Here is a 72,089-nt window from a genome sequence, read left to right on the forward strand (position 1 = left end):
TATTAGGGCAAGCCAGCTATTTTATGGTTGCCCGAGACGTGTTCCACCTTTTAAACCCCCTAGCTAGCTTTCAAAACCCCTAATTTTTTAATATCGAATATTGAATATCTGTCCAACTTCACACGCGTTTGAATATCGAACCTGAATATCCAACCAACTTCACAGTTTGAATATCGAATATCGAATATCCAACCAACTTCACGCCGGTCATCGTAGATTAGACATCATGGGGCCCGTTTCTCAACACCGTTATAAGTCTAACTTCTTGACTGAATCGGAGATAGTGAGCTACTTGTCCGCTGTTTCACGAAGTCCTCTTTACCAAGTTCAGGCCCAACAAACGTAATCAACCATAGAGGTTGAAATTAAATCCCAAAACAAGTGGGATAATGTAATACAAAATACCGGTAACGATGAAAACCATAGCACATGCTCGATCGCACTCGTCGCATGCATGCATCATACACGTGCGTGGTGGTAGTACGCCCTCTATTGCCCTCTCATTTCCAGTATGTTTGACGTGCTGTACTTTTATTTCTCAGCTCTACAGAATTTCTGTGCTCTCCAGAATTTCTGCAGTCTCTATTTTCGACGAGGTAGCGCTATTTGCGATGGACTATAATTCAGTCGTTTTGTTTAATTTTGCGGTTGTCTGTATTTCTGAGGTTGCCTCTATTTCTGTTGTTATGTTTCTGAAGTTTTTGTGTTCTGAGGTTGTCTATATTTCTGTTGTTTATGTTTCTGAAGTTTTCTTAAATTCTGAGATTGTCTATATTTATTAGGTTGTCTACAATTCTCTGGCTGTCTATATTTTTGAAAATGTCTTTATTTCTGTGGTCTCTATTATTCCTGTAGTTCTCTTCAATTCTGCGGTTGTCTATATTTCTGAAGTTGTATTTAATTCTATGAATGTCTTTACATTTCTCAGTCTTTCTCTATTCCTGCATGAACCTATATTTCTGTGATTGTGTTCAATTATATGGTTCTACGTATTTTTTTATCATTTATTATTCTTTGCGATTGTCTTGTTTTTGTGTTTGTCCTTATTTCTGCACTAATGTTTGATTCTGTGAATTTCTATTTTTTTGTTATCTTAATTATTTTAAAAATTTCTTTATTTTTAGATATATTTCTGCATTTTAGTTTATTTTCAACGGTACATATATATTTCTCAAATCGGTAATTTTGGCACTTATGGCCGCCCATAGGATATAACCCCGGGATGCGCGGATATAACTTTCGCGCGTAACGTGACTGTCAGTGGTGGCGGGAACTATCTCACTGGGAAACTCTGAGGGAATATGCTTTCGTGCAGGCTTCTGTACATTAATATTGTGATATATATCATGGCGACGAATTGTCCACCAGTAGCATGAATGACCAGCAGAACACGTGGATGTTTGTGAGTATACCTTTTCCCTATAAATTGTATTCGTCCCGAAGGAAAAGTAAATTTTAATATTATAACCACATACAATATATATGTGTTTTCTCGAAACATACGTCAACATAATAATGTAATTTTCACATGATTGGCGTCTCATAAATTAAAGCAGCTCGTTTATTAGGCCTGTTGCCTAATAAATCCTGTAAATTGCCATTGTAAATAAGAGTAAATACAATTGAATGAATGAATGAATGAATATGCGCGAGCAGTATGATATCAGGAGGATTCATCATTTTGATGTTTTTGAGCGTTGGTCCCTTTTCCATGGAGGGGGGGGGGGGGGGGGGGGGGGGGGGAGTCAACATAAACTTTATTCAACTCAGTGGCGTGCATATGGAGAACTTGGCCTTGGGGCGCTTGCTCCTGACTAAAAAAATCACGACCAAGAAAAAAAAGAAATTGAAAAGAGAGAAAGGTGAAATACATTTTCTGAATATGTCAAAATTTATCATAATACTTATGTCAGAATTTTTGCTTGCACGCTGAAAACTTTTCATAAATGTTGTCTAATAAGCCATGATCCTTTTCACTTTTTATTTTTTACCCCTCATATGATTCCAATTAGTGTATATACATGTTTTTATATATTTATATTTATGTTGTCTCAATGCAATCTGTAGTTTTATCCTGAATTCCTTTCAATATTTTTACACTCTTAGTCTTATATTGTTTGTCCTCTTAAAATTGTATGCGTGCAACAGAATTGTGTGTTATGATGACAGTTTCCAATAATTACATATTCATTTTGAATCATTGTACCTATTTTATTATTCCTTGCTCCTTGTAAAAGCCTTTTCAATAACGTGGTATCAGCCTAATTCATTCAATTTTATAAAATATTTAGTGTAAATTCTTGCCAAACTATTTAATTTTATGATCTTTTCTTATAACAACATATATCATGTCACTTTTGTTATTCTGTTTGATTTACCGTATATGTTCCATATGTGTTTACTTTTTTCTTTGTATATATGGACCCATGAAAGAACAGTATAGTCATGTAGACTAAACTGAAAATGGGCTATCCATCCGTTTTGCATTTTTTTAATATACGGAAAATAAATACTTTACTATAGTATAATATCCAGCCCTTACAAAAAATGGCTCATTATGCCACTTATTCAATTCAATTAAAGGGGTACTCCAGCCGGGCTGAAAATAATATAATTTAAAGAGATAAATAAAAATCAGGCAAACAATACATTGGATTCGAATGGGATAAGGAATAGTTTCGGCATTTTAAAGATTTGAATTATTTTGGTGAAACAGTTCTAGGCATGTCTTTATGAATATTCAGTGAGCAAGGTGAAGTCATATCTCCACTTGTTCTTTTGTATTCAATTATATGAAATTAGCTTTATACATTCTTTTTCAAGCAAGAACTGAAAAAAAATGCATTGACAACATATTAAGTGCATCAGATATTCATTGCTTCAACTGATTTCATTAAAAGGGAAACACATCATTTACACGTATTGATTTAATGTAATAACATTTAAAAAAAGACAATGGGGATGTGACATCATCAGCCCACCTAATGAATATTAAACGTGCAGATAACTATTTTCACAAAATATTGATAAAACTTGAAATTCAATCACTTCGTTATTCCTAATCCGATTTTGATTAAATTTTCAGCATTTTGCTCTGTGAATTATACTCTATTCATTTAGATGTAAATATTGTTCAGATTGGAGTACCCATTGAAAAATGAATTGAGAATTAAAAATGATTTATATTCACAATAGTAAATGATAAAGAAGAGAGATAAAATGTGTGCAATTAAAAATATAGATAAAAAATGAATAAAAACGAATATGTTTGCTTAATACTATAAACGAGGAGAAGGCATAGAATACAGAGAAGCCTTATTGGTGCTGCCACCAAAAGAACAAAATAATGAATCTATATCAAATGTATTGGCATGAGGCTATGCTCAATGTGGAGAAAAGCTTACTTGTCAATTTTCTTGTTCAAAGTTTATCTAAACATAAAATTTCATATTTTATTCATTTTTGCATATTTTTTTTTCGAAATCGTGTAAATGAGCAATGGAAATAGATTAGCCATCTGTACTTCACCTAGTCCAATGACCTTCTATTTGGACCAGATTTCAGTCGCACTTGTTTGTCCAGACCAGTCGGGAGGGAATGTCAGTTAAACAAAACAAAAACAATGGCGTTGGTGTTATATTTATTACACTTTGCTTCATTTAATTGCCAATTTAAAAACTGCATATTTAATTTCAGAATAGTTATTGCTGGTCAAATTGGTTGTTGTCATTATCTAGGATGCCTTATGAAATAATTATAATCCACCACAGGCCACAACAGGCTTATATAAATACGTGGAAATAGCAGGATGATTAAAATAAAAATAAAAATTTATAGGACAGATTTTAAACTTATATTAAAAAATGATGCAGTCACCATATATATTGGATACTTTGCAAAGATAATTATATGGGAAATATTGTCCAAACGTAATGTGTCATTAACGGGTTGATTTGATCAATGTAATCTCATCATACACTCTTGATTGCCTTGCAGTATGGGATAGGACTTTTTTTGTAAAAAATATCATCCGCCTCCACAAAGATGACAGGGTATGACACCACCGCTTACATTCACGCCAGTGTGTCTATACTTTGATTGTTTGTCTATCTGTTTATATTGGACAAAACGAAGTGTTTAGATCTACACTAGAATAAACAGAAGTTTAATGACTTTCTCTATCAACTATTACCATAGAGCTATTAACAGATATTACCACACTCGGGACCACACTCCAAGCTCCAAGAGTTGGAGCACGAACTTACAATGAAATGCCAACATATGGATTGAATCAATCACGCATCTCTCCCTTTCTCTATCCTCTTTCACATACATGCGTGTATTCTCAACGGATGTGGCGAAACCAAGGATATACAATAACTCAAAATTTCGCCCGTATAGTGTAACTGCCATAAGTGGTGGCGGGAGTTACCCAATGAAAAAATAAACTGAGGAATTTCAATATGCTTTTGCGCCAGCGTCTGTACATGACTCTCATGGCGATGACAATTTAATGTATACCAACACTGTTAGAAAAAATAAAAGAAGTTCCTGCAGCAGAGTTTCGAGAACACCTGTAATCTTACCGAATTGCGTAATAATCATTCTGTAAATTCATAAAACATGTATTTTTCTGCAATTTAACAGAACAGGTCTGTTTAAAAAGGGGAAAAGGGTGTTTTATTCAAGGAAATTTGTAAGATTCCATACATCAAATACCAATTTCCTGTAAGATTACGCAATTCGGTAAGATTACAGGTGTTCTCGAGACTCTGCTGCAGGAACTTCTTCTATTTTTTCTAACAGTGAATTCTAGACCTGTACAAATATAGAATGCATGACCAGCGGAGCGCATTGATGCTTGAGAATATATACCTATATATATATATTATATATATCCTATAGACCTAATATTGTATTAATTTAAGGGAAATCCTTCCTGAAAGAAATATATTTGCATACTATAAAAGCATACGAATAGAGGTTCTCTAAACAAACGTCAAGAAATAAATGTAATTTTCACATGACTGCGTCTCTGCATTTAATCAAAACAGCTCTTCCGTTAGGCCTGTCCTGAACATTTTCATTGTACATGAAAATAGATAAATGATTGAATAAATAAGTAAATCAATTATTTAATGATTTAAAAATCATTTTTATTATTTTTTTTTTCTTGAAAACAAAGCTTGCGTAATATTTTCAATGAATACGGATGCAGTACCATGATCATTATAATAGGTGGAATCGTGTTTATGGTATTTTAGAGCCTTATGCAGTTGGGCCCCTTTTCCTCGAAGTTTGGTGGGGGAGCTCAACTTAAAGCTTTATCATTTCAGTGGCGCACAGATGCCCCCCCCCCCTACTTGGCCGCTTTACCCCCCACCCCAAAAGAAATTAAAATCACGATTAAGAATGAAAAAATAGAGAAGTGTCAAATTTATTATTTGAGTATTATGTCAACATTTATCACAATATCGTAAATTTGTTTTGAAATGTTGAAATCTTTTTCATAAATATACCCGAAAAGCTATACAGCTCCCTCATTTATTATTATTATTATTTTTTTTTTTTGGGGGGGGGTCATTACGCCACTGATTTAATTCAATTCAGGCGAGGTTTATTGAAAAAAAAAACCCTGCTACAACCACCATAGTGCCAGAATTATTTAGATGTTGGCGGAAATTGCTTTAAAAGTTTTAGTTGGTAAGCTTAATATTTCTTCATGCGAGAGATACACAAGAAATCGAAATGATTTGTGAAATGAGGAGACAGCTCAGAAGGCAGCAGAAATAGCCTTATTATGGGGCTGCCACCAAAAGAACAAAATAATAAACCGATACCAAAAGTCTTGACATGAGGCTATGTTCCCATGTGCAGAAAGTCGACTTCTCGTGCATCAATTTCCTTCTTTTAAAGTTTGTTTTAACATGAAATTTCATACTCTATTCATTTTTTTACATGTTTAGTCGATATCATGTAAATGAGATAGGGAAATAATCATGATTAGCTAATTTCTATACTTCACCCAGACCAGTGACCTTCTATTTATATCGGGGCCAGACTTCATAGTCTACGTACAGTTGTTTGTCCAGACCAAATTGGTGGGAATGTCAGATAAAAAAACAATAAACAATGGTGTTGGTGGAAAAATGAATTAAAGTATATGATACATTGATTCATTCATTGTTAATTCATTAACTGTATTACTTGCAGAATAGAAAATGCTGGCCATGTTGGTCGATGCCATTATCATATCCAATCCAATGTATTAATATACAGACTATTTGATGACCTATCTGGGGGTGAGCGCCCTTCGGGCCGCTCGTAAAAAGGGACATTAAATCGAGACGGTTTCTAGTGATTCAGCAATGGTTTACGACCCGTTGTCAAAATTTGAGAGGAATTGAAGTTCTCTGACCTTCGCCATTGGCTCAACGATGTATGAAAAATCTCAAATATATCCTTTTCCAACTTTTTTACAACTACCCCCTTTCACCTGACGAGATAAAAACGAGTGATTTTGGCCAAGTAGAAAATTAGTCGAATTGGAGGCCATTCGTGACATTGATGAGTTAATAACGAGAGAGTATGGAGAGATTTTGGCCGGGGATCTCATAGTGCATGTAACTGTCCGTACTGACCTACCTCATCTATGAAACGCGAGCGTGGTCATCTAGCATAGTTGCATTCAACATTCGCAGAACCAAGCAAGTGAAATCAAGGATTAGGATTCAAGGACCTAAGTAATGCTCCAGACTAAAGACCCAAATGCACCTTCTACACATTGGTCAACTTGGACAGACTAGAATTACTTATCACATGCAAATCAACATCTATAAAATCATATAAAGGAGACTGAGTCATTTCAATCCCCATATGTTTTGCAAGGATGAACGGAGTAGGCCTGATCCCTCTTCTATGCAGGCATATACCCCATCATGTTGTATCCATCCCCGTTCCTAAATAACTAATTGTCCCATTTTCATCCATTAAAATTACACTTCATATGAATTCGAAATTGAGTAATCATATAAGCTGAATTTGAAACAAATTCAAACAATTTTTATTGTCATGATTACTATGTAATACAGTTTTATACAACAGCATTTTTCTCTCATTATTACTGGATCCTGGATTGTTTGATCCTAGACTGTTCGACGACCCTTTCCAGAAATAATTGATGTCATTTCATTTTTTCATGCGTAATTACTTGAATTTTATGTTTCCCTAAAAGAATAGGCCTACAATTTCCCTTTTACAATTTGACTAGACTTTTTGGGCATATCCCTGAATAGCCATAATAGGTTTTGTGACTGGTAATTGAAAACAACCTCTATTGATATGATTATAGACACTTTAGCTAGTCAATATAACTGCATTTATTCATTTTTTACTGGATTCTAGATTGTTTGAAACCCTTTCCAATAATTAATGTCATTTCATTTTACAAATAATGGGTAATTTCATGTCTTTAATGAATACATTATTGTATTTCCCCTTTATATTTAGATAAGACTTTGTGCTTTAATAGTCCAAAAATACATAGTAGTTATGTAAACTGGTACTTTACAGTAACATGATGTTATATTGGCTATTTCATGTATGTTCCTCTGGCATGTCATGCATGCTTCCTTTATTTCTTTTATTTTTTTCACCATATCATCCAAATGGTAATGTTATTTAATGGTACAGCAATGTTATTTATCATTACAATGCGTGACTTTTTTGTTTAAATCCTTATTTTTTCTACAACATCCCTTTTTCAACCATTATTTTCAATGCTAAACATATCCTGGTGGCATCACAAATTATTGAAGCGAATCGAAGTTAACGAAATGAAGCGATCGAAGCAAAATGAAATATGATTATTTTATGTTTTCTTCATCCAAATAAGAGAAAATTTTGCTATCACTATCCAGCCAATCTCGGATGCGATTTTGATTTGATACCCAATTTGACACAGTTTTACGATGGACCTATTCTAATAATGAAATTAAACTTGTCCCATTTTTTATCTATTTAAATGAGTATTATGACCCCTTCATTATGAATTGAAAGTTGAGTGATCATGTAGTCGAAATTGAAACAAATTCAAACAATTTATATTGTCATGTTTACTATACATGTTTACCTGAATAAAGTCAATACAACTGCATTTTTTCTCACTATTACTGGATCCTATCATGTTTGACCCTTCCAGTAATAATTGATGTCAATTTCATTTTTTCATGAATAAATTATTGGAAGTTTATGTTTCCTGAAATGAATACATTATTTCCCTTTACAATTTGACTAGACTTATTGGGCACGGCTCTGAAAGCTATAGCAGGGGCGTTTCATCAATATTTTCGTCCGAACAAGTTGTCAGATCTGACAACTTTCCTGGATCCTGATTGGTTGAGAAGCACTGTTACTATAGTAACTGTCGATAAAATAGGACTTGTCGGAAAAAATGTCCGACAAGTCCTTTCAGAAAACGCCCCCCGGTTCCCCTGGTTATTGGACTGGTAAATGAAAACCTCTACTGCTATGATTACAGTGCATGTTTCACTAGTCTATACAACTGCACTTCTTATTCTTACTGGATTCTAGAATGTTTGATATGAAGTAGTTCACACCATGCCCACACCTTTTATTATTTCAGTATTTAGCATCCTATTATTGAACATTAAAATATCATTGCCTCAAACGGATAAAAAGACAATAGTGTGCTAAATTATGTACACCTTCATGCATGCATTATTCCTCTATCTGTTATATCTAGTGATCTACTCTAGTTATTTACATACGTTCCTCTCTGTGTGGCCGAAACCTAGCCTGGTATCATTGCATTTATTTTACCTTCTCTTCACACTAAGTTGAATATTTTATTCTATCATGCATGCCCTTTTAGTTTTATTGAAATGACTGTTTTGTTTCGTTTCTTTTTTTTCACCTTCGTTTGCAACACCAATTTTACCCAATTACAAAATTTAGTTTAAGTCCTGTGTTCAATAGCTCTTGGTCATGCCATGCATGCTTGCATCATTATTCAGCATTCTTTGTTCGCCCATCAGAGAACGAGTAAATATCTGTGTATTGTGAGCAGTGGCCATGCTTGCCAAACATGCTCGCATTACTATTTATTGTTTGTTCTACTATAGATCTCAAGTTGAATTAATCGACATTTTGTTTAAAAAAGAAATTGCTTTCTACAGTATGTCTATCCTTTTGTGATAATAGCTGGTGATGACTGGTTTTTACCAAAAGGATTTCTTTTATTCTATTATCGATTGGTGTTTGAACATGTTGGACATGACCCCTTCATTCAATTCATTAAGTCCTAACTTTTGTTAGCTCTTGCCACATCCATGAAATAATTACTGAGAATTGGTGATTGGTATTCCTGGTGTCAGAATACAAAAAGGATTTAAATAATTATGTTCACTTATCATGCCATGCATGCCATATCCCTCACAAGTTTTTAGTATCTTGCAATATCTTTAAAGAGCGCCAAAGATATTCAAACCATAAAGGTATTGTTTAATTTTGTGAGCAGCCGATTTAAAAAATCTCAAATCAAGATGAAACACGTGTACAAGTCATGTATTAGAACTAATGACCCTGAAAACAACCATTATTGAGAATGAAAAGCTAAAACTACAAGTCAAACCCCGATTTTTGTTATATACAGGTAGGTGTCCCTTATAGACCCTAAATAGTACACATCACTTTAATATCAAATTCTTCAGTTTCGTTTAATGCCATGCTTTTTCTTCTGTATTCTTTGTAACATTAACATCACCCAATTGTATGAGTAAAGATCTGTGCCATTAGCTCTTGATCATGCCAAGCATGCTTGCCTCATATTCAACATTCGTCAATTTACTATTAATTTCCAGTTGACTAATCAACTCTTTGTTAAAAAAAATGCTGATCATGGTTATGTCTGCCCTTTGTGATAACTTTCCAATGGCTTGCTTCACCAAATGCAATTCTTTTATATTATATCCATTGGTGTTTGAACATACTGGGCATGAACCTCTCCTTCAATTCGTTAACTCCATGGTCCCATCCACGGGGGGGGGGGGATTATTCTGTTGTTGCTGGGGGTGCTTAGCATTGTCATCATAGCGCCCCCAGTAGTAATGGATGATCCTGCTTTATTGTTCTTTTAACTCCTACTTTTTTGTTCACTCTTGCCACACTCCTTTAAAATAATTTACTGTGAATTTGTTGATTTGGTATTCCTGATTGTTCTCTAGAAAACATAAAGGAACTGTGCTTAATTACGTTAATTTTTAAGCCATGCATGCCATATCCCCTCACATGTATTCAGTATCTTGCAAGATCATAAAAGAGTGCCAAAGATATGCAAATTATTTCACTACAAATGTCTTCATTTTCAATTAATGCCATGCTTGACTCTCCTATATTCTTGTAACATTAACATTACCCAATTGTATAAAAAATATCTGTTTACTTGCTCTTAATCATGCCAAGCATGCTTGCATCACTTTTTATTGTCAATTTTACTAAATACTAGTATGAATAAGCGACATTTTGTTTACACAATTTACTTGAAAATGCAATTCTGTCTTTGTGTTTATAATTACTTTTATTGGCTTTTCACCAAAATGGCAATCTTCCTTTTCTATTATTCATTTGATACTTCAACATATTGGGCATGGCCCTTCTTTCACTTCGTTGACTTTATTTTTGTTCTCTTTTGCCACACCTATAAAATAATTTTCGAGTGTTTGGTATTCTGGATCGATTTTTAGAATACGAATAGGACTTGTGCTCAATTATGTTCAATTATCATGCCACGTATGTCGTATTCCTTTATTCTCGCTATACGTATATGAAATTATATCTTGATATTTGAATGTATTATTTAGGTGTATCTCACTACATATTAGTTTATTTGGAGCTTCTCACTTTATGTCCTCCGCCAATGTCTGTTTCGATTATATTCGTTCCGTTCTCTCTGACTTCGCATCGTTCACATACTTAGAGTCTTTGCCCTACGTTCTCGGTTTTTGTAAGAATCCTTTGTGTTGCGCCTCCTCGTCCTTCTTCATGTCTTTATGTTTTTATGTTTCTCTTCGCCTTCTCCCCTAGCCCTCGTTCTGTTACTTTGCTTGACTGCCGTTTATATGACCTTGACCGACACTTACTGGACATAATACAACACTTTCGGATATGTACTGAATAGCATAGACAATATCCCTAGTTTCCATTTCATCTGATTAAATGATGACCTCTTTAGCGAATTGAGACCTCAGATACTGTACTTAGCAACCCAATGAATCCCTCATCTTATGATAATTTTGTTACTAATAATAAATTTAGCCTCGGAAGAATTAGATCTCGATTTTGAACAGGATCATAATATCTTGCAAAACCCTTTTGATTATATTGCATGATTTTGCAACATCAGGTAAATAATCTTACAAAAATTTTTAATGACGATAAATTCTGCATAATGCATGCCAATAAAGAATTTTAAATAACCATTTTGATGAACTTCAGTTACTTTTGAATAACACTTCGAATTCTAAAAAATGCCCCCTTTCTTTAATTGGCCTCACTGAGACATGGATATCGTGTGATTCTAGCCATCCATTTTCACTTAACGGATATGATTTCGTAATGAATAACAGAGAAGACAGACCTGGGGTGGGTAGCGTTCTATATTTCACATGACTATGAGTATACGGTTTGTGACTATCTCACTCCCATGAACCCCACTGTAGAATCTTATTTATTGAAATTGATATTCCTGGTAGCAAAAATATGATTCTTGGTGCAGTTTATAGACCCCCAAACTCAAATACGAATGACTTTCTTAACTTACCTTTCCGAAACAACAAATACTCCAGGGCCCTGTTGCATAAAAGTTTATGTATTGATTTATGTCATGATTTATGTCACGATTTACGTCATGTAGCATAAATCATGACATAAACACAAATAATGACATAAAAACCGTTGCATAAAGCTTTATGTCTGAAATTGCACATAAAATCATGACATAAATCCATTTGAATGACATAAATTTATGTCGTGATTGAAATCAAGACATAAACGGCGGCTTTCTGCAATAAGTGACTTAAGTGTAATTTTACGATCATTTTCTATAATTATGCCCTCTGTAATTTGATGATATTTTGAGTTTTACTTGGACTTTCGAAATAATTTTTTGTGTCATTGGATAGCATATGATGTTCTTTCAATATTTAAAAACGAACAATCATAAATCTTTCCCTATTTTTATAAGCAAAACTAGGCCTAAGCATAATAGTTAATGTGTTTACTTCGTTGAGGATAGGACATTTTCCTTAAAGATGACATAATTTATATATCAACGCCACATATTTTTCAAGCACCACCCTACCTCCCAAAATGATGTAATAACTCTGACTTTCAGTCGAAAATCGCCCCTTTTGTGCTTAATTCAAATGTGATTAAAAAAGAAATTTGGTACATGTACATACATGTACATTGGGTATTTCAATCCAGTGTTGGCGTTGTATTGGAATTTGAAATGATTCCCGTAGTTTTAAATCTAATTTGTGTGTCAGAAATCATGTTGCCATGGTAACGGCATATTATATGACATAAAATTGGTAAAAAAATTCAGATTTAATTACTAGATCAATTTTCAACCAATTCTCATGAAATTTGGTTTACATATTGATTTTAAGGTGAAGATGTGAGAGACACATATTTTGGTGTGTGTCGGAAATCATGTTGCCATGGTTACCACATACTATTTTTCCTAAATTAGGTAAAAATATATTGTTTCCTGCTTCTTGGTTAGTTTGAACCATTCTCATGAAATTTGGCTCACACATTGGTCTCGAGGTAAAAATGTGCAGGACATATTTTTAATGGTCGGAATCGTGTTGCCATGGTAACAATATATGTTCCAAAATTAGGCAAAATCTTGAGGTTCAAACTACTTCATCATTATGCTCATGTCTTGCTCGTGGGAGTCTTGGGTAAAGATGGGCAAGACAATATTTTTTTCATAGTTTGAAACTGTGCCATTGTAAGTTTGTAACGGCTAAGGGCAAGGGTATTTATCACCTTCATTGATAGTTTTAGTTTAATTTTCCTTCCCCGCAACAAAGTGCATATAGGACGTGCCTCGTTCATTTCATAACTTTTCATCATCCTTTTTAAATCGCCTTTTCTTTGTTAATTTTCTTTATTCAGGTTCATAGTCTAAAATGGTAGGCCTAGAGGAAATACGAATTGTAATTTAAAAGAGGAAAGAAAAAGGAAATATGAAAGGTCATCAAAATTGATAATTTATAGGTCATCCAATTCTTTTCGAAAATCTCAGATGCAGCTTCCCGCTTGCATTATTAGGCTTAGTTAATAGTCTCGTTGGAGAAAGAAAGGTAGCATTATCATGAAAAATTTGGTCTGACAAAAGAAAGGAAAGAAAAAAAAATTAAATACGATATGCTATTTCATATCATATCAACATCTGTCACAAAGTTAGATTTTGTATTACAAAGTTAAAATGTTTGCTCGCTCGCAGTTTTTATAAATTTCGTCCTTTATGCAATGTCTGCCCCATAACAATTTAGATTTCCAAAGCCCCTAATTGAAAGAAAACTTCTTCACAGAGAACAATATTTGTGTCAGTCATCCCCAAACCATGAACACCGATTGACAACCATGCATATATCCCTGTAATCGATGATTATTATTTTTTTCTTTATAATTTCAATTTTGTATTATATAAGCATGTCATGGAACAGTGCAGTTGCGGCGAGGGTTACAAACGTGAATGCACAATGGGGGAATTTCTTCAAGAAAATATTTGACATGAAAAAATAAAAAAGCCTAAATAAAAAAGAAGAGACGGGGTTTAATCCGTGCCAAAAACTGGCCATTAGAGATGGGGCGATGGGGGGGGTCCACTTTAGATATGCTCACTATTGCATTAGCCCAAATTCCAAGAGGAGTGCACATGAGGGGCCACTACTCATCACGGCTTTTGTGCCTTAATTGGGACACGTTCATACCACCTGTATCCCTTAATCCATACCTCAGTCACCAATCATTTATATTCATTCATCTTTGAGCACCTGGCCATTTTCTTTCTATCTCTCTCTCATCAAATGTAACCCCCCCCCAAAAAAAAATATTTTATCCTTTTATCGCTTTCATTATCTCCCTCCGAGATTAGGCCACTATCATTCACGAAATTTATCTAACCAATTCTCAATACATCTCTCTATCTCTGTTAATGACTCCTCTTTAACTATTTAAACTTTTCATTTCCCTTCTCCCATTCTAATTCACCCGCCCCCGCTTTCTCACTATTACTTATACAGTGTAATCTTTGCATCTCTACATAGATCTATCTCATTTTCATTTCTCGCCCTCAATCAATTACTTTCCAAATTTGACAATTCATGGGACAATATTTAGAGTTTATAAAAATAATCCTACAATTTTCTACAAATATTAATTACTATTTTTAGTAGGGAAACAAGTGTGTTCTGAGGGGCAAATCATATTTTGACCACACCACCCCCCCCCCCCCCGATTCATAAAAGCAACAAAGAGATGAAGCAAAAGAATGACATTTTTATGTAAATTTATTACTTTTAAAAATAAATACACACTAGAAATTTGTGAAACAATTTAATCTGTCACCTGTCCTATGACTTTATAAACATGATTAAAAGTGGAACTTGGATTTAAATAAAATGTATTTTTCATATCATTACATATATATTATTCGTAGAATATTTCCACTTAAAAGAGAATGAAGATTTCTGTAATATCATGAAGAGGAACTCACAGTGTTGTAATTATTCTTCTCCTTTTCTCCTCTTCCCCTCCCTCTTCTTTTCTTCTTCTTCCTCCCCTCTTCTTTTTCTTCTTCTCTTCCTCCTTGGTTGTCTTCTTTTCTACCTATTGTTCATTTGTATTATTATGACCTATCATCATTAACATTATAATAATTTTATGATAATCATAAAATATATCCACAATGTCAATATAATGATTATTATCTTTGAAAAAATGAAAATTAGTACTTTTGTTAATGTTCAAATTTTTAAACCGTTTTTAGGATACTTGAGGGTGAACAGTAATATAATTTAGTTCCCTTGCCAGGTGCTACCAGGTCCATGACGTCACCTCTTCAACAGTCTTGACTCTTGAACAATCTGAAATAAGAAGAATCAGTGAAAACAACTTTAGCAACTCAACTTGATAACAGTAAAGTGTTCACATACATTTACATGTATGATGTACATGTATCTCTAAAAGATTATGAAAGAGCCTATTGAGATTGCAATTACAGACATAATTAAAAAAATATAGAATGTTAAATAAAACTTGGGTAAATAGCTTTCGAATATCATTTTTTATATACTTATAATTAAGTCAGAATATATTCAATTTCAATCAAGTCATATGTGAAAATTTTCATATGTGGTGTTACTTGAAAATGAAAATATACCCTTCTACTACTACTATTTATTCTTAAATGCACTTAAATTGCGTTTATTCTTGTAAGCTCTTATTGTTAGCCTCTTTGTTGAGATTCTAATAAAAAATATAAATCAACTGAATCTGAATCTCTTGCAAAAGTTAAGTGGAAAATAATTGTTACAATAGTATGGATCCAATAGCCTTCCTAGATTTTGTTTTCACATTTGACGAGTTGCATGTTGTTGCTCTTACATATTTTTGTGAATGCAAATCCATAATAATATCATTAATTGAAATTTAAGAGGCTCAGTTGCCAATTGAAACTTATATTTCTATAAAAATTCACGAGATTCATATTATCCATTTTTGTGAGTAAAATTAAGATGTATTTACTACAAGATGTGTATGAATTTTAAGAGATTCATATTTGAAAATTACTAGAACAGGACATCACATTTGCAACTGCTCTTAAGAATATTAAATTAGACAAGAATAAATATTACCGTACAGTAGTATACTTGTATTTACAAGTAGAATATTCAATAAACACAACTTTATATAAAGACTCACCTTCATACTAGAAGCTTGACCCCCTGATCCAAAGAGAAATTTTTTATTCAAATCGCAAACAGTGGTAGAGTGTCTGGACCCTCCCTCTCCTTCCAGTTGCCGTGCCCCTTTCTCTCTTTACCTCTTCTCACCGTTTGTGTGGGTCACCTGTTAAAAGGGAATACCAAATTTTTTCATATAGTAAACAATGAGAATAATTCATATTTACATTTTTGTATAAACAACAACTGAAGTCCCTTCTTTAAAAAATATTTTATATCATTACAGATTTTGTAAAATATATTTGACAGGGTGTTGGTACAGTTATACAGAATATTTTATTTTAAGGCAAATGAGGTCTAGTCTTTCAACCTTGAAATGGTTTGATGAACATACTAAGAATCGGGATTCAAATTGAACCTTAGGTTGGTACAATAAGGGGTGCTAATGAGAGCAATTATACCCATTGGGCACCTTTATGGGTGTAGCATAAGTTATATTAATCATCATATAGGGCGCAGATTTGAACCATATAATTGAGGTTAAAAATTTGAACATCTTTAATCTTTAAGTATTATGTACCTTAAAAGGTTGAATGTTGCCCCCTTTTATTGGGCAAACGGACTTTATGGGTGCAAACAATAACAAGGCCACTTTTTTGCACCTTTATCACTTACTAAGGAAAGTACAAGTGATTCATTTAGGCTTCATTTTTTTATGTTAGAAAAATGATTTACACACTCAATGTATGAATACTTCTAGTGAAGATAGGTTTTGATAAGTAATTGTAGGCCCTATAATTCTATTATTCATACAATTAGGGATTTTCTTTACTTCAAATTGCCAGTTTTTTTTTCTAAAAAAGCACCCTCTAGTAACTGATCTAAAAGAAATCCTCTTTACAGTAAATAGGTAAAAGGAATAGAATATACTATGAGGAGTTCTTAAAAACAGTCATCAAGAGAATTTTATTTGTCATGGTTATTTTTATTCACAGATCAGAAACCTAATCCTGTAGTAACCAGTAATTGAAATGCCTTTTCTCCAAGCATATTTGTGCACTGATTTGAAAATTAATAGAAATTAATCCATCATAGATGTACATTAATATCTTTATTAGATATTAACATACAACATAGTCATCAGTTTTTCGTGAAGTTACAAGTCTTTTCAGTTCAGTGTTTAACTTAATTAGTTCAGTGTGTAATTCTTCCCCCCCCCCCTTCTTTACCTTCATTTTCAGTAGTCTCCATTCTTCATTAACACAGAGGGTCACCCAGGATTTTCTAAATTATTTTATCACCTTTATTACACACCAATCACTTTGTTGTTTTTTTCTGAACGAAGAGGGAACCCCCCCCCCCTCGCTGCTAGGGTCTTATACTCTACACATGTTATTGAAGTGCACATCTACCAACTAATAAATCATCTAGGCCTCTACTCCTGGCACTAGAAACTAATAATCATATTAGAGCTAGACACACCAATTCCATAGCTCTATCATAAACCCAGGGGCTCCATCACCGTAGCGTCGGCAACAGAGGACTTGTCTCCCAAAGGTCTAAGTTATAACCTACACATATACTAGATTGTATTTGAATTTTGATATCAGAGTTAAAAGGTCAGGCTAAAGATTAGACATAGAATAGATCTCAAGTAACTTTTGTAGTTCTAGTAGATCTATAATGTTACTTGTTTCATATAAATGATATATAGGCCCCACAAATGATTAGTTTACTAATGATGTAAACACAATTTTTGGGCCCTGAGCTAGATCTATTCTAGATCTCTTGTATTGCTAAACTATCTATTAATAAAAACATGAATGGAAGGAGCCCCAGCCAGACTCAGTCCAGGGGCAGGGCTGCACTACCTCATTCACTGGCCAGGACCAAGGCCCAAACCAGGGTAGGCCTAGACTAGAGTCTAAACTAAATTGTAGGGCCATCTCAGCTCACCTAAGTAACTAAGACAAGTTTAACTTAGATTTTTTAGAGCTAGACTAAGTCTAAATTAGACCCTAGACTTGATCTAGTCCTAGATAGAAAACTAGATAACAATAGATCTAGATCTAGACTAGCACTTCATAAAGGGCCAAGCTTTTACTTGCTAGGGCCTGGCCCTGCATTGACACTGACACTGTGTGACAGTGACATGCCTAAATTAAAGGGTTTTTTTTTAAATCTCCGAACATAGGCTCAGCACAACAATTATTTAGGCCTGGGCTGGGCCCTCACGGTGAGTGACAGAGCTATTTTGTATAGACTCTAGAGTTTCTAGTCTAGACTTCTAGTCTAATCTTAGACAGTTCGGCTCTAAGTCTAACGTTAGACTAGGCCTAACGAGTAATGTTAACATAGGCCTAGATCTTTCCAGGAAGAACAGGTATGATCTTAAAAAAACTTAAATTTCAAATCAATGAAAAAGACCAATAAAATGTCGTGAAGATCAATTAAAACTGTTTTCTGTCAGTGTTCATCCCATGAATTATTTATGCTTATCCGACGCGGAACCTTAAAATCAATGTTCAATGTCGTGAAGATAATATTCAACACTGTTCTGTTGGTGTTGATTCCATGCATTATTTGTCTTTGTCAGACGCCGAAACCTCCGGCTAGCACTGCCGGCGTTGTACAGCTAAGAGCAGCCGAGAGTATCCGGGCAATCGTTACTTAAAATTGACGGCGATAATGATTTATTTAAAAACATCTCTTCATACTTAGAAACTTTGAATTTTGGTCAGAACGTGAGATATATCTATTATCTACGATATACAACAATGAAAATTTGATACATACCAAAATAGGCCAAAAAAAAAAACCAAAAACCAAAAATACCAAAAACCTCATACTTCTACACCATAAATGACAGTATACTCAAACATGTATCTCAACATTCATATCTGGAGTAACACTAGCCGACAATCTGAAATGGTCACCCAGATCAACAAAGCTGTGAGGAAGGCAAACTCTGTCCTTGCTTTACTCAGAAGGAATCTAAGTTTCTGCCCACAGAATTGCAAACGCACAGCATACATTGCACTAGTCAGATCTATCCTGGAAAAGTAACGGCATGTATGTTGGTGCATGTGTCTGGGATCCCTATCTTCAGAAGGACATTCAATGTCTGGAGAAAACACAGCGTAGAGCAGTACGGTTCATCTGTGGCGACTACAGCTCTCGAGAACCAGGCTCGATTACCAAGATGAGAGAGAATCTCAACCTGCCTACTCTTGCCTCAAGACGCCAAGTCCTGAAACTTACATCCTACTTCAAAGTGGTCGAGGGGTTGGTTCCTGCCCTTCCTGTTGATAAATTTCTTATTAAAGCAAGACCCAAACGTAATATCAAAGCTAAGAAATTTGTAAACTTTGATGCTACTAATGTGGTAGAGAAACAAGTTACAAATAATTCCAAGTGTTTCTCAATAAGACATTGTAACACAGAGCAGTTAAGAAATTCTTTTTTGTGAATACAACGTTGGCCTGGAATCAACTCCCTAACGAAGTTGTCAGCAGTACATCACCAGAGGTGTTTAAAGCCAAGATCGAGGAAAGCCACCTACGTTTCGACTAGACTCATTTGCGCCCTCTCCTAACCCGGTGCATTATACCTAACGGTCCTGCACTGTACTACATCCAGATCCAGATCCAGATCCAGGCCTCTATCCCGTCAAATAGAAAGCCGAAGACCCTTTTTCGCAAGAGCTTCCTGCGGCTGAAAAATGACAACTTATGCCAAGTTTATGTCAACAGGCTCGTTCATGACTATTCAGTTTATGTAATGATGATTAAATCGCGTCATAAGCTAAAACAATACATAAATATTTTTATGCAACGGAATTTATGTCAACGGCATAAGCTATGCATGATTTTATGTCATGATCGAAATTTATGTCATTATGACATAAACTTTTATGCAACAGGGCCCAGCTCTTGTTAATAAGGATGTAGTATTTATAGGTGTTTTAACATTGATTTATTGAAACACAAGAATATATCTCAAGATTTTCTTGAAACTTTTTTTTCGGCCTCCTGCCACTGATTTCTAAACCAACTCGTGTAGTTAATGAAACTGCTAAACTAATTGACAATATTTTCTGCAACATTCTCTCTCCTCCCGATTCTTCTATAATACTTTCTGACATAACGGACCATTTCCCGATTCTTACTTATTTTTCATTAAGACGACCAATTAAGACCGATACAGCCCCAACAACGAAGACGTAGACCTACGCACGAAAATACAGCCAGTTTAGGTGCTTCTTTGGATAATGTCGACTGGTCAGTTGCATACAATTCTGTAGATGTTAATGCGTCCTTTAACCTTTTTATGAATATATTTAATGAGAAATTAGACCATCATATACCGTTAAGAAAGATAAGAGTAATACATACACTGTTAAAAAAACCCTGATTTTACAGAAAAATAAAAGAAGATTTTGCAAAAAGGAATACCAGAATCATTCTTTAAATTCATGAAACAGGAATTTTTCTGCAATTTAACAGAACAGGTCTGTTAGAAAAAAGGGAAAAGAGTGTTTTATTTAAGGAAATTTGTAAGATTACACACACCAAATACCAATTTCCTGTAAGATTACGCAATCTGGTAAGATTACAGGTGTTCCTCAGACTCTGCTGCAGAACTTCTTTTAGTTTAAGGATAAATTTTCTAACAGTGTACAAAACGATTTCTAAGTCACCATGGATATCGCCATCTATCTTGCGTTCGATTAATAAAAAAAATCAGTTATTTTATAAATTCAAAATGAAAGGTACAGAACAATCAAAAATAAAATACACATCTTATAAGAATACACTTACTAAAATATTACGCATTGAAAAGAAAAATTACTTTGCGAGGCAGTTGGCTCTATATAAACACGACATCCAAAACACATGGAATGTTCTAAAACAGACCATGAATCTCTCCAATAACAAATCAAGTATTTCCAAAATTAGATTTAATAATGTTGTTGTTGATGATGGTGATAACCTTTCAAATATTTTTAAGAACCATTTCTCTTCCATTGGCGCATATCTGGCTAAAGATATTCCTCCCGCGACGAAAAGTTTTTCGGACTATCTCGCCCCGCCTAACCGAAATTCAATTTTTTACTCCAACATATAATCAAGAAGTTATTGATATCGTATCTGGTTTGAAAAATAAAAAAAGCCCTGGCTTTGATGAAGTTAATAATTTTATTTTAAAATCGGTAATAAATTCTATTGTTTCCCCGCTGGTGCATATATTCAACCTTTCCTTAGAAAATGGTACAGTTCCAAATCAAATGAAGATAGCCAAGGTAATTCCTTTACTAGTATTTAAAAAAGGTGATAAGTTGGATGTCTGTAATATATCAACCTTTCCTTAGAAAATGGTACAGTTCCAAATCAAATGAAGATAGCCAAGGTAATTCCTTTATTTAAAAAAGGTGATAAGTTGGATGTCTGTAATTATCGACCCATCTCCATGATCTCTCTTTTGTCCACATTTTCCAAGATCCTTGAAAGAATAGTTTACATTAGAACCGAAAATATTTTGTCAATGCATATAGATGTTCAATTTGGGTTTCGCGAAAAGCACAACACCACTCATGCCCTGATGAATTTTGTCAACAAAGTAGTCAATGCTCTAGACAAATCTAGTCACCTTGTGGGTATTTTCCTGGACTACTCCAAGGCCTTCGATACCATCAATCATGAAATCCTACTTAAAAATATCTCACTATGGTGTGCGAGGGAAGGCCTTGGAGTGGTTCAGGAGCTACTTATTCAACAGACAACAATACGTGTTTGTTAAAGATCACAACTCCAATTTGAAATATGTTAACTGTGGAGTCCCCCAGGGTAGCTTATTGGGCCCACTTCTTTTCACAATTTATTGAAATGATTTGATGATGTAGATCATTCAAAATATGTCCCTTATCTTGTTTGCAGATGATTCGACCTTATTTTTTTCTCATCAAAATCCACAAACTTTAGTTGATGTTATCAATTCTGAACTTATTAATGTTACTGAATGGATAAGAGCCAATCGATTATCTTTGAACCTTAACAAAACAAAATACTTGTTATTTAGTAATTCCATAGACAAGTTACCGATGAACATTATTTGATAATACCCCATTAGAAATGGTACCTTACACCAAATTTCTTGGAATAACAGTTGACAGTAAACTTTCTTGGAAAAATCATATTGAAAATATATCCAAAATAATTTCACGAAATATTGGTATTATTAATAGGCTAAAATTTTGCATTCCCTCCACATCATTAATCATGCTGTACTCATCCTTAATTCTTGCCTTATAAATTACGGGATTCTTGTCTGGGTGATACCCATCAATATTTATTAGATAAATTGTTGCTTTTACAAAAGAAAGCACTTCGTATTATTTATAGTACATGTTTCCGTTCTCATACGGACCCACTTTTTATAGAAAGTAAACTGTTGAAAGTCATAGACCTGTATTTACTACGGTGAGGGCACTTCATGTACAGTTATAATAATAATAATGCACTTCCCCATATTTTTTTATGCCATGTTCCCTAAAAATCAATTTTATCATAACTACCCCACAGAACACTCTGACGAACTTCACATTCCACTTTACAGAACTTTACTTGCCAAAATTACATTCCTATTGAACGGTCCTAAATTCTGGAACTCACTAGCTAATAATATTAAAGACAGTGTCTCCTTAAATTCATTCAAACGTAAACTCAAACTTATCCTGCTTAATTCCTATAATTCTTCGCAACGGAACTAACACTTCATTATCTTGATTATAATCCTTACATTTTCAACCTTTATTGTTTATCTTTTTTCATCTGGTATTGTCCAGTTATATCATCTTTTGTTATTTCACCAGATCGAGCTGGTTCATGGTCAGCCCTTTCCCATTCTTAGTTTTCCTCCTTTAAAAAAAACAGTTATCTTGTCTTGTATTGTCCTGTCTCTTGTTTTGTCTTGTCTTTTATGTCTTGTCATCCCCTCTCTCTGTTTTTTTTCCCTTCAGTCTTGCGCAACATATCCTTTCCAACGAAGACCTCTTTGTGTGAAAAGCTTTGCATCATTTCAGTAATTATGTTTGCATCAATATGATTTATTTGTTCTCTTTTTCTTTCCTGTAATACATGCATATACGCATATAAGAGTAAGTCAACTATAATTTCTTCATTTCCAAGGGATCCACACTTTACAAGCTTTGCTTTTTAGTTGATCCCCTCATTTCCATTACGCTCTATATTATACTGTTTTTTTTCTGTTTTACGAAGTAAGAATGCCATATAAAATTGTACTTGATTTCTATTGCTTTATATTACTTTGTATTATGTTTTGAATGGAAATGAATAAAAGAATTGAATTGAAATTGAATTGAACCCTGTTTCTTATAATGTTGCTCATTGTGAGTTTAATGATAGGGTTTCAAAGTCTCGTTTAAAGAGAAATTCCTGTAGTTGCAGTAAACACTGATTTCATGAAAAGTCTGTAAATCAAGGCTAAATTGTCAGTAAATCATCGAGGATCTAGATGTGGTACAGTTACATTAACTGAACTTTGTGAAATCTTGAAATCTACGCTGAAAAATGTTCACACCGAAGATCCCAACACAGATAAGCACACGTGGGACAATGTATAATTACTGCTTAGAGCGTCGGGCCCGACGCTCTACCCGAATCCTGTGCTTATTGCTGATTTCTTAGCAATGACATAATTTCTTCCAGAATCCTCTGTAAAATGCATTTTATTTATACAAACAGACACTTTGGTGGTCTTTTCATAGGATTCTGTACAAACTAATTTTGATATCGTTACCAAAACTAGTATTTACCTTTAATGATAAAATACAAATTACACAATTTTGATTTAAATTATCAAAAATATTCAAATCTTTACGACTAGATACTAAGTTTGCTTTCATTCTAATAGGAATCTTAGCTTAGTCACAGATTTGAACAAAGTTATTCATATAATGATTTAGAACATTATTACAGTTTACACAGTAATATATTCCATGTCTCAACTTTAGCATCAAATTCTACTACATTTTATTCCGAAATCTGGCCGCAGGCCATCGTAAGGTGTGTGGTGGCCTTTATTCAAAATAAAGCCTGGAGCATTGTTGCAGGAGCAAATGAAGTGTCACAGAATTATGAACACAGGCTTGTCTCTATCATCTTTGAATCTTGGTGATAAAGAAACTGTCTATCCAAAACCATATCAACATGAGGTCAATCAAAGGAAATCTTACGTCATTTCTGCAATGTCTTTCATGCTGACCGGTCCAGTCTTGCCCACGATGTCAATCACATGGTTGTACAGTTTTTCCTGGATCTTGTCATGTTCAGCTAAGAAGAATAGTGCCCAAGCAAACACTGGAAAACAAATGGAATCGAAAGAAATCTCAAAATAATCAGAATACTATACTACTACTCAGGCGCGGATCCAGCATTTTGTAGGGAGGGGGGGCCCAAATTCGACCTGATTTTGGCGCCCCTGTGTAATTTTCGGAAAAATGTCAGCCCCTCCCTCCCCCAGGCAATCATAAGTGCCTTAAATGCATGTTAAATTATCTTATTTCATAGGCACATGAATCAGGGGCGGATCCAGCCTTCTGAATTTTTTTCAGCCATATTTTCCCCGATCGGCCGCTCGAAGATGTTTTTTTTTTAGTTTGTTTCTTTGAAGGGGGTAGTCCTATAAGTCACTTCTTAGCTTTATTCTTTAAATCAACATAAATGTATACTATCATAATCCTTATTTCATAATGCCTGCGCGAAGCGCGAGCAATTTTTTTTGAAATTGTATTTATTTTTTCTTAAAATTTGAACATTCTGAAAAAAGATGTGCCTGCAATAATTACTGCGAACGCGAAGCGCGAGTAGAAATTTTTGATAAACGTTTTGAACTGATCGGAAAGCTAGTCCTAACAGTCCTGTTAAAGATTGCATACAGTTAGCCATGAAGACGTTATATATTTCAACAATCAAATAATGCGAGCGCGAAGCGCGAGCTGAAAATTTTTGACATTTCTACATAAAGAATGGAAAACTTTAATCAGTTTTTGTAATCATGAACAGGATAGCTATACAGTATAACTAAACAATTTTATGCGAGCGCAAAGTGCGAGCGGAAAAATTCTAGATTTAGACCTAGAACGGGACACTCTATCCATGTTTCCTAAATCATGAAAAAGAGGGGATCTTCCCACATTAATAATGCGAGCGCAAAGCGCGAACAGAAAATGTTTATATACGTTTTAACTGATCGAAAAGTGCCTTTTAAGGACTGCTTGCATTTAGCCATGAAGACATGACATATTTCATCAATCAAATAATGCGAGCGCGAAGCGCGAGCTGAAAATTTTTGACATTTCTACATAAAGAATGGAAAAATTTAATCAGTTTTTGTAATCATGAACAGGATAGCTATACAGTTTAACTAAACAAGTTTATGCGAGCGCAAAGTGCAAGCGGAAAATTCTAGATTTAGACCTAGAACGGGACACTCTATTCATGTTTCCTAAATCATGAAAAAGAGGGGATCTTCCCACATTAATAATGCGAGCGCAAAGCGCGAACAGAAAATGTTTGTATACGTTTTAACTGATCGAAAAGTGCCTTTTAAGGACTGCTTGCATTTAGCCATGAAGACATGACATGTTTCATCAATCAAATAATGCGAGCGCGAAGCGCGAGCTGAAATTTTTTGACATTTCTACATAAAGAATGGAAAAATTTAATCAGTTTTTGTAATCATGAACAGGATAGCTATACAGTATAACTAAACAATTTTATGCGAGCGCAAAGTAAGATATTTATATTTATCACACACAAATCCATTATTCCATAAACTAAAGACTCTAACAGTATTTGACATAAATACACTTCAAAGTTTGCTACTTATGTTAAAGTACGTAAATAACATGCTCCCACCTACCTTCATTCCACAATTCTTATTCTCTGAATACATCTATTCATTCATACCCTACCCGTAACTCTTCAAATTTCCATTTAATCAACCCAAAACTGCTTATTGCGCAGAGATCCATACGACACCATGGTCCAGATTTGTGGAACTCTCTACCAGCAGAGTCTGTAAAACAATCTTCGTCTCTTCACTCATTTAAGGCAAACGTTAAATCTATGTTATCAGAATATTTGAAGTAAAATTTCTGTGTCGTATCCTTTTTATCGTGAATTTATTCCTCCTTCGATTTAGTCATTACCAATATCTTCATCATGACCACCATCATCTCCATGGCCTTCATCATCATCATCATCAACATCATCATATCACCGTCACCCTCAGATTTATCATCTTCATCTTCATACTATAATATTGCATGAATTCATGTTTCGTATTTGAAAATATATGCCAATTCTTCTTTATAAATGTATTAATTCAATTAGTATAAGTTTGGGATTGTAATTTTTCAAGCAATCTGCTTATGATGACAATCCTCCTGCAAATTGTGAATATCATATAGTTAATTATTTTTGTCTGGAATTATTTTTTTAGTACTCTTTATTTATGATTCATGCCAAAAATGCTAACGTATTATGTTTATTATGTTGTGAAAAATGTATTATGCGAATGTTATGGATGCAGTCATGCAGAAAAAAAAACAATAAATCAATTGATGCGAGTGGAACAATTCTAGATTTAGACCAAGAACGGGACACTCTATTTATGTTTCCTAAGTCATGAAAAAGATGAGTAAGAGGGGATCTTCCTACATTAATAATGCGAGCGCAAAGCGCGAGCAGAAAATGTTTGTACACGTTTTGAACTGATCGAAAAGTGCCTTTTAAGGACTGCTTACATTTAGCCATGAAGACATTACATATTTCACAATCAAATAATACGAGCGCGAAGCGAGAGCTGAAAATTTTTGACATTTCTACATAAAGAATGGAAAACTTTAATCAGTTTTTGTAATCATGAACAAGATAGCTATATAACTAAACGATTGATGCGAGCGCGAGGTGCTAGCGGAAAAATTCTAGTTATAGACCTAGAACGGGACACTCTAGTCATGTTTCCTAAATCATGAAAAAGAGGGGATCTTTCTACCCGTCTTCCTACATTAATAATGCGAGCGCAAAGCGCGAGTAGAAAATGTTTATATACGTTTTGAACTGATCGAAAAGTGCCTTTTAAGGACTGCTTGCATTTAGCAATGAAGACATTACATATTTCACAATCAAATTATGCGAGCGCGAAGCGCGAGCATAAAAAAATCGAGATTTCGACCTTGAACGGGATACTCTTTTCATGTTTTGTGAATCATGAAAGGGATGAAAAAGGGGATCTTCCTACATTAATAATACGAGCACAAAGGGCGAGCAGAATTTTTTGATATATATTGTGATCTGAAACTGGATAACTGAATGAAAATGCGCGCGCGTGTTTTAGATTTAGACCTAGAATCTAGGCATTCTAAACAATCTTTTATCATGAAAATAAAAGCGAGCGCGAAGCGCGAGCTTAAAATATTTGATATTCCGATCTGATATTTCAAACACTTTGTAGGAAACTTGTAAGGTGGATATAAATCGCACTGATAAAGAGCTGATATGTTTTCATTATTACTTTAATTTGAGACATAGGAACTTGACATCCTTAGGACATGTTATCATATGAATATGATGACTATATATCTTCCTATTCATCTTGCTAAGCGCGAGATGAAACAAAAGTGACAATTTAATTATTAAATTGATATATTAGTATTAATGCATAATGAGGGTGCGGAATCTGATGATATTATGGCCTGAACACTGAACATTTCAAGCACCTTTTTATTTATGAATAGGATGCATCATTAATTAGTTGATATATTTTTAACCATTAATGCGAGCGCAAATCGCGAGCCGAAATTTTTGATAAACTGTCATGAAAAGGGGATTTTAAGTAGTTTGTTAGACAATCAATATTGAGACATACATAACCCGCCAATCAAAAATGCAAGCATAGCAGCGCTAGCTGATGCGTTTTCGTTTTGACAATCAGACCTGAAAAGGGATATTTTGAAAACTTTATGGAATACATGAAAATAATAGGTACCTGATACATCACAATTCGCGAACGCGCAGCGCAATTGGAAAATGTTAATATTCAGACCATAAAACTGACATTTTTACAGAGCACTTTTTAAAAATCAATATACAAATCACAAAAATTAATGAAAGTTCGATTTCCAAGGAGAAATATGTTTTGTATATTGACTTCCAAACTTGATATTTAAGCTCCGTGTTGAACAAGATATGTGGATCACTTAACAGGCAATGCGAGCGCTAAGCGCGAGCGAAAATTTTATATAGTGACATAAAATATTTTGTCCAAGTCTTCCTCTCATCTTATTTTATTAATTCGTCTTTCTCCTTTCCTTTTTTCTCTTTTCTTTTCCTTCTTTTTTCTTTCTTTCCCACCTTTTTTTTTGCTCTACCATAGGGGGGTCCGGGCCCCTCGGTCTCCACCTGGATCCGCCTATGCATGAAGAAGAGGCAATTGAATAATGGTTTCAAAATGATGTGTTCATGAATAAAGTAATATCACTTTAAAAAATAATCAATGCGAGCGGGAAACTCGATCGATTTCTATTTTAACCATTTGATGCTTTCAATTTCGTTTTATTCTCATCAGAGTAGGCCCTGATTATGTTTAAAAATTGAACACTGCGGTTGGGGTTCAAAACTGCACCTAAATTTCAAATTGAACCCCTAGGGGTGCAATTTTGAACCCGCAGGGTGCAGAAATGAACCCCAACCGCAGGGTTCAACTTTTGAACCCCAAATCAGGGGTTCAATTTTTGAACCCATAGGGTGCTGATTTTGCATCAACCTTTCGGGGTTCAATTCTGAACATTTATTTCTTAGTGTGTGCAAGTAAACTTCAAAATTTCTGTAAATAATATCTGTCAATATATCCATCAGTGTTGTAGTCAAGGCTCAAACCTCCAAGGCCAAGGCTTTTATACCCAAGACCAAGGCTTTAATCCCCAAACCAAGGCATGGAAACCCAAGGCCTAGAAACTTCAAGGCCAAGGCATTTCAAACTTTCAATTTATGGAACAATGAGCCAACAACAAGGCGGCAGTTCGAATATCAGTTCGTCGCCCCTACATGTAGGTCGATCATCAATTTGCCCCCCCCCGTTCGAACATCAATTCGGCCCCCAGTTCGAACATCATTTTAGCATCCCTTCGAACTCAATTTGCCTTCCCTAGTTCGAATATCATTTCGTCTCCCTAGCTCGAGTATCAATTTGCGCCCCCCAAGTTTGAACATCGATTCGGCGCCCCCTAGTTTGAGTATCAATTTGGCGCCCCCTACACCCCGAAAATCGATTCGGGCCCCCCTCCCTATAGTTCGAGTATCAATGTAGCGCCTCCACTTCGAACATCATTTCGGCGCCCTCCTAGTTCGAATATCAGTTCGGCGCCCCTACATGTAGGTCGATCATCAATTTGCCCCCCCCCCGTTCGAACAATATTCGGCCCCCAGTTCGAACATCATTTTGGCATTCCTTCGAACTCAATTTGCCTTTCCTAGTTCGAATATTATTTTGCCCACCTAGCTCGAGTATCAATTTTGCGCCCCCTAGTTTGAACATCAATTCGGCGCCCCCTAGTTTGAGTATGAATTTGGCGCCCCCCTACCTAGAACATCGATTCGGCCCCCTCCCTAGTTCGAGTATGAATTTGGCGCCCCCACTTCGAACATCATTTCGGCGCCCTCCTAGTTCGAATATCAATTCGGCGCCCCTAATTCGGCCCCCAGTTCGAACATCATTTTGGTATCCCTACGAACTCAATTTGCCTTCCCTAATTCGAATATCACCCCCCCCCCTAGCTCGAGTATCAATTTTGCGCCCCCCCCCCTAGTTGGAAACATCAATTCGGCGGCCCCCCCCTGGTTTGAGTATCAAGTGGCGCCCCCCCCTCCCCAGTTCGAGTATTAATTTGGCGCCCCCAGTTCGAACATTAACATCCCTTCGAACATCATTTCGGCGCCCTCCGAGTTCGAATATCAATTCGGCGCCCCCCCCCCCCCCGTTCGAACATCAATTCGGCCGCCAGGTCGAACAGCATTTTAACGTCCCTTCGAACATCATTTCGGCGCCCTCCTATTCGAATATCAAGTCGGCGCCCCTACATGTAGGTCTAACATCAATTTGGCCCCCCTAGTTCGAATACCATTTGGCCCCCCTAGCTCGAGTATCAATTTTGCGCCCCCCCCCAGTTGGAAACATCAATTCGGCGCCCCCCCCCTAGTTTGAGTATCAAGTGGCGCCCCCCTCCCAGTTTGAGTATTAATTTGGCGCCCCCAGTTCGAACATCATTTAACATCCCTTCGAACATCATTTCGGCGCCCTCCTAGTTCGAATATCAATTCGGCGCCCCTACATGTAGGTCGATCATCACTTCGCCCCCCCCCCCCCGTTCGAACATCAATTCGGCCCCAGGTCGAACATCATTTCGGCGCCCTCCTAGTTCGAATATCAAGTCGGCGCCCCCTACATGTAGGTCTAACATCAATTTGGCGCCCCTATTCGAATACCATTTGGCCCCCCTAGCTCGAGTATCAATTTTGCGCCCCCCCCCCAGTTGGAAACATCAATTCGGCGCCCCCCCCCCAGTTTGAGTATCAAGTGGCGCCCCCCTCCCAGTTGGAGTATTAATTTGGCGCCCCCCAGTTCGAAACATCATTTTAACATCCCTTCGAATATCAATTCGGCGCCCCTACATGTAGGTCGATCATCACTTCGCCCCCCCCCCCCCGTTCGAACATCAATCGTTCGGCCCCCAGGTCGAACATCATTTCGGCGCCCTCCTAGTTCGAATATCAATTCGGCGCCCCTACATGTAGGTCTAACATCACTTTGGCCCCCCCCCCTAGCTCGAGTATCAATTTGGCGCCCCCAGTTCCAACATCAATTTGGCGCCCCCACGTCGAACATCAGTTCGCCCCCCCCCCCCGTTCAAACATCAATTCTGCCCCAGTTCGAACAGCATTTTGACATTCCTTCAAACATCCTTTCAGCGCCCTTTTGGTTCAAACATCATTTTCTTTCCTCCTCTTCCTCTTTTTTTTCTCTCGTCCTTCCCCTCTTCCTCTCACCTTTTCTCTTCTTCTTTTCCCCTTTCTCTCTTTCTTTTTTCTTCTCTTCTTTCTTCCCTCTTCCTCTTTCTCCTTTTCTCCCCTCTTCCTCTCTCTTTTCACCCTCTTCCTCTTTTTTTTCTCCCCCTCCCCTCCCTTTTCTTCTCTTCCTTCCCCCATTCCTCTTTTTTCTCCCTCTTCTTTCCTCTTTTCTTTCCCCTCTCTTTTTTCCCCTTTTCTTTCTTCCCTCTTCCTCTCTTTCCTTTTTTCTTCTTTCCTCTCTCTTCCCCTTCCTCTTTTTTCTTCTCCCTCCCCCTCCCTTTTTCTTCGCTTCCTTCCCCCTCTTCTTTTTTTCTTTCTTCCCCTCTTCTTCTCTCTTCTTTCCCCTCTTCTTTTCCTCTTTTCTTTCCCTTCTCTTTTCCCCTCTTCTTTCTCCCTCTTCTCTCTTTCCTTTTTTCTCCTTTCTCTCTCTTCCCCCTCTTCCTCTTTTTTCTTCTCCCTCCTCTTATCTCTTCTTTCCCCTCTTTCCCCCTCTTCCTTTTTCTTTCCCCTCCCCCCTTCTCCCCCCTTTTCTTTCTCTTCTTCCTTCCTCTTCTCTTCTCTCTTTTTTCTTCTTCCCTCTCTTTTCTTTCCCCTCTCTTCTTTTTCGTTTCCCCTCTTTTGTTTCCTTCTTCTTTTTCTCTCTTCTCTCCCCCCTTTTTTCTTTTCCTTTTCTTTTTCTATCTTTACCTCTTCTTTTTCTCTTTCTTCCCGCTTCTCTCTCTTTTCTTTCTTTCCCTTCTTCTTTCTTTCCCCTCTCTTTTTTTTCTTCTTCTTTCCCCTCCCTCCTTTTCTTTTCTTCCTTCCTCCTTTTCTTTCCTCTTTTTCCTCTCTCTTTTTTCTTATCTTCCTTCCCCTCTTCTCTCTTTTTTTCCTTTTTTTCCCTCTCTTTTTCCTTCTCTTTCTTTCCCCTTTCCTCTCTCTTTTCCTTCCCTTCCTTCCCCCCTTCCTTTCTTCTCTTCTTCCCCCCTTTCCTCTCTCTTTTCCCTCTTTTCCCCCCTCCTCTCTCTCTTTTTCTTTTTTTTCCCCCCTTTCCCTCTCTTTTTTCTTCCCTCTTTTCTTTTTTCTTCCCCTCTTCCCTTTTTTTTCTCTTTCTTTCCCTCTCTCTTTTTCTTTTTTAGCCAAGGGGGGGGGGGGGGGCCAAGGCCCCTCGCCCCCCCCATGGATCCGCGCCTGCTACTAATAATAATAATGATAATATTCAGTTTGTATACAGTGCATAGTACATAACAAATATGTCTCTATGCGTTTCAGAAAATAAAGAAGAGGAAGAGATGTATTAGTGAGTTCACTTTGTTGAGGTAAGATACAATTTAAATAAGTGGGTTTTAATGAACTGATTGTTTCCGAGCTTACCTTGAGCAGAAATCCAAGGGAACGAACATAACGTACATGTACTTGTATACAGGTAAACTTGAATAAGCCGGCCTTTTATAATTCAATTAAAATGCATGCCCAAGTAAAAGCAAGTTTTAGACCAGCCCCCCCCCCTAACTTAAAGCTTAGCAACTGAAACTCTTGTGGGTTAGATCCCGGTGGCTCAATAAATGACAGGGTTCCCAGCTTTTCAAGAAAACAAAATTCCCTGATTTTCCTTGATGAAGTTTAAAATTCCCTGATAATTATTTATTTTATTTACTTATTTGATATATTCATATTCCACATCATCTAAGTACATTTCGTAATAAATCATGTTTACAATGAAAAATGCATAACATATGAAGGATTGAAACGTAGCAATGAAATAAAAAAAAGTGGAGGGGCCTACTAAAAAGCAGAGCTTGTAAAATGTAGACCCCCTATCAAAACTTTATACAAGGGTAATATGATACAAATACATGTAGAGTAAAATAATCAGCAAAATTATATAAAATTATGTAGATATAAACACTGTAACACAAATGTGTATAAACTATATACAAAATTAAATATTGACTTTAAAATAATTAATACTACTGTGGATAAGTATGAAGTTCACAAATATTTGATTGAATCAATAAAAATTCAGAAGATTTTTTTTGATGAGTAATCTAAATCGGTTAAGATTAGCTGCCTCTTTCCTTTCTCTGTCCAGAGAATTCCAGAGTTTCGGTCCTGTGAAAAATGTAGTTTTGCTAGAAAATACTGTTCTACTTTTAAGTAAGTGATAGTCATTTGATTGTCTCGTATTATATGAATGTAAAGTATTGTTTCTCATATATTTCTTTTGTAGGACATTAGGTACACTATTTCTATCTAGCTGATACATGAATTGGAATAGTTGCAAGCAGTACAGGTCATTGACTTTAAGGATACGTTTCTGACAAACAATTCATCCGTATGAGCTCTAAAAGACATATTGCATATTATTCTCAGCACTTTTTTTTCTGAAGTAGCAAGATTTTATTTAGTCTCGTTTGAGAGGCATAACCCCATGCCAGAATTCCATAATTAAGATATGGTAGAATTAATGCACAATACAACATGGACAGCCTGTGCTGGAAAGACGTTTTTAAGCTTATTGATGACTCCAATATTTCTTGACACAGTTTTGCAAGTATTGTGATATGAGCATTCCACGTAACTTGTTATCAATAGTAAGACCTAAAATTTTGTTGTTTGCACTTCTTTGATTTCAGTATCATCTAAAAGTATTTGATGCGGTAGGTGATTCAATGAATGACTAAAAAGCATATAATTAGATTTTTGCAGATTCAATGACAGTTTGTTGGCTTTAATCCAGTTTGTTACTTTTTTAAATTTTGTATTCATAGTGCTCACAAGTACATGTGGATCATAATGTGTATAGAAAATATTGGAATTATCAGCAAAGGGACTAAATGAGAGAACATGAGATGAATTTTTCATATCATCAACATAAAGTATAAATAACAAAGGGCCAAGAATACTACCTTGTGGAATTCCACAGGAAACTGGCCTTGTTGGAGATTCTGATTTATTGTAACAAACTGAATTCTATCAGTAAGATAACTCCTAAACAATTGTATAGCTGTCCCTCTGATACCGTAAATTGATAAATTGGTTACGCTTCGTAATTCCGAAGGTTCTTTATTCCGAAGGTTCTTAATTCCGAAACACGTAAATTACCTATACCTCGATGTTCGTTAATTCGAAAACGTAAAAGGGTTCGTTAATCCGATCATTTGTGGCGTTATTCCGAAGGTTTGTTATTCCGTAGGTTTCATATAGTTTGAAAACGAAATAAGGTTCGTTGTTCCGAACTTTGTTTTCGAACTAACGAACCTTCGGAATAACGAACCTCATTTCTTTTTCGGACTTACGAACCTTCGGAATTATGAACCTTCGGAAATACGAACCTTCGGAATTACGAACCTTCGGAGTATCCGAACCTTCAGAATAACGAAGCTTCGGAATTACGAATGTATGCGGATAGCTTACATAACAGTATTTCATGATCTATTGTGTCAAACGCTTTCGAGAAGTCGAGGAATAGTCCTACGGTATGCAGAATTGTCAAAGAAGTAGATATCTTATTTATTAATGTCAATATAGCATGAGTTGTATTATGTTTTTCTCTAAAACCGAATTGATTATCACATATAATACTATTATTCTTAAGGAAAGCAACTGTCCTCGTATAAATTATCTTTTTTATTTTTTGAGAACGAAGTTAACAAAGATAATTATTGGGCGATAATTACTAGTAATTAATTGGTCTCCCTTCTTGAAAATCGGTATAACTTTAGCTATTTTCATCTTCTTTGGGACCTGGCCAAGCTGCAATGATAAATTAGATATACAGTATGAAGCAGAGGATCAGCAAGAGAATGTATACTAGTAATGTTTTTCACAACTCTATTTGTCATGTTTGTAGTGCCATTATAACCGGGTGTCCGAGTCTCTGCTTTCAAATTAAATACAATCTCAAGTAATTCTTCTCTATGAACTGGAGTAAGAAATATCGAACTATCATTTTGTTTATCCAAAAAGTCTTTAAACGAATTTTCTACAGGCATAATGTTTCCAGCTAACTTTGGTCCAATTTGAGAGAAATATGAATTAAATTCATTTGCTATAGAATGAGTATCTTCAACCATATTTCCATCTACACATAATTATTAACAGCACTAGATTTGTTAATTTTGTTTAGAGCCCCATTTATTGCTTTCCATGTATTTTTAAGGTCGTTTTTATATGATTGTAATTTTTCTGAATAAAACCCCTTTTTGCTATTTGGAGAGTAGTTGTTAAGGTATTTTTATAAGACGTGTATCTATTCCGTAAAATATCATTTGGATATGATATATAAGAAACATACAGATTACTTTTCCGATTTATAGACCTTAATATCAATTTTGAAACCCATGGTAGCTTTGGAACACGTTTATAGTCGTAATTTCGATATTTCTTTAAAGGAACACAAGAATCTAAGCAATCATTGAAATATTTCGAAAATATTTTAAATTATTCAAACCCATTTCAAGTTCTGCATGTTTTCTACGAAGAATGAAATTACTATGACTATGGACCTATAGGTCCATGCTATGACACAGGCATATACTGGCCTCCCTTCTTCCCATATAGCCACCCTTAGCTCACCTGTTCTAGCGCCCGACCAAGTTATAGCCGTGCCAAAGCCAGGGTAATAATAGCAATATTACGTTAAGCAGGGCGCGCTGGAGAACATTTTTGCAGAACTGAACTGGCTACCCTGGGTAATATGCTACATTACTATTTTTATATATGTCCTCTCTAGGGGAATACATGTAATTTAGACCACTCACGGTTCCCCGAAGTGTGTAACCCTCCCACCATGTATGTAATCATGTCAGCCTGCAGTCTGCTTTTTGGATAGACCAAATTGAGAAGGACATCAATGAAAACTTCTTTATCTTGGCTGGGAAGATTTGTTCTGCGTTGATCGGCCACGTTTTGGACAGTGGAATGCAGCCTATCCCTTGCTGAAACGATAAAATACAAATACAATATTGTAACGAGTCTTGAGGATATAACAAATAAACGCCAATTGTGTTAGTATAGATTCTACTTCTATTAGAATGTAACACTGAAATAAACACCCAAGTGTCTTTTTGCATGAATTAAAAATAGGTGCTAAAAGGATTTTGGTAGATATTGGATCATTGCTGAGAAATTAGCAAAATTAGAATGGGATTTCAGTCAAATGCCAGGTATTTTTTCAAAATTTACAGTCTTACATGTGTTTATTTGCGTCAGAAGTGTGATGGTTTTTTCAGCATGGATTACATGATTCCACAAAGTTCAGTGTACCAGAGGAAGACCTAGGATGATACAGTGAAAATTAACCATGGTTTTACAGATTTTCTTAAGAAACCAGTGTTTATTACGACTACATGTACTTTCCTTTATCTTTAAAATACTTGTACTCATCAACTTTGCCACAACCACTGTAATTATTATATATACATGTACATAAATTTGATTATGATTAAGTGAATTAAAAGTCACATTATTCATATTCCATACATATTAAATGCATGTAGATTCATATCAGGAATAGGTCAATACGCCATAATGTAACCATAATTGCAAGGACCACGTCGCTTACATTCTAGGTTTTCGCAGTGGCTATACTTGCCTTGTAGCCAAGTTTTGATAAGCAAGAATTAAGGCTTCAGAAACTTATAAAACCTGTGGGTATTATTTTCTAAAGCTCATGCTGAAGCTTCACCATTGATGAAACCACAACTAGGGTTGTAATGACAGGACGAAATATCTTTCCTTATTTCATCTATTTCATGTGACCCAGAAAAAAATGTTATTTTCTGCAGGTTTCCGTCATTAGAGAGAATTTATCCACATTAATTAACTTACCTTGTTCAAACTTCTTCATTTGGTCACTTCCCTCCTCTGGAATGCCGCATTTTAGTCTCCCTTCCATCTCACTCCAGACCTATTACAACAATATTAACTAATAAATGAACAGGAAATAAAAGAACCCTTTTTTATCACTGTTACGCAAGCATCATGAACAAATCGCAAGTCTTATAAACTTCCTGAGATCTCCTGGAATTTTACTCCCCATTTCAACTTTTCACAACTTAAAAAGGAACAGTTTTACCAAGCTCTTTTGGAAGATTTGGTGGATCATTTAGTCTGCTTCATTGGAAATAATTATATTTTTCAACCATTAGAAGTGTTTTTGGAAAGGCCATGATTTAAGGAGTGTGGTCTTTTTCCATGAAATATAATAGTCTTTCCAGCGTGATGGTAGAATATTGTTTTTCAAATAAAATACCTCTGGCATTGACGGAGGTAACATTAATATATTTTGTCATGTAGTTGTACTTAAACCTAGCAAAGACTAAACATGTATTTATGAAACAGTTAGGGGATAATGATGTAATAATCTATAATTAGACTATGGAACTTTCCTAAATAGTCTAACAATAGGACAACATAAAGTTTAGTGATTGATCGTATGCTATTGATCTTCAATACTCGGTCATGACTTCGTAGGAGACGGACGTGTTTTCAGCGAGCTCCTCAAACTATACAGTTATGTGAGGAATACACCGAACAATCTTAAATGAATTTTTAGACATGAGCCAAGGAATAAAACAGATACAACCTACGGAAACAAACTGATCCGAAGAAATCTGCAAAAATACAACATTTTCGAGCAAAATGGAATCAACTTCCACCCCATCGGTCAAGAGAAAGCCCCCAAAGCTCCCATCTTTGACGCCAGACCCGCGAAGTAACGATCACGTGACGAATGACCCGCCGAATGCTGACCGATCGCCAGTCATCGAAGCCATTGGGGAGCTAAAAACCATGTTCACTGGACTGTCTATGGAAGTAAACAAAGTGAACTGTAAACTAGAGTGTGTGATTGACGAACTTAATGCCATCAAACGTGACCTTTCTTCTACCAAGGAGTCCGTCTCCGAGCTTAAAGTACGTGTATCTCTTACTCATGATAAAATAACTAACATTGAAAATGATGCCCTTCCAATACTCAAAAGTGAGATCGACAAAAACAAGGAAGACATGGAAACTAAACTGAATCTATTAGAGATACATGATAGAAAACAGAGTTTACTGTGCTACGGAGTCCCAGAAAGCAAACGTGAAAATATCTTTTCTGTCGTTCAAGACATATTATGTTATTTTCTAAGGGTATCCTGCGAAGAAGCAGTTAGGATTCCCATCTCAAATGCACACAGGATACCATCGACGAACCGCCCAAAACAGTTCGGTGGAAACCGCAACGTTCCAATGGCCGCTACGCCGGACCCCATCATCATCCGCTTCGTGAGGATGCCGGACCGTGATCGCCTCCTCAACGCTTTCGAACGCCAACCAAGACGACCTCGATCAGATCACACCGATATACAGACACCCGCGGACACCCCGACCGACGCCCATGCCACACCCGTTTTGGATACGCCGCCGGAGCTTCCGCCACCACTCCCGGCGACAACCTTGCTTCTCCCGCGTTACCATTCGCACAGACCTCCCGCCCAACCTGAAGAGGGAGAGGGGTCGCTTGGCTTCCATAGCCTATAATCTTCGGCGCAAGAAGAATGTTTTGACCAGAATAAGACTTAAAGGAGACAAGTTCTTCCTACAAACACGAAAGATAAGCAGAAACGGAAACCCCCATCAAAATACATGGAGCAACTGGTCACCCGCAACGTAAATCAGACCGGGAGTTATCATATACAGAGTTATCACAGCAACCGACCAAAAAACACCTCCCATCACAAGGTCCACCTATATGCGTAAGTTCTACATACAATGAAATTGTACTTGAAATCATGTTTATTACACAGTGTATCTCCCCTCCCTAGAAAGTTAAATATATCTTTATGTGAAGCGGCAACCATTTTACCCCAATAACACAATTCTAATGTCCCCAAATCTCACGGTCTGAAACCATTTCAAAATTACAAGTTTAATAAAACAAGAGAAAACAATTCACGAAAATAAAATGTTTATGTAAATCGGGCTTTTCTGCCCCCCCCCATCCATCAATACAGGTTGAATTAGCGTATTCTATTTTTAGCAGAATGTTTTTTGCTATTTGTCATGAAATTCGTGTGGGCCAGGGAAAATGTATATTAAATAACATGTAGTACGTGCTCTGTTCCAAAAGATCTTTTCTGAAAAGAAAAATAATAGTAATTAACATAAACCAAACAAGAAACGAAACATCTAAATGCAGTTTTTATGCCAAAGTTTGCTGTAAAATGCAAAGCGGTAATCATTTCGTTGACACTTAAAGTAGATCAAATGGTATAAAGCACGGAATACATGTAACTATTAGAGAAGACCGAAATGCTTTGAATAATCTGGTAGCCAAATGGTTTTATATTCTTTAGTTAGTGTTTCTTTATTCTGAAGACAACGCTACCCAAAGCCTTGCCAGGTTAGGTCTGAAGATACAAAATATGCATATTCTAAAAAAATGCGACAGATAATATAGCCATTTTCTGTAGATCAAATCGTTTGTGCGTAAGAGTTTTAACGATGTATTTCCTCAAACAGTCTAATACACCCCCCCATCGAAAAAAAGGGGAGGAAATCGGTATTTTTCTCGAAAGTATTTAAATCAATGTTAGAAATACGATTAGAAATACATTTTGTTGACAACCATGTATTATGTTTTTCTCGTCAAAGTGTATTTAATAAGCCTAGTCTAGACACGAATTACATGCATGAAACAGGTCAAGAGTAGATCAGAGAAATACCGTTTTGTTTATTGGAGCATGCTTAATTGACTTAGTGGTAATATATTTTGCTTGGATTGAAGTCGTTCCTGAATGAGCGATTTTACTCAATGTTTTAAAACAGACATAATTGCCCAAAGAACTAATCGGTATTGTTCTTTTACATGACGCCAACGTTGTTTTCAATAGAAAACGGGCATGCATTTATCTTGACAATCGCGCTTGCAATGCTTGTTTTCCTCCTAAATGTTTCGTTTTTTTTGTTTCTTTTGCTATCGTTGTGAATGAAATCGTTCCCAGTCAGAGTTGAACGATCTTTACTCGAAAAGAGTGAAACTGTCCATTACCTAAAAGGGCCAATCTGCATTTTTTTCCCATACAAATTTCAAGCCAGTATTGCATTGATAACTAACACGGCAATTCAAAGATCTAACTCGTTAATGATTGTTTTTTCCCGCCAAAATGCTTTCTGTGTTGTAACAATATGAATCAGGTCAAGAATTATAGTGCTTTCTTACAATAAGACTCAACGTTAACGCTTTGAAAAGAAATCAGGTTTGCACATTAATCTTGACAACCGTGTCTGGTAATGTGTGTTATACCACCCCCCCCCCCCAAAAAAAAGGGGGAAATCTTTTTTTCCATGGAAAGTATTTAATTCATCGTTAGAAAGACGATAAGAAATTTATTTTGTTGACAACCATGTACTACTTTTTTTTTCTCGTCAACGTCAAAGTTTATTTTATAAGCCAACATGCAAGACACGCATTGCACGCATGAAACTGGTCAAGAACAGAATCAGAGAAATATCGTTTTGTTTATTGGAGCATGCTCATGCAATTGACATACTGGTAATATCTTTGGTTTGATTGAAATCGTTCCTGAATGACAATTGAGTGATTTTACTCAATGTTTTAAAACAGACTGAATTGCTCAAAGAACTAATCGGTATTGTTCTTTTACATGACGCCAACGTTGTTTTCAATAGAAAAACGCGTATGCATTTACCTTGACAATCGTGCTTGTAATGCTTGTTTTCCTCCCCAAAATTTCGTATTTTTGTTTATTGTTTCTTTGCTCTATCGTTGTGAATGAAATCGTTCCTAGCTAGAGTCAAACGACCTTTACTCGCAAAGAATTAAATTGTTAATTATCCAAAAGAGCCAAACTGATTTTTTTTTCCTTTTACTCTTCAAGCAAGTCTTGCATTGATAATTAACACGGCAATCAAAAGATCTATTAAATCGTTGACGATTGTTTGTTTTCCCGCCAACTTGCTGTCTGTGTTGTAACAATATGAATCAAGTCAAGAATAGTGCTTTCTTACAATAAGACTCAATGTTAACGCTTTGAAAAGAAATCAGGGTTGCACATTTATCTTGACAACCGTGTCTGGTAATGTGTTTTTCCCCGCCAAAGTGTTGTGAATGAAATCGTTCCAGCTATAAAGTTGAGCGATCTTTACCCGAAAAGAGTTTAATTGTTCACTGCCCTAAAGAGCCAATCGTTATCTTTTCCGTACAAATTTCAAGCCAGTGCTGCATTGACAATTAACACGGCAATTCAAAGATCTAACTCGTTAATGATTTTTTTTCCCCGCCAAAATGCTTTCTGTGTTGTAACAATATGAATCAAGTCAAGAATTATAGCGTTTTCTTTCCATAAGACTCAATGTTAATGTTTCGTAAAGGCGCTGTCACACCTTGGCGTTTTAGACAGCGTATGCCCGACGTATGAGGAATTTGGCGAATACGCTGGCGTACGTCGAATACGTTACGGGTAAGTTTTGCATACGTTAAGAGTACGCTAAAACACGCTGGTATACGTCGTCATACGGCGAGGTCGTCGAAAAATTTTGTGCAAGCACACAATTTTTCGACGTATGCCAGCGTATGGCTCATACGTCGGGCATACGCTGGTTATAAGTTGTAGGCAAGTTACGCAATCGTTGATACACGTTGACACACGTTACTCGTAAGTTACTCATAAGTCGATGTACGTCGAGATAATGTCCAGCGTACCCTAAAACTTACTTCTAACCTATGAGTAACGTGCTTTGAACGTATGTGTAATTTAACTCCAACGTATATTGACGTATGAAGACGTGCTCGGACGACCACAAAACTTACTGAACGTGTTTATAACTTACAGCTACCGTATAATGGCGTATTGACAACGTTTATAGGAATAGGTATATAAAGGTGGGGTTCACAGGAGTTTTCTTCGGCATGGCGGTGGTGTTGATACGGTGATGTATCGTGCGGTTATGATTTGAATAGTCGAGCGGCAGCCTTTTTATAGGCTACGACACGTGTTCGTCAGCGATACGCTGCCGCGCGCTATGCGTAAGTTAGGCTATCGTAGGGCATAAGTTGTGTACGCCAGCAATACGCTAAGCATTCGTTGGAATACGTTACTTGTAAGTTAACGAAGCGTTCGATATAAGTTACTAATACGTTATGTATACGTCCAACTCGTTATGAATACGCTAAGTATACGCCCAGAGTTGAAAAAAAAAACAAAGTTCAGCGTATGCCGACGTTTTAGAGAAATTTTGATACGTCGGGCATACGCTGTCTAAAACGCCAAGGTGTGACAGCGCCTTAAAAGAGAAGGGTTACACATTCATCTTGACAACCATGTCCGGTAATGTGTTTTTTCCCACCAAAGTGTTGTGCATGAAATCGTTCCAGCTATAGAGTTGAACAATTTTTACTCCAAAAGAGTTAAATTGCTTATTACCCAAAAGAGCCAACCGGTATTTTTTCCTTTTTAATCTCAAGCCAGTGTTGCATTGAAAATTAACACGGCAATCAAAAGATCTGTATTAAATCGTTTACAATTGTTTGTTTTCCCGCCAACTTGCTATCTGAGTTTTAACAAACAGGAATCAGGTCGAGATCTAGAGTGCTTTCTAACAATAAGACTCAATGTTATTGCTTTAAAAAGAAAAACAGGGTTACACTTTTTTTTCTTGGAAACGTGACTGGTATTTTTTTCCCCCGCCAAAGTTTCGTATGTTTATTATTGTTGTTTCTTTTACTCTATATTATACTCTGTAATAAACCAACATGTAGCAGACAAGTCTTTTCTGTCAGCAAGTACTACAGGCACGAAGCAGGTCAAGTTCACAATAATAGCGTTTTGTTTAACATACCTACCTAAAAGATCGAAAGATCCAACACTGAAACATTTGGTTATCTTCCCTCCAATATTTCAATTTTTTTTCTCTTTGTTTATTTTTTTCCCGTTGCTCTTGTAGCCAATATCTAGAACATGTTATCTGTGTTGCAATATAAAGCAGATCAAGAATAGTAGTGTATGTTATTGGTCTTCTGTTAATTTATATTCTAGTAGCTGAAAAGTAAAACAGTTGACATCAATGCTTTGCTATTTGCCCCCCCCCATGCATATCTTCGCCTTTTCTTTGTGTTTTGTTTTGCCCCCCCCGTTTATTCTTACTTTGGTCTTTAACTTTGATTTGTTTGGTGTCCCTTTACCCGCGCGTAGTGAGTATACTTTGACACACCGTATAGTTTCCCCTTGAAAAATAAAACTGATGTATTCTATATCATTCTCTAATTTAATCCTTTCTCAACTGCTCACTGATGGATGCATGGTCACGGCTTTGTCTTATATTCTTTATTTTCGGAGATCCGTTTGAGCTCATTTGTATTATCTTCTGTTTGTTCGTTTGTCTTTCGTTTGTTTGTTGGGTTTTTTTTAGTTCACAATAATATCGTTTTGTTTAACATACCTAACCAAAAGATCGAAAGATTCAACACTGAAACATTTGGTTATCTTTCCTCCAATATTTCCATTTTTTTTATCTTTGTTTATTTTTTCCCGTTGCTCTTGTAGCCAATATGTAGAACATGTTATCTGTGTTGCAATATAAAGCAGATCAAGAATAGTAGTGTATGTTATTGTCTTCTGTTAATATATATTCCAGCAGCTGAAAAGTAAAACAGTTGACATCAATGCTTTGTTATTTGCCCCCATGCATGTCGTCGCCTTTTCTCTGTGTTTGTTTTGCCCCCCCCGTTTCTTCTTACCTTAGTCTTTAACTTTTATTTGTTTGGTGTCCCTTTACCCGCGCGTAGGGAGTATACTTTGACACACCGTATAGTTTCCCCTTGAAAAATAAAACTGATGTATTCTATATCATTCTCTAATTTAATCCTTTCTCAACTGCTCGCTGATGGATGCATGGTCACGGCTTTGTCTTATATTCTTTATTTTCGGAGACTCGTTTGAGCTCATTTGTATTATCTTCTGTTTGTTCGTTTGTCTTTCGTTTGTTTATTGTTTTTTTTTTCCTTTCAAGTCATTACTCATTATATGCTTCTATTTTTTTTATCCGTTGTCCATACGTTTAGTCGTATTGACAAGCTTTCTCCCAGCCCCCACAGCTATATCCTTTTCCCCTTAGGTGGCCAACTTATGATTACCCTTTATGGCAAATAATGTCACCCCTGGTACTGACCTAAATAATGACGATATCTTGAATGTCTTTCAATCATTAATGCATTTCCACTCTAACGATCGCGACAGTGATTTTGTAAATGATATGATCTCTACTCTCAACTCAAATAAATTGGATTTTGTAGCCCCTTTTGATGATAATGAGCAAGAACAGGTTAACCCTTCCTCATACTACACTGAAAGTCAACTTGTTTCTCACCTTTCAAATCTAGATAAGACTGTATTTTCAATGTTCCACACTAACATTAGGAGTATGAATACCAATTTTGAGTGCCTCCGTAACATTCTTGCTCTGTAATCGGCTTAACTGAAACTTGGCTTTCAGATACTCCACACTCATTATATTCCCTACAAGATTATGACTTAATAGTGAACAATAGACCCAACATGACTCCATAGAAACAATTTTTATAAAAATTGAATTCGTCGGTAGAAGAAATACATGGATAATTATAAATGAAGTATTGAATAAACCTGAAAAGAAAAATTCTGTATCTAAGATACAAATCGATAATAGAATTATTGATAATGTACAAGAAATTCCCGATCACTTTAATAACTTTTTAGTAGAGATTGGCCAAAATTTAGCCAGGAAGATACCAGACAGTAAGAAAAGTTTTCATGAATATTTACCTAATCCTAACCCGAATTCTATGTTTTTTGCCCCGGTGGATGAGAGTGAAATTCTTGATATAGTTAATAATTTACATAGCAAACGAAGTTGTGGACATGACGGTTTTGATAATGCCATAACGAAAAAGATTATTTCTTGTATTATTGAACCTTTTACTTATATATCTAATTTATCTTTGAGAACTGGTGTTTTTCCAAATAAAATAAAATTAGCCAAGATAATACCGATTTTTAAAATAGGTGATCCTTTTAATATCAAACTACAGACCCATATCATTATTATCAACTTTTTCAAAAATATTAAAAAAGATAGTCTTTTCACCTACAATTGACTTTTTGAACAATAACGAAATTCTAACTTGCTGTCAGTTTGGTTTTAGAAAACATCATAATACATCTCATGCTATCTTGTCCCTAATCAACAAACTCTTTTGACAAAGGCTCCCATACGATAGGAATGTTTTTAGATTTTTCTAAAGCGTTCGACACAATAGACCACCAAATTCTTTTATATAAACTGTCACATTATGGTATCAGAGGCATTGTCTTAGACTGGTTCCGTAATTATTTGCACAAACGCCAACAATATGTTAGCATTGAAAATGATATGTCACAATTTAGAAATATTAATTGCGGCGTCCTCAGGGTTCCATAATTGGCCCGCTGCTTTTCATAATTTATATGAACGACTTTAACAGATCCTCCGACTTATTTTCATTTATTATGTATGCAGATGATACCAATTTTTTTCTTTCACACACAAACATAGAAACTCTTTATCAGATAGTCAACTCCGAATTAAACTTAGTGTCAACATGGGTTAAGGCCAACAAATTATCCCTAAATCTAGAAAAAACTAATTTCATGTTATTTAGCAAAACATTTAATGAACTACCTTATCCAATTCTAATAGATAACATACAAATAAAACAAGTAACTACAACAAATTTTTTAGGTGCATTCATTGATGACAAACTTTCACGGAAATATCACATTAATAATATATGTAAGGTAATATCTAGAAATGTTGGTGTAATAAACAAACTCAAATGGTTATTCCAACCTAACATTCTAAAATCTTTGTATTCAACATTAGTTTTAACCCCACTTGAATTACGGAATACTCGCGTAGGGAAACAGCGCAACATATATGTTAAATAAAGTACTACTCTTACAAAAAAAAAGCCATGCGGATCATAAGTCACGTTGATTTTAGACATCATACAGACGGTCTTTTCCACTCAAACAATATTCTAAAAATTTACGATATTTATCGATTGAATCTTGCGATTCTCATGTATCAGTATAACAACCAAGGGTTACCCTCCATTTTTAACAACATATTTCGAGTCAATAATGAAATTCACCGTTACCCAACTAGACAAATCAATTTGTACTAGCAGCAATTACCCGTGGCAGCACAGAGGGTAGGAGTCATTTTTCTTTATCAAAGTGTGTGGGGGGAGGGGGAGGGGGTGACAATCTTGTATGTACAGCTAGACTGCCTATTCACACTGAAAGCCAAGCAGTTTATTGATGAAAAATATATTTAGACAACTGATTCATAGATAGAAGGTTCAATTAAGTTAAGCATCTTGGGTTGAACTGGAGGAAGAACTTCAATAACCATTACAGAGTGAAATCCAAATCTAACTATAAAATGGAAAAATGCATTAGAACACGGTGTATTCAGTAAGCAGTCAAGAGGCAATTATTGTGATATAGAAATGTTATGATTACATGTATTGGGTCAGAAATAAATATGTAAGTACATTGCACATGTACCTTACAATGTACATTAGACTGCGGTTGTTTGTACTTTTTAAATTAAAGGTTGCTCAATCATATATAAGTATGGCAGGATGTCGAAAAGAAGTGAGAGTGAGAAGGGGGGGGGGGGTGATAAAATGAGTGAGACAGTCTGTAAAATCATTTTACCAATGCTTGTTTATTACGATCACACTACATTAGTATTTTGTTAATCACACAGAAATAAAGTTTAACATATGAATTGGCGAACATAATACTAAATATAGTTCATTTATATTTGTAAATGAATTTTAGAGACATTAATTTTGTTGAATGTGTGTAGCAAAGAAAGAAAATGCCAGTGTTACCAATGTTCCGAAGAAAATCTGATCAAATTTGCCCTTAAATAAAAGGGTTAATAGCAAATCTATTCAGAAATTTTTAATTTTGGGTTTTGGAACTTAGCACTGAGTTGATTATCTGACTCAACCAAACAACTTCATCATATGTTGGAATTTAGATTTACTGCGGCATCATGCAATCATTCAATATAAATATTACATTTTACGTCAAAATACTAACCATGCACTGAACTGTGTACAACAGAGCACTGGCACAGTTTGATTTTGGAGCGTTGAGTAGCAGGTAGCTGAATCTGTTAAAATACAGGATTAAATATAAAGGATGTTTTAATGAAACTGGGTAGGTAGGTCATTGGATTGACCTAATTATCAAGAAAAGGTAACCTTCTCAAAGATTCATCATGAAGGTTTTATCTCCCGATTTCACTGATGTTGACATAGATTCTAGGCCTACAAATAATATTCTCACTTCATTCTCACCTGATCAGCAAGCAGGTGACAGTAAAGTGAGAATATTGTTTGTATGTCAAAGAAATCGGGAGATAAAACCTCTGTGATGAAGTTTTGCAACATGTACCGTCGCAAGAAATACACATCGCTTGTGAGTTGTGTTACGCGTTTGCGATTACTGCTGCTGCATAGAGTACAAGTGCAAGTGACGCGTGTAGCGCGCGGTATCCTCAGCGGGGCATGCATGCTTTGTATTTCGCTGACCCGAGAGAGGTAAAAGGGACTGGGAACTTCGAAGCTATACTCAGGGCTGCGAAAAGGAATGCCAAAAAGTTACGAATTGTAAAAAAACTTTAAATAATGCGACCAAAATACCACAAACAACCCCCTCATGACAATCTGTGAACAATTTAACCATGTTTAGAAAAAATTCCAGCTCCATTGAGTGGAAAACCACGGAGAAAAGCTGCTTCAAACAAACGGAAGGACACACATTAGCCAAATTATAGTAAGGATCACCTGCCAAGGACTCGCACAGCATCTACACAGAACAGTTTTAGAGGGTCCACCCGCCAGTCATAAGGACCGCTGGACATAATACCCGCTAGTTATAAGGACCGCTAGTCATAATAGTCATAAGGGTCGCTATTCATAAGGGGCTTTGTTCATAGAGGTCGCAAGTCATAATCAACGATGGGGTCGCCATTCATAATCAAACAAGAGGGTCGCTAGTCATAATAAAGGAAGAGGGTCGCCAGTCATAAGAAGGAAAAGGGTTCGTTGATCATAAGGGTCGCCATTCATAATAGTGGATGAGGGTCGCCAGTCATAATAGTAGAAGGGGTTCGCCAGTCATAAAGGTAGATGAGGGTCGCTATTCATAATAGTAGAAAGGGTTCGCCAGTCATAATAATGGATGAGGGTCGCCAGTCATAATAATGGATGAGGGTCGCCAGTCATAATAATGGATGAGGGTCGCCAGTCATAATAGTAGAAGGGGTTCGCCAGTCATAATAATGGATGAGGGTCGCCAGTCATAATAATGGATGACGGTCGCCAGTCATAATAGTAGAAGGGGTTCGCCAGTCATAATGGTAGATGAGGGTCGCTAGTCATAATAGTAGATGGGGTTCGCCAGTCATAATAATGGATGAGGGTCGCCAGTCATAATATTACAAGGGGTTCGCCAGTCATAATGGTAGATGAGGGTCGCTAGTCATAATAGTAGATGGGGTTCGCCAGTCATAATAGTGGATGAGGGTCGCTATTCATAATAGTAGAAAGGGTTTGCCAGTCATAATAATGGATGAGGGTCGCCAGTCATAATATTAGAAGGGGTTCGCCAGTCATAATAATGGATGAGGGTCGCCAGTCATAATATTAGAAGGGGTTCGCCAGTCATAATGGTAGATGAGGGACGCTATTCATAATAGTAGAAAGGGTTCGCCAGTCATAATAATGGAGGAGGGTCGCCAGTCATAATAGTAGAAGGGGTTCGCCAGTCATAATGGTAGATGAGGGTCGCTAGTCATAATAGTAGATGGGGTTCGCCAGTCATAATAATGGATGAGGGTCGCCAGTCATAATATTAGAAGGGGTTCGCCAGTCATAATGGTAGATGAGGGTCGCTAGTCATAATAGTAGATGGGGTTCGCCAGTCATAATAGTGGATGAGGGTCGCTATTCATAATAGTAGAAAGGGTTTGCCAGTCATAATAATGGATGAGGGTCGCCAGTCATAATATTAGAAGGGGTTCGCCAGTCATAATAATGGATGAGGGTCGCCAGTCATAATATTAGAAGGGGTTCGCTAGTCATAATGGTAGATGAGGGTCGCTATTCATAATAGTAGAAAGGGTTCGCCAGTCATAATAATGGATGAGGGTCGCCAGTGATAATAGTATAAGGGGTTCGCCAGTCATAATGGTAGATGAGGGTCGCTAGTCATAATAGTAGATGGGGTTCGCCAGTCATAATAGTGGATGAGGGTCGCTATTCATAATAGTAGAAAGGGTTCGCCAGTCATAATAATGGATGAGGGTCGCCAGTCATATTAGAAGGGGTTCGCCAGTCATAATAATGGATGAGGGTCGCCAGTCATAATATTAGAAGGGGTTCGCCAGTCATAATGGTAGATGAGGGACGCTATTCATAATAGTAGAAAGGGTTCGCCAGTCATAATAATGGATGAGGGTCGCTAGTCATAATAATGGATGAGGGTCGCCAGTCATAATAGTAGAAGGGGTTCGCCAGTCATAATGGTAGATGAGGGTCGCTATTCATAATAGTAGAAAGGGTTCGCAAGTCATAATAATGGATGAGGGTCGCCAGTCATAATAATGGATGAGGGTCGCCAGTCATAATAGTAGAAGGGGTTCGCCAGTCATAATGGTAGGTAAGGGTCGCTATTCATAATAGTAGAAAGGGTTCGCCAGTCATAATAATGGATGAGGGTCGCCAGTCATAATAATAGATGAGGGTCGCCAGTCATAATAGTAGAAGGGGTTCGCCAGTCATAATGGTAGATGAGGGTCGCTAGTCATAATAGTAGATGGGGTTCGCCAGTCATGATAATGGATGAGGGTCGCCAGTCATAATAGTACATTGTAAAAAATGAGGTGCTAATTTAGCGCTTACAGTGCTTGTATAGTGACTGCACTGGGCGTGTTGATTTTCTAGTTTAAATTTGAACTAGAAAATCAGCACTAGTAGTGCAGTCACTATACAAGCACTGTAAGTGCTGAATTAGCAATTCATTTTTACAGTGTAGTAGGGGTTTGCTAGTCATAATAGTAGATGAGGGTCGCTAGTCTTATTAGTAGAAGAGGGTCGCTAGCCATGATAGTGGAAGGGGTTCGCCTGTCAGTAGAAGGGAACTTTGCTACATAATAGCTGAGGTGGGCGCAAAGCGTGAGAACACAAAAAATGTGATTTTCAAGCCTAATATGTATTATGTTGTAGTTCAAAAAGGGTATTTAATTTCGAATAAGAGCACATTTTTATTTTGAAAAATTGGATTTTTTTAAATCATAACCAGCAGGAGCTATTAAAAATGACACCCTTTAAAAAGATAAATTATCTCATGTTATTGACATTACTTTTGTGACCATCCTGAAATGTTTTATGTTGGACTTCAAGAACAGTATTTAGTTTTGAAAAAAGAGCACATTTCATTTTGCCAAAAGGCTTTTTCCTTTTGAAAAAGGGCATTTTTTTTACCTACGGCGATTTTTTTTCATCATAACCAGCAGAAGTTGTTAGAAATGGCACCCTCTTCTAAAAAAAATCAAATTATCTTTAGGCGAAAAGGTGTAGATTGTGAATAATTCCAATAACAAGGAAATCTTCTTTGAATATATGCATTTAAGATAGTGTTGACCTAAACCTGTACCACAGTATTTTCTAAAAGCCTTTTTTCAATAGAGGTTGTTTTTTTTACAGAAAAATGTCTTTTCTATCTATATTATATTTTTTTTAGTTGATGTTGAATATGATATGAGCATGAAATTATTCCTTCATATTATATATTTCATTTTTTGAAAAGGAAAAAAAACCCAAATATTGTTTACAGGACACTCATTTTGTAAAGGATTTGGAAGAAAACATTTTAAAGGAGTGGGAGGAAGGTTTTTTTTCTCATATAGATCATCTAATGCAATGCTATATTATTTGATAAAAACATACAACTTGTTATTAAGAGAGTAAAATGCGATACTGATGGAAACTATGTTGCTTATTTCATTGATTTCATTGTATGGGCAAAATGACCCTAAATTTTTTAGATGTATTAAAAATATCTTATTGGACTATGATGATCCTCATTAAATCCTATGTCGTGATTGGAACCTGGTCCAAAGTTTTGAGTCAGTGATTTAATTTAGTTGATCCATGGCGTCAGTTAAATCCAAATCCAAAATGTTATACTTGGAGACAGCCCACACCGTTGAAGCAAAGTAGAAAACATTATTTTTTGATATCTTCAGATATTATTTCTTTGGTTAGAAAATGTGATATTGATTTAGGATATCGTACAAATCACACAATGATCAGTTTAGAGATTGTGTTAGATAACTGTTTTTACAGTATCTTGATATTGATTGTCTTCATGGTAAAGCTTTTGAAACTGTTAGAAAAGAGAAACTCAGATTTATTATTGATCATCAGTTGTTTTTTATAAACTGTTCATAGGCGGATCTAGGGGCCTGAGGGGCCCACCCCCCCATTGGCGGAGCAAAAAAAAGTAAAAGGGAGGAAGAAAGAAAGAACAGAAAGAAAGAAAAGAAAGAAAAAAACAGAAAGAAAGAAAGAAAAAAAGAAGGGAAAAGAGAGGAGAAAAAAGAAGGGGAAACACAAACAGGGGAAGACGAGTGAATAAAATAAGATGAGGGGAAGCCTAGGAAAATGATTTTCAAAATCCTCAATGTCACTATAAAAAAATCGCTTGCGCTTCGCGCTCGCATTGCATGTTAGGTGATTTACATATCAATATGGAGATTGAAATATCAAAATTTGAAGTCAACATAGAAAACATATTTCAGCTCAGAAATCGTACTTTCATTATTTTGTTTGATTTACAAATTGATTTTTAAAAAGTGCTCTGCAAAACTTTTTGTTTTATGGTCTGAATTTTTAAAAATTTCGGCTCGCGATTCGCGCTCGCATTGATTGTTGAAAATCTATCAACTCATGCATCTTCTTCATAAATCATCAATACAAAAGTGCTTTCAGGCCATAATATTAATAGATTTCACGCTCTCACATTAGGCTTATTAGATTAATAAATAAGATATTAATTTAAGAATCAAATTGTCCCTTTTTTCAGAATGCAATATCGACAAGTTTTATCTTGCGCTTAGGAAGAGAAATAAGAAGATATAGTCATAATTTTCATATGATGACATAATGCTCTTGGAATGTCCTGGTCCTATGTCAAAACTCAAAGTAATAATAATGAAACTTTTGAATGAAATTAAAATAATGAAACTCTTTTTTAATGTCATCCATATCCACCTCACAATTTTTCCTACAAAGTGCTTGAAATACAGAGCTTAAATGGACCCTTTTCAGATCGGAATATCAAATGTTTTATTTATCGATTTTAACGATGAAAAAAGGTATTTAGAATGCCCACTCAGATTCTAGGTCTAAATCTGAAACACGCGCGCGTTTATTCAGATACGCAGCTTTTCTCTGTATAAATCATTATCCAGTTTTATTCCACAACATAAAAAAATTTGTGCTCGCGCTTTGCGCTCGCAATATCAATGTAGAAAGATATCCAATTACTCATCCTTTTCATGATTTACAAAACATGAATGGAGTGTCCCGTTTTTAGGTGTAAACAGCGGCGTAACAGGGATCGGTGGCCAAGGGGGGGGGGGGGGGCAAGAGCCAAAAATTTCCCGGTCATATCATGGTGTAGATCTTATTCAAAATTAGATAACCCTTTTGTTAAAGTCCATGTTTTGTTAAACTCTTTTGTTAAACTCCATGTACAGATGTGGACTGCATACCTTAGTAACTAAACTGTAGGCATGATAGGTTGCCTGGTATTTTAACAGGCTGGGTTGTCATAATAAGTAGACTATAGTTTAACAGGTGTATAGGATTACAGACTCTTTGTGTTTCATATTTCTGTTTGGTGTGCTGGCAAGAAAAGCCAAGCCAGCTCACTCTCACTTTTGATTTCGGAGAAGAAGGTCCAATTTGGGGTGTTTCCTAACCAAGGAAAAGGGCGTGTGCCACCCTACCCAGTGCGGGGAGGTTCCTTTCTACTCGATGCCGAATTGTAAAGTAATGTTTGGTTCATACGTTTTAATATTAATACCATTCTTATGCTTAATATGGCATGTCTGTTTTCAAAAAGAAAAACAGATTTACATATATATATATATTTTGCTCATTTTGTCACCAAATGACATCTTACTCCAGTCTTCAATGTGAATATAATTATCCTTACTAAAATGAACAAAGTTGTATTTTTCAAGTCTGTTAAAGTCAATTATATAATTGATCTACGATTCAGAGAGAGAGTTAATTATATTAGATTTCTCAACTGTTATGTATTTTCTTGACTATCAGAAAGCTCATGCTAATAGAAGCTTGTTATTCATTTACTTTGATAATAAATATGAAAGCTAATTTTGATAAGCTGATATCTTTGTGAATAGAATATTGTTAGGGCCTTTGCTGTTAAGTATTTGGTCTATTCCTATTTTAGACGGCTGTCAACCTAGGGTCAGCCCAGGGTCAATGTAGAGTCAACGTAGGTCAGGGTAGCACCTACCCTCTATGTCCAGGTCATGAGTCACAATGTCATTCGAGGGGAATGACTCACTTCAGTCAGTCTTCGTAGTCGTCGTGGTTTGTCGATCTCTTCTGTTTTCGAACTCCACCTTTACCCGATTGAAGGTTTGATCAAGCAATCGATAAACTTTCCAAGACTTTCGGTAACATAATTTAAAGGCCTATTTTCAGATCGATCTCTTCCCATAAACTTGGGACAATCAGTGATGATTATACTCCTTCTCTTATGCATATATGCCATTTTATGATTTCCATATGCAAAGATTTATTGAATATCTGTTTGCCAATATACTTATGTTCTCCACGATTCAATGTAAATGACTTATTGATCACTTCATTTATATCTTGAATATCCTTTGGTCTTTTATTCAGGGTGGTTAAGTAGCCTGTAGATTAATAAGTTAGAGCAGTTTCGCTAGTGACACATGGTATAAACAGGCGCAATGGTGTAATTAGGCGACGATTTCGAAAGGGCAAGACATTGTGTATCAGGCAGAATTTATCTTTAAAAAAAAAAAAAGTTGCGAGAGGGCGATGCGAGCGAGCAAAAATTTTGACATTTTTAATACAAAAATCCAATTTTGTGATAGATTTTGACATGATATTTCCATCCCTTTTTTGTGTTAACAGGATTATTTGCGGCAGTAGCGTGCAGAGTAAACAAAACAAAAATCAAGGGGCGCAGTATGGCGCATGTGCTAAAAAGCTGCTTAAGTCCCGAGGGAGCGAAGCGAGAAAAAAATCACCTTTTCATGAGAATCTAACTTTGAGATATCTTTTTTTACATGGTAAAACTTTTGGGGACCATGGCCCAACCCTTCCATACTCATATACGGCAGTGCTATGCGATTGGGGTCTGGGGCGGAGCCCCGGAACTTCTTGATATCAAAGCCATTTAAAACTCGCAGATTACCACTATTTAATCAAATTGCGGGTATATACAGAATATAGCTTTTACACAACACATTTATTCAACCCAGTTGAACCAAATATTTTGAGGGGGCAAAACATAGCAATGTGGGGGGGGGGGAGTCGCCAGCGAGCAAAGCGAGCTGGAAAAAAAATTGCCTATTGAAATTAAATTCTAATTATGTGATAGATTTCTCCATTATATTCAGCAAATAACACATTTCATTGTTGCCATTCATTTCATTATACGTTGTCTCCCATGAATTCTTTAATTTCCTCTTGGGTGTTGAACCAAGACCCCCCGCACCTGTACGCCAGTGATTGAACGTAAAGCTTAATGTAGGAAGGGTCCCTAAAAGGGGAGGGGGGGGGGCGTAATAGATCCATTTGAAGGTCATAGATGAAGAGCCCCTACTGCTTGGGGTCTGGAGCAAAGCCCCGGTAGCTTTTTTTGAATAAAATTTAGCAAGCTAATAGCACAATGTTGTATGCAGTTCCTCTTTCTTCCCGCTCTTTATTTTCTTTCCTCGTCAGCCCGGTCGTGTTATTAAGTTTTTATTTCTTGTCCCTTTTCTTTGTTTTCCAATTTAGCTTTTGACTAATTCCATTCTACCTTCATTTCCCGCTATTGTTTGCCATCTTTTAATTTATTTCCCATCATGCTATTGCACTATATAGGTCTATTTCAGAATGATTTGTTCTTTCTCAAATGTTTTTCTTTCGTTCTTCTTCCCGCTTTCCTTCCTTTTTCATTTCAAAAATATATTTTTCCTTGTTTTCTTTCCACTTTTCCCGTTCTCTTTTCTTTTCCTCATTTCCTTTTCTCTTCTTTTTTCATTTTCCTGTTGAAATCCGCCGGGGGGCAGCTTGCCCCCTGCCCCCCCCCCCCCGCCTGTTACGCCACTGGTGTAAATCTCGAATTTTTCCGCTCGCACCAATTGTTTAGTTACATACTTATCCTTTTTACGATTTCAAAAAGTGCTCAGAATTTCGTTTTTCAGGTAGAAATGTCAAAATTTTTAGCTCGCGCTTCGCGCTCGCATTATTTGATTATTGAAATATATAACGTTCTTAGGCTAACTGCAAGCAGCCGTTAACAGATCATTTTTTATTACATCAAAACGTATATATTAAAAATTTCTGCTCGCGCTTTGCGCTCGCTATATTAAAGGAAACCAAAACCCAAGAAGAGAGGCAATTTTACTTGAAAGAGTAAAATGAAAGGATCAATTTAAAAAAAGTTTCATCAAAATCGGTTATGAAATAAGCAAGTTATGGGAGTTTGAAAACTCTTGTTGTACTTTCTATGGGCATCCTCAAATTGGCAAACGTGCTTCAATATGGCTGATTTTGTGGACAACTCTCCATTTGTTTTGTACACAAATTTTCAGATTTTCCTCATTATCTTTCAAGTTGCATCTTGCCTCCTGAGCACAACATATGTCATGGGAAAATATAATCCACACCATATATGTCAAGGTCAGGAGGTGATAATGTGAAATATGTAAAATAAAGGGGAAAATCTGAAAATATGTGTACAAAACAAATGGAGAGTTGTCCACAAAATCAGCCATTCAGTCATTTCTGCTCGCGCTTCACGTTCATAGTAGTTATTCATTTGCATGCACATCTTTTTCAGAAAAAATACAAAAGATTTCCCCCAAAATTAGCTCGCACTTCGCGCTCACATTATATAAATAAAGATATGATATTGTCCATAAATGTTTATTCATAGGAATAAAGCTAAGAAGAGAGTATTAGGATAACCCCTTCAAAGAAACCAAAACTCATCTTGGAGTGGCCGATCGGGGAAAATATGTCTGAAAAAAATTACGCCCCCCCCCCCTATTGGCGAAGGCTAGATCCGCCCCTGCTGTTGATGGAGTTGAGAGCAGCGACTATATTGTATGTAATAAGAGAGAAGAGAAAAGAAGAAAGTGGAGAAAAAACCTCGAAATTGAAATACTCAACTTAGAAAAACTTCTAGGCAAAAATATAAATACTAGAGAAAATTTACAAAAAAAATAGGCTACTTAGGAAATAATTAGAACAATTTATATAAGACTTCAAATAATGCAATATGGAGAAAAACCGTCTAAATATTTTTTCTATCTTGAAAAGCAGAGGATAGCAGAAATAAACATGTGTTGAATTGATTCATGATAATGGTACAGTATTGCAAGAACAAACAGACATTTTAAGAGAAATTGGCTCATATAATGAACAGTTATATAAATATAAATATCATGCAAATAGTGATGCTGAAGAACTTTTTTGTCTTATTAGAGAAGAGAGTTTCCATAGTCTTACAGAGGAAGACGATTCTTCTTTATAAGGAGAAATATCTTACAGTGAAGTTGATTTTGCATTAAAAAAATATGAAAAATAATAAGCCTCCTGGACGAGATGGATTTACAACTGATTTTTTTAAAGCATTCTTTCAGGACTTAGGTATATTCTTGGTACGAAGTATGAATTTTGCTTATATTTCTGGAAAATTATCCATCTCACAAACAATAATGGCTTGATAACATTAATTCCTTAAGGTGACAAAGTAAGACATTTCATCAAAAATTATTTAATTGTGTATACGGAGAAGAAACATATTCCTGATTTCTGATTTTTCATGATTTTTTGTTTAAAACGCTTTCCATTTTTAAATTTGGCAAATCTTTCATGACATGAATAAAAATACTTTATCAGAATGCATTTTCTAGTGTTATAGTCAATGGGCAAATGACATTAAGATTCGTTTTTGTTATGCGCTAAAATTCTTGGGTTGTTAATTCGAAATTCACACTCTGTCAAATGAATTTATGTTGGCTTAAAAGAATACAAAGTTCTTTAATATGCGGATGACACAGTTTTATTTCTCGATGGTACAGCTGCCAGTTTCTGTAATGAACTAAATATTTTGGATTCATTTGCTAAATGTAGTGGGTTGAAGGTCAATACGCAAAATCTACCATCTACCTCAGCTACCATTATGACTGGCGAACCCCTTCTACTATTATGACTATCGACCCCCATCTACTATTATGACTGGCGAACCCTTTCTTCTATTATGACTGGCGACCCTCATCCATTATTATGACTGGCGAACCCTTTCTACTATTATGAATAGCGACCCTCATCTACCATTATGACTGGCGAACCCCTTCTACTTTTATGACTGGCGAACCCCTTTAAGTATTATGACTGGCGACCCTCATCCATTATTATGACTGGCAAACCCTTTCTCCTATTATGACTGGCGACCCTCATCCATTATTATGACTGGCGACCCTCATCCATTATTATGACTGGCGAACCCTTTCTACTTTTATGAATAGCGACCCTCATCTACCATTATGACTGGCGTACCCCTTCTACTATTATGACTGGCGAACCCTTTCTCCTATTATGACTGGCGACCCCCATTCATTATTATGACTGGCGAACCCTTTCTACTATTATGAATAGCGACCCTCATCTACCATTATGACTGGCGAACCCCTTCTACTTTTATGACTGGCGAACCCCTTTTAGTATTATGACTGGCGACCCTCATCCATTATTATGACTGGCGAACCCCTTCTACTATTATGACTGGCGACCCTCATCTATTATTATGACTGGCGAACCCTTTCTACTATTATGAATAGCGACCCTCATCTACCATTATGACTGGCGAACCCCTTCTACTTTTATGACTGGCGAACCCCTTTTAGTATTATGACTGGCGACCCTCATCCATTATTATGACTGGCGAACCCTTTCTCCTGTTATGACTGGCGACCCTCATTCATTATTATGACTGGTGAACCCTTTCTACTATTATGAATAGCGACCCTCATCTACCATTATGACTGGCGAACCCCTTCTACTTTTATGACTGGCGAACCCCTTTTACTATTATGACTGGCGACCCTCATCCATTATTATGACTGGCGAACCCTTTCTACTATTATGACTGGCGACCCTCATCCATTATTATGACTGGCGACCCTCATCCATTATTATGACTGGCGAACCCTTTCTACTATCATGAATAGCGACCCTCATCTACCATTATGACTTGCGAACCCCTTCTACTATTATGACTGGCGAACCCTTTCTACTATTATGAATAGCGACCCTCATCTTCCATTATGACTTGCGAACCCCTTCTACTATTATGACTGGCGTACCCCTTTTAGTATTATGACTGGCGACCCTCATCTATTATTATGACTGGCGAACCCTTTCTCCTATTATGACTGGCGACCCTCATCCATTATTATGACTGGCGACCCTCATCCATTATTATGACTGGCGAACCCTTTCTACTATTATGAATAGCGACCCTCATCTACCATTATGACTGGCGAACCCTTCTACTATTATGACTGGCGACCCTCATCTATTATTATGACTGGCGAACCCTTTCTACTATTATGAATAGCGACCCTCATCTACCATTATGACTGGCGAACCCCTTCTACTATTATGAATAGCGACCCTCATCTACCATTATGACTGGCGAACCCTTTCTACTATTATGAATAGCGACCCTCATCTACATGTACCATTATGACTGGCGAACCCCTTCTACTATTATGAATAGCGACCCTCATCTACCACTATGACTGGCGAACCCCTTCTACTTTTATGACTGGCGAACCCCTTTTAGTATTATGACTGGCGACCCTCATCCATTATTATGACTGGCGAACCCTTTCTCCTATTATGACTGGCGACCCTCATCCATTATTATGACTGGCGAACCCTTTCTACTATTATGAATAGCGACCCTCATCTACCATTATGACTTGCGAACCCCTTCTACTATTATGACTGGCGAACCCCTTTTAGTATTATGACTGGCGACCCTCATGTATTATTATGACTGACGAACCCCTTCTACTATTATGACTGGCGACCCTCATCGCCTATTATGACTGGCAACCCTTATGATTAATGTAGCCTCTTCCTTTTTATGACTAGCGACCCTTATCTAGTATTATGAATACTGACCCTCATTGTTGATTATGACTAGCGATCCTTATGATCAATTACCCTTATGGTCCATTATGAATAGCGACCCTTATCTTGCATTATGAAAATCGGACCTTATGACCCATGGTCCTTATGACCTTATGACTAGCGACCCCTTTTGCCTATTATGACTAGCGAGCTTTTGGACATAGGATTTTACACGTTATGACTAGCGGTCCTTATGACCAGTTAGTATTATGACTTATGGTCCTTATGACTGACGGGCTTATCCCCAGTTTTATTATTACAGCCCCAAAATTTTGGAATTCCCTTCCCCTGAATACGAGAGAGAGAGCTTAAGTATAGACACATTTAAATTTAAAGTTACAAAATCACTACTTGCTCCCTACTCACAACAAACCTCAATTACTTGATAATAATCATATGATCCCACCTCCCATGCACCGACCCCCTTTCCCCACTCCCTTTTCCTTGTTTTTGCTTATCTTTTTTTTGTATCTTATTCTTTCTCCTTGTCCCCTGTCCATTTTTCAGTTTTTTGTTGTTGTTTGCTTTGTTTTGTTTGTTTGTTTATTGTTTTAACATCCATGACCATGCATTTATATTCCATATGTTCAGCGATTTTCCTACTACATGTATTTACGTTCCCTTGATTTGAATGATCATTTTCCAAGTTCACATTATATTACGTTATTTACATTATTTGAGAGATCAGCGTCCAACAAGCCAAGTTTCTAAGCTGGTCTCTCTTTTCATTTCATCCCTTTTTTTTTAACATACACACAAATACCCATGGTTTTAAGAATGTTAAATTTTTATAAAATGATGATATAAGTATCTTATATTTTGTTTGCATAATTGACCAATCTTGGCAAATGTAAAGTCGTTACTTTTGTTCATTTTGTTTTTGTAATTGTATTTATGCTTGAATTACATGGCTGGCTGTACATTGTGATGAATGGAATCAATCATATTAGAAATTTGTTCTACAATAGTTAAACCATAGAGCTATGTTTAACCAGGGCACTGTAATGTTTGCAGGAACACTTTGCTCTACAGCTATGCAGAGTTTGGTTGATTTTACATGGGTTTTGATAGAGTGCAACATTTTTTGTACTTCTCAACTTTCTTATTGAAGTTTCACATTTTTTTGGGATTATCTATCACACCATTTTTAAGAACTGGCAGTGTTTTAGACTCAAAAGAACAAACAATCAATAGAAATATAAAAACTTATCAATCTTAAGAATACAATAATTAATTATATTGCAAAATTTATGATTTTTTTTTTGACTTAGTGATAAAGCTTTATTAAACCTACTAGATCATAATCCTTTCTAAAGTTAGTAATGCTCTCGTCGTCCTTGAAATAGTCCCCAAAAGATGTCAGCATGATTCCCTTGATGGCTAGACCAAGACTCATCTCATGAAGCGGGATGTGCTCCCCGGGAGGTAGGGAGGAGATCTTCTCAACCAGCTGCTCTGTGATCTGTTCATATGTGCAAAATAGATAGGCTTATACAGTGCGTATAAAACAAACGGGACAGTTTTGAAAAGTCTATAAAAAAATTGTTTCAAATTATTTTATCTATATTTTGATGTTAATAGATGATCTGAGATCTTCTCTTTGAAATGCCATTAATAAAAATAAATTCTGTTCATGCTTGAGCGAAAACGGAACGTTTTTGTTGGGGATTCAAAAAGAGGCTTTCGCCCAAAATGGCAGAAATGAGAAATTTGATGATTAGACTTTTGAATGATCAGCAGACCTCCTCTTAAAGTGATTGGTTAACGTTGGTTTGACTTTTAAAAAATCTGAGCTAGAAGGTCACACTTGTCATCTGTGTCTGTGATATGTTACAAAAATGAAGCCCAGAAAAAATTGCGTTCGAAAATAATTATTTAGTGCTTCAAAAATTGAAATATGAAGTGACCGGAAACACCATCTTAATTTCATCCCATACACTTATGTGTACTACATTATTTAGGCGTCTATAAGACACCTATTTACAAAATCGGGGTTTGCCTTGTAGTTTTAGCTTTTCATTCTCAATAATGGTTGTTTTCAGGGTTTATTAGCTCTAATACATGCACTTGTACACATGTTTCATCTTGGTTTGAGAATCTTTTAAATCGGCTGCTCACAAAGTTAAACAATACCTTTAATCTTCTCATTATCTTTGCCTTAATCTTCGAATTATGCTGTCAAATTTCATTTACAAATTTATTAATTTACCTGAATTATTTTGTGTTCCATATAAATTTTTTACCTCTGAATTTTCCTTCATAAGTAAGAAAAGAAGACCTTTTCTCAACCCAAGTAAGAAGATTTGCATTATTACTTGGGAGAATTTACACTAGTGGAATCATTCAGATTCGTTATCAGTATCCTCGAATGGATATGAAACCATAAAAAATATTGCAGAAAATATATGAAAAAACAAGGTTTAGTTAATTTTCTATGGGGCCTATCCTGGACTATCGTAAATCCTCTGCCTCGTGGGCCCAACAATAAGTTGAAGTTCTGGGTTCTCTCAAGCATAAGATGTGAACACTGAGCAATATCAGTGAAATTTTCAAGTACTAGTCCAAAAATGGTGTCATATCTTTTCACATATTCAACTTTGCTTCTTCAAATTTTACAGTATGAAGAAAATGGATTGTTTTTTCAGATAAGCTACTTTTCTCATTTTTGTACTTCCTGAAGATCAAATCACGATTTGGCTTTTTACGGAGAATCTTCTCTAGCGACTTATTGTCGGTTTCATGGTGCCTAATGGCATACACATAAAAAGTTGCAACAATACCACATATCTATCATGTCAATATGGGACGAGTTCAACACATATCCATAATATTATACTGAATAACCACTGCATTATCATCAGCTTACCTCATTGAAAATTTCAATAAAGTTCTGAAGAGCTTGAAATCCAAAACATCTGTCGGTGAGGTCCCGTCTTTTACGACCGTCTGCCCCGTTGGTGTATAAGAGGCTGTCTTGTGTGATCAAAGGTTCAAACAACTTGAACAGGAGAGCTGTGGATTTCAAATATGAGTATAACAATCATGGTAATTCAACACCATAACACTCATCATTTAAAGAGGAAGAAGGCCTGATATATATGTTTTGAAGGAGGCGCAAAGGCAAAGAATACGGTTACCCGGGTTCGATTCCAATTTGATGTAATAGTGCCATTTGGAAGGGCATTTATCCTTAAAATGACATTGGGGATGTTGCAAGAAAATATTTGCAATCAATCACAAATATTCTGTTATAATTTTTCAGTTGATTGATCACTTTTAAAGGTATTGTTTAACTTTGTGAGCAGCCGATTTTAAAAAACCTCAAACCAAGATGAAACATGTGTACAAGTGCATGTATTAGAACTAATAAACCCTGAAAACAACCATTATTGAGAATGAAAAGCAAAATCTACAAGGCAATCCCCGATTTTGTAAATAGGCGTCTAATAGACGCCTAAATAGTACACATAAGTGTATGGGATGAAATTAAGATGGTGTTCCCGGTCACTTTATATTTCAATTTTTGAAGCACTGAATAATTATTTTCGAATGCAATTTTTTTCTGGGCTTCATTTTTGTAACATATCACAAACACAGGTGACAAGTGTGACCTTCTAGCTCAGATTCTTTAAAGTCAAACCAATGTTAACCGATCACTTTAACTTAATCAAATCAGATTACGCTCCTTGTTTCATTAAGCAGATTTGCAATCTATTGCATGGCATATGCTTGATTTTGGGAACAAAATAGATTTGCAATTGATCGCAAGTTTCTTGCCTATTAGTCCCCTTAACACAAAGGTTGGTGATTAATCACTAGTTTGAAAGAGCAATTCTGATTAGTTCTTAGTCTACTGAGCAAAATGTACATGCAACGATGATCTTGATAGCATTTCTTACGAAAAACTTTACAAACAACTGGAATATGATCTTCATAGGAACACAGGGATACAGGTAGCAAGAGAAAGGGTCACCAGTGAGTCGTGACTCAAAGTCATCCATAACTAATAAGTCTTATGAAACACCCTCCATGGGGCAGTTCCACAAAAGTATGACTTTAAACATGACGGGTGACCATTTCTTATGCTAAATGATACATTCATGTATTCTATAGAGTATAATGTAAAGTATCAAGGAAAATGATCCAGTTGCGTGTAACTTTAATAATCGAGCTATTTTCTCATATCACATTGTACTAGCAATATGTTATCATCTACAATTCAGTCGGTGACTGCCAATCCTTGTTGTTGTTTGTTTGTTTGTTTGCTTTTTGCATCAAACCTGAATTCAATAGTATTAGGAGTGGGCTATTCAATTCAATTTTTTTCAATTCAATTCAATTCATGTATTTTCTCTTTCAATCTGTTTACATTTACAATGATAGTTCAATATACATATTTACAAAATATAACATATAAATCATTTCTATAATACAATAATACTATGAAATCGAAAGAGACCAACTAAAAAGCAGAGCTTGTAGGGTGAAGGCCCCCTTCATAAGTACATTTATGAATAAAAATAAGATAAAAATAAGGAAATAAACAATGTACAGTGCGTCCCACAAAAAAACGAAACCGAGATTTAGCGATGATTTATCATAACTTTATCATAAATACAATAGACAAATGACCTACCAACCTAAAGCTTCGAATCTCCTCTTTCGTCTGATACTACTAGGATTATTCCTCATTCACGCATGAGTGAGCAAAAACAATCCAAAGAAAGGATGACAAAAACTCATTTGGCGGGGGTATCTGAATTTCAAAAAGAAAGTCACATGACTAAAACGTTCAATATCTGCTCTTTAATTTGATACCTCAATTACAGAAAATGGTCAGGAAATAAGAAAGTTCTGGTTATTTGAAACAAGGCTTGATTTTCAATAATTTCATAAAATGAAGAGGTTTTACAGACTAGCGTTTGCACTCACTCGACACTCAGTTTTGTTCACGATCAGCCATGCATCAAGTCTTTTGTTATCGTGCGAAAGCTTCTGTGGGAAACCGTGAAAACACGTTTATTTAATGAAATCATGGAAATACAAGCATTGTTTCGAGGGATCATAACTTTTTTACTTCTTGACCATTTTCTGTGATTTAGGTATCATATAAAACAGCAGATATTGAACGTTTTAGTCATGTGACTTTCTTTTTGAAATTCAGATACCCCCGCCAAACGAGTTTTTGTCATCCTTTCTTTGGATTGTTTTTGCTCACTCATGCGTGAATGAAGAATAATCCTAGTAGTATCAGACGAAAGAGGAGATTCGAAGCTTTAGGTTGGTAGGTCATTTGTCTATTGTATTTATGATTAAGTTATGATAAATCATCGCTAAATCTCGGTTTCGTTTTTTTGTGGGACGCACTGTATAATAAATAAAAATAAACAAAAAATAAGAATAAATAAAAATAAATATCAATGATTCAGTAAACACTGTATACAGAAATAATAAAAAAAGATTAAACATATATACAAAGAGAAACTAACAAACACATTTGCATATTAAGTTCTGAATTACATTACTTTGTGAAAAAACGTTAATCTAATATGAATTCTGAAGATATTTTTAAAGTTTTCCTTTGAAATTTTGTATTGAATTACATTGTATAATATCCTTTGAAAAAGAATTCCATGATTTTGGACCATTAAAAACAAATGTCTTCTGTGCAAAAGACGTTCTATTCAGAGGTAAATGAAAGGAACTCGCCTGGCGAGTGAAGTGCTAATGAATTGTGTTATTTTTTACAAACATATTATTAAAAGGTAACGGTAATTGTTTATTAATAAACTTGTACATTAACTGTCCGAGTTGAAAAGAATATAAATCTTTAACCTTCAAGACTTTATTTTTCAAAAACAGAATATTTGTATGTGCCCTGAATTCTGCATGACTAATAATACGAATCACTCTTTTTTGTAATATAAATGGTCTATTAATTTGAGAATTCGCTGTGTTACCCCATGCAACAACTCCTTAATTCAGATGACACCAATTATGTTGTGAGCAATGATTTTACAAATATTATGTGTTCTCCAAGAAAGTTTATCGTCAATGAACAGTCCCAAAAATTTAGTAGATCGCACTCTTTGAATAACAGTATCATTTAAAATTACATCTTTTGGTACAGTCGTAATCTTGTTGCTAAATAGCATGTAGCTAGTTTTTTCTAGGTTAAGAGAGAGTTTGTTAGCTGTTATCCAATTAGAAACATTTTTTAGTTCGTCATTGAATATTTGCGTCAATTGCTCTGGGTCGGGGTGCGAGACAAATAATTATTAGAGTCATCTGCGAAAAGTATAAATTGAAGCGATCTTGATGACATATCAATATCATTTATATAAGTAATGAACAAAAGTGGGCCAAGAATGCTGCCCTGTGGAACTCCACAAATAACAGGTTTATGTTCAGAAATATTACCATCAAATGAAACGAAATGTGAACGTCTGGTTGGATAATTCTTGAACCACTTTAGTGGTTCCCCTCTAATTCCATAATGAGAAAGTTTATAAAGGAGAATATTATGATCAACTGTATCGAATGCTTTTGAAAAATCTAAGAACAAACCAATCGTATTCGAAGACTTTGTCATGAGCTTTGGCAACTGTCTGAACTAAAGAAAGTATTGCATGGGAAGTGCTACTCTTTTCCCGGAAACCAAATTGAGTATCGGATAGGATGTTGTGCTTTTTAAAAAAACATATGGTTCGTATGTGAACCAATTTTTAAAAGAATTTTAGATAACTTTGTCAGCATTGAAATGGGTCTGTAGTTACTTGCTAAAGAACTATCATCCTTTTTGAAGACTGGTATAATCTTAGATATTTTATTGATTTTGGAATATTTCCCGATGATGACAAATTGAATATATAACATCATTGGAATCATTGGAAGTGTTCGTAATCATATCAAAGTGAGTCATTATTTACATAAAACATCAACAATATATACAAGCGTAAGAGAATTTTACTTAATTTTGTTCAGATCCTCTTCTCGATGAATAGCAACCGGTGGAACATTCGGGCTCTCCTCACCAGAATGGTGCCATTCATTGTCCATAAGAACTTGCATCCCGCCTTCTTCCTCTCGTCATTCACTTTCTTTAGGAGAGATTTCTTAGCTGGGGCTAGATTTTCGTTGAGGAACACCTTTCCTTCATCTCTTGAGAATACCAGTTGACGGGTTGATGGTTCCCTCATTTTTTTACGGCCTGAGTATAGAGTATCCCTCATCCTTCTGGTTGTGAATCGACCGATGATTGGTCTGGCTGGACCACCTCCTCTTCTCTGACCAAGCCGATGTGTCACATCAATGTCGTCGTTGGATACCTCTGGTGAATTTTTCTTCATGACGTAAAGGACAGCCTCTCTTACATTCTCACCTTCCTTCTCAGGAACACCTGCCACTTCTAAGTTGATCCTTCTATGATATTAATCCAAGTCATTCACTTGGTCATTCACCTGCTCATTTCTTGTCTTTCTGTTATTCCCACTTATTATCTAGACATTAAAACATGTTGTCTTTTATTTGTTTTGTTTTTATTTGTTTTATCTTGATGTATATAAGTGATAAAATTATCAAATGATGCAATATTTCTTCTGCTTGCTTTTTTTTTAATTCCAAAATTAAATTTATTAGTACTGTGTAATACATTGCCTTGTGTTTTAACGATCTTTCATCGTTTTAAATGCTTATATATATATATAATCACAGAGCCCTGAGGTAGACCAGCTTTTAATGTTAATATTTTGCATATTTATATCATGTATCTTGCCATCTGTAACTCGTAACACATTTTCGTATTTTTACCTTGTACAATGTATTTATTCCCTTTTTCTGTATCTCATAATGTCCTGTTACTATGTTTTTTTCGTACATCGTATGTCGTTTAATGCTGATCAGGCCACTCCGTATAAATATTCGAGAATAAATAAATAAATAAATGTCGTCATCTTTGCTTTCAGATGCTCATTTTCTTTCTTCATAGAAGCATTCTCACTACTCAGCCTTTTCACCTCGCAGGTGAGCTCATCCACTTTATCGCTGAAGAACTCATCAGATTTTCGAAGCTCATCTTGACCAGATTTAATTTAATTGAGTTGTGATATCAGAGTTTTGTTTAGTTTTTGAAGTTCAGACTTGATTTCAATGAAATCTTCGAACGTTATGGATTGATTTTTCTTAGGCCCTGGCATACTCTGTTTATCGATGACGTCACAATGACCCGACCTGATTTAGATGAGATGGATGGAGATGGATGTTGCGCTTCAAAGATGCCTTATTTTAGCGTAAAGTCATGTGCGTCTTAGTGATGCGCGTTAGTATCTCACGCGTGATGTTGATTTTCAAACAATATTGAATATTGAAATTGACGAAAATTAATGTTCTTACCGACGATAACGTCGCAGTCTTCAAGAGTCAAACACTAAAAATCACATCACTGTCTCTGGTGTCCGATCAGCTTTCATACAATCAAAAATTTAACTGTCATTTCCAAGTGCTTTCGGCTATTTGTTGACAATGTTCAGAGCAAAGCCAAAACATGTCTTCTCCCTTAGAACGTCTAAATCTGTAAAAAAGTGTGCCGGGCCAAAATTGCCGCCAAAAGCCCCCCAAATCAAAGTTTTGGCCACAACTTTCTTTTATTTGGTGGTCTTTTTCTCTGGTCTTGTAACTATTTTCTTTTTTTTTTAGGGGGGGGGAAGGCATTTTGTTTTACCTGAAATGAGTACTTAAAAAACATTATTTGTAGAGTTGAAATGTGATTTCACCTAAATTTACACATTTTTAGACCCTTTTTCAGCCCAAAATCAGGTTTCATCGTCTTGTGGTTCTTAGATATTGGAAGACACAAGTTCCACAATAGCAAGTAGTTTCATATAGCTTTATTGCTCTTATTTCTCTACTTTGGGTTTAACGGATATTTGCCAAAAATATAATATAAAATAAAATTAATGTTTTTTTTATAATTATATGTTTTATTAGGAAATCAATATCAAATCACAAAATTTACAATTTGTCTGATTGGCAAAAATAAAAAAGTTACATCAAAAAAGAATAAACGAGTAGCAGATATATATACAAATTCGAAGTAATTGGCCAATTTCTTTTAGGAAGAATAAATAACAATAAAGAACAATGAAAGCATAGTGAATGTATAACCGTACATGTACAACAATAGCAGGCGAAATATTATGACTGGAATTTCAACTATCGAAAGTTGCGTAATAAGTCTTTGACAAGGGAGATACATGTAAAGCATTAAAATGCACAAAGTGACCAAAAATATATGGGATATAAATAATAAAAAAACCTTAGAAATGCATCGAATATGCAGGAAGTTTAAAAAGTGAAACGCAATTTTTTTAAAGTGAATTGGCAATTTATTCTCTTTTTGGCTGACATATATTCAATCTCCCTTTGTTTCTTGACAAAACATTTAAATGCAGTAAAATTTGGAAGATTTTCTTTGAATTTACAAGTATATATGTAGTATTTCAAAAGCAAAAACAAATATGAAAGAAAACTATCACTGCAAATTCCAAACATTTTTTTCAAAATTAGTAGTCCGGCAGCCAAGGGGGGTAAGGTTGCATTGGAATGTCATAGTTTTTTTTTAAACTGATTTTGACTAGTGAGACCTTCGATTTGAAGAATCTTCATGCTGGAGCTCTTCTTCTTCTTCCTGTTACTGCAGGCAAACTCCTCAATTGGGATATAATTGCTGCAGGCGTGTGTGGCTAGTGGTGAATTTGAATTAATGATGTGCCCCCCGGATGAAAGTAGACATTTGAATTTTGTTTAGCCTTGTCTTAAAACCATCGACCGATTTAGCTTCACGTATGTCTACTGGTAGCAGATTCCATTCTGCCATGGTCCTTGGAAGGAAAGAGTACTTGAAGCAATCTTTTTTTGTTGTTGGTCGGGAAAAAGAGATTGACGATGATTTCCGTGTCCTGACAGAATCTTGAGAGGGAGCTGTTAAGTATCGACCTACGTCGACCGAAGCACTACGATTTATAGATTTATATAAAAGTGTAAGTCTTGAGATAGCCCTTCTATCTTCGAGAGATTTCCATTCAAGTAACTTCAGCATCTGGGAAACACTACTGGTTCTCCTGTGATCTTTACAGACAAATCTAGCGGCTCTTCGTTGAACTGCTTCTAGTCTACTAATCTGGTCTTTCGTGTATGGGTCCCACACAGAAGCACAATACTCCAACTTTGGACGTACTAACACATGCTCTGTCAGCATTGAGCAATTTGAGATATACGCAAAAATACAAAATGGCCGCCGGCAGCCATCTTGGATTTTCTGTTTACTCACTTTAGCATAACTAGAAGTTTAGAAACTTGGGATTTACAGGTTTTAGGGGGCGGAGAATCCAAATCTGAAGTTATTTTGGGGAAAAAAACATGCATTGATGTCAAAATATACAGATAGCGGCCATTTTCCAAGATGGCCGCCTTATAACATGTATTATATTGTTTATTTCCTGTATAGGGTAGGCCTACTTAGAATTTTCAAAACATACTGGTTTTAGGGGATGGAGAGTCCAAATCTGAGGTTTATTTGAGGATATAACCATGCTTCGATGTCGAAATATACAAGTAGCAGCCATTTTCCAAGATGGCCGCCATATAACATGCATTATATCGTTTATTTCCTGTATAGGGTACCTAGAATTTTCAAAACATGGAATATACTGGTTTTAGGGGATGGAGAGTCCAAATCTGAGGTTTGTTTGGGGATATGACCATGCTTTGGTGTCGAAACATACAAATAGCGGTCATTTTCCAAGATGGCTGCCATATAACATGCATTATATTGTTCACTTACTTTAGCATACGTGCAATTTTCAAGCCTTTTAATATGAAGATTTCGGGGGATGGAAAATCAAAACCTGATGGTGTTTAAGGAATGTGATCATGTTTTGCTCTCAAAATATAAATAGCGGCCATTTTCCAAGATTGCCGCCTTGGAATATGCACTATTTCGTTTACTTTCGAACCTAGAATTTTCAAAACATGGAATATAATGGTTTTAGGGGCCAGAGAGTAAAAATCTGTGGTTATTTTGAAGATAACCATGCGTTGATGTCAAAATATACAAATAGATGAAGAAGATGGCCACCATAGAACAAGTATTACAGTAGGCCTACAGTAATTATATACAAGCAGAAACTTATTTATCAGTCATTTTCTTTTTTCTCTTTGGACAATGTGGAAGGATCGGGATAATGAACAATATTTAGACTTCAATTGAATGAGGCAGTAATTGAAATATCAAGATTAAGTGCAAAAGGTAGGATATCTTAGTTGTTATCGCTGCATGTACATGTATGTGTATGATGCTCAAGGCATATTAACCCTAAAAAGACTGGGGGGGGGGGGCTGATTCAGCCCCCCCCCCCCTCGACTTTTTTCGCGATAAATCCGCCGCGCAAATTTTTTTGACCGCGTGGCTCGCTGATTTTTACTTTCAAGTCTCGCGCTATTTTTGAGACCAAAATTGTGACCCCCGGGTACGCGGTTCGGAAATTACGCAACATTTCGTAAGTGCATGCAGACCCAAAATTACTCAAAAACGTGAATTTGTGTACAAATCCAATGCAAATAGTGTTTTTAGCCAAAATTCATACATGTAAATGTATCATTATTTTTCCTTTTATTGCTTAAAATCAATCATTTTTATATTTTTATGGTCAAAATAAAGTCCCCGACAATTTACATTGAAAAAAACAATAAAAAACAAAAAGTCGAAAAACAAAGAAATACATAAGAAATTTAGAAAACAATAGAATACATAAGAAAGTAAATGTGATTTTGATTTTTTTTTAAATCAATTTGATCAAATGCCTATCTAGAGTATGTGAAACAAAAATTAGCATTTCAGGGGCATTATTTTATTAATTAGAGCAAACTTATGATTTTACGCATAAATTAGCATAATTAATGAGACATGAGATTTTTTGCAGAATTTGATGTTATAGGTTTGTAGACAATGCCATTGGTAACGCGTGTGCCAATTTTCGTCGCGATCGCGCGATCGACAGCCGAGATCATAGGGGGGGGGGGGGGGGGGGCTGAATCAGCCCCCCCCCCCCAGTCTTCTTAGGTGTCGAAATAGCCCAGTCTATTTAGGGTTAATCATCTGAAACATTTCTAAATTATGTCTCTTGAATGGCTATTTTGATGGTTGTATGGTTTTTACATATATCACTGTGATGATGCAATATAATATTATTACTCCATAAGATATCTTACAGTAACCTAAAGTATATGGGAAAGGTGTGGGATGTTTATCTTCTTCTGAATTACTGGCTTGACCTTGACAAAACAATCCTTTAATCTCCTGAAGTGATTACCACA

The sequence above is a fragment of the Lytechinus variegatus genome, chromosome 13 (assembly GCF_018143015.1).
Source record: "Lytechinus variegatus isolate NC3 chromosome 13, Lvar_3.0, whole genome shotgun sequence".
Classification (NCBI taxonomy): Eukaryota; Metazoa; Echinodermata; class Echinoidea; order Temnopleuroida; family Toxopneustidae; genus Lytechinus; species Lytechinus variegatus.